Consider the following 70,954-nt stretch of genomic DNA (forward strand, 5'->3'; position numbering starts at 1 on the left):
TTCCCATGGATTGAGGAAGTGAACACATAAAAGACTTTAAATGAATCCCTATTTATTCACATCAAGCTCCAGAAAGACAATGTAGCACTCAATGGTGGAGAATTGGAAAACCAGCTTTCTTTAGAAATGGCTGCTTTAAAAGTCCCTGTGATTGGCTAAACAGCAGAAGCTGTCTGTCCTACATGAAGTCCTGCTTCAGAAGGGCCTCCATGTCTTTGAGAATGTCTATATGCTGGGGCTCACATCAGCAAAGCATTCTGGGAGTGAAGTCAGTGGCTGGGAAAGACAATCCCCTACATATTGCCAAAGCCAATACAATGAGTTGGACACTCTTGGAATCCATTCAGGTTAGCCTTGACTACTACTTGCTTCCTGACAAAATGACTTGACAGTGCTGGTAGAGTTCTAAGGGGCCTCATGTCACCACAGAGATGTCTGACAGTATTTTACACTGTGTGGCCACACATGTGCCACCAAAACTTGAGTCTGTTCACATACATTTCACCAAAGTGAGAAGCAGTGTTCAGTTTATAAGGGTGTGAATTATAATATTTAAAACATTTGTTTTTGTCTTTGGGGAGTCTTACTAAGTAGTCCTGGCTAGTCTAGAACTTGGTATGTAGACCAGAGTGGCCTTAATCTTGGAGTGGTCCTGCACTCAGTTAGGCATTACATTTCTGGCTTGAATAATCTTTTTTTTAGAGATTTATTTATTTATTTTATGTATGTGAGTACACTGAGCTGTCTTCAGACACACCGGAAGAGGGCATCAAATCCCATTACAGATGGTTGTGAGCCACCATGTGGTTGCTGGGATTTGAACTCAGGACCTTTGGAAGAGCAGTCAGTGCTCTTAACTGCTGAGCCATCTCTCCAGCCCCTTGAATAATCTTTTAAAGATATTCTTTTAGTGCTGGGACTAGACTGTAGGGCCTCACTCACAAGAAGCAAGTTTCTGTATCAGTGAGCTGTGTGTTCAACCTACAGATGCTTTTCTAGGACTGAAAATCCCACTTTAGTTTTAAAACTTACCAAAATAATGAAGAACATACGCTGGTGTCCAAATGGAAGGAGACGAGGACTTTTAACCAACCCAAATCTTCAAATCATTCTACAATCTTAACTCAAAAACTACAACTACAGCAATCAAAAACCAATCAAATTCTAGTGAACCAAGGAACATCTTCATTGTCTGCAGTCAAAACCGCAATCGAATTGACTCGTGTCATAGTGTGGAAGCCACTGTGCAGATTCTTAGATTTATCAGAGACTCTGCTTTTATGACAGGAAAGGGATTAGAGACATGGGCACAGAGCTGGGAAAACCCTGTGTGTACCTGTGTGGCTATGGGAGGCAGTGATTCATGGACTCTGACCTGAAAGGGTTTATTTTTTTCTCTTTGAGCTATGTTCTCTTTAAGTGATATTGGAGATGTGCTCCTCTTCTCCGAGAATCTTTTTCTTAAAACGATTTCTCAATGGAAGGAAAGCCGTTTAGAAAGTCAAATGGAGATATTGTGAACTTTTGGGACATTCTAGGGCTCTGGCATGTGGCATCCCAGACGCCTGTCTTCCACCCTGCTCTGCAGAAATTAGGAAGGTGCCCTGGTATTTCATCACCTATGGGAGCAACGCTCATGTCAGCAGAAGTGATGCACTCACACTTGCTCAGTGTGCACTCAGGAGCATGGAGACCATAGGCTGTTTCTTCTAGGGGCACCCGGAGCACACTCTAGGTGGCATGTGAAGACCACGGTGTGAACTTGGAATGTTTTCCAGAGTCCCGAAATGCACGGTTAATTAGCATGATATGGTGGCCGCATATCCTGCTGTGCAGATGTTCCAGTATCTTGTGCCATCTCCTCCCATCCCCTGGGAGGCTCTACCTGAAGACTGCAAGCCTCCCTGCAGTTGATGCTACTAGGAAGAGCCTCCTGGGCGTGCTCAGCTCTGACCCTATACCAGAAGCACGGAAGATGAATATTTAGCAGGGGTGTGTACATTTCCCATCTCAGCGTCCCTTGAAAAGACAAATACAGTGGTCAGAGATTTCCCAGACAGAGGGTAGCTCCATTCACTTTAGTTATTAATAAATTTTCTCATGGTGTCTTTCTTTACCTGGCACCTTCTGCCTTCCATATTCACCAGTTTTCTATTAAGTATACCCTTTCTTATCCACATGGACTCTAATGTATGTTTCCTTAGCTCTCACTTTGTGCTTTACAGAAACTGTTCACGAAAGGAGCTTTTTCCACCTCATCCAACCCTGGTGTGTAGAGACCCTACTTATAGCATCTGGAGCTGGGCGCTGACCATGGCTGTTCTGTGCTGTTTAGTTTCGGAAGTTTCAGTGTTGTGTATCAATGTGAGACTCAGGCCAGAGGGCATCCTTAAATAAGCCTCAGGAATCCATGCCATGCCATTGGTAAAGCAATTCCATCTTCTAGAAAACATCTTCAAAACCTCTCTAGCATCCATCAAGTTCTCAAGTCCTTTCTGTCCAGCTCCTCTCCTGCTCCTTCAGAGATCGCAGAACCTAAGGTTTTACAGTGTAGGATTTGGGTACCAGTTGCTGCTCACTGACCTTTGCAACCCAAGGGCACTCTGGGAAGTAGTCAGGGCAGATATTATTCCTGGAGTTGGCCTTTGTACTCAGCACTGCCTTAGGACAGGCTCCCCATCCAAGATTTTATTACATCTTTCTGCCCTAGAATACATACATACAGAGACATATACACATCTACATGCATGCACATATATGGATGTACGCACATACAGGAATACTTAGGCATGTGTGGATACACAGACACCCATGTTCTGTGTAAGTGGATTGACGCCATGGCTTCCTACTGGTAAAGTGCTCAGGGCATCATCTGAAGCCACAGTTCTGTCTGGTTCCCTTCCTACGTGGGTCAGATAGACCTTATCTCTGCTACATGTAGGATGCTATTTAACAAGCCTGTCTCTCCCTGTGTAAGGGGGTTACGGGAGTAGTTCCATTAACAGAGAAACCTCATTAAGCTGGAATCAGCTCCTTGAATTCTCTCTGTTTGATTAGCCTTGGGTTTGCCTGGCCTACCCATGTCCAACTGCTTCCCCTGTTCTCCCCAAGAAGAAACCCAAAGTGATGACCTCCTGGCTCCTGGTAAGGTTCCAAACACATTTGTCCACAATACAGGTCAACTTCACATGGCTCTCCATGTAGCTCTGGGCTTTAGCAAGGGAAGGTTCAATATCAATGTTTTAATTGTCAACTTGACACAACCTAAAATCACCTAGAAAGAGAGTCTCAGTGGGGGACTTTCTACATTGGTTTGTCTACATTGGCCTGTGGATATGCTTGTGTCTGTGTCTTAATTAAGTTAACTGATATGAGACAACTAAAGCCCACTATGGGCAACGCCATTCCCTAGTCAGAGGTTCCTGAACTGTTAAAATGGAAGGTGATGAGTGCAAGGCATCCTCTTCTCAAGACTGTGGATGTGATGTAACTAGGTGTTTCAAGTGTTTTCTGCCTGGACTTTCCTGTTATCGTGGACTGTAACCTGGAATTGTGAGCTAAAATAAAAACCTGTCTTCCCTGAATCAATAGGAAACTGAGATCCAGCTAGGATAGGGGTGTTACGTTATCACATGTGCACAGTTCCATATATGATCATATGTGCATGGTCACACTGGTGATTGCGTATGATTACATATATCTGTGGTATAAGTACATTATGTAACTTACATTTCATACATGTCATTTCACAGGCACAGTTATACTATGTAGCTAATGCGTGCTGAAACATACAGATGCATGGAGCTGTACGCTTGTTATCCACCTGTGTGGTTCACACATATGCTACTATCATATGTGGTTAATGCAAAAGGCTCATGCATACAGTTACATGTGGCTTTACATATGATTACATGCAAGTATACTTACATATGTGTAATCCTATTTTGTAGGGATGTAAGGGCATCTTTTGGAACCTCCCTTCTTTGCTGGTTCTGAGGAAGCTAGTGAACAGCTTAGAGGGCCCATAGCCAGAAGGTAAGCACAGCTGACAAAAGGTGGGCTTGGAAACAGAGCCTCCATCTGGACCTGGGATGAGAGGCAACAGGGTGATGTATGACTCAGAGCCTGAGAGGCCTGGAGCCAGGCTCTGCCTCCCTCACTGCTGAGACAAATACATATTGTTCTTTGCAGCTGGACCTATTGTGACATTTAACCTACTGTGACATTTAATACTGGAATGCCTAACTAGGTGCCTATTGAGTATAAGAACCCAAGCGGTCATATAGTCTTCCTGCCCCAAAGCTTCATTTTAGGGAGAGAACTCATAGGTCCAGAGTAGGAACTGATTTTCCTGAGATGGAGGTTGTGGCAGAGCCTGAATTTAAACCTGTTCCTCTCTGTTGGCCCCTGTGTTCCCCATGAAGGTCCCTCTCCCTAAGAAGTGATAGGAACACCACTCAGTGGATGTGCACCCACATCACTGACATGTTCAAGGTGTGCATGGTGACTCCTGAAGGCAGCTGTGTCTACTTCCTAGAGGAAGGTTTGGAGGCCCAGAGCATTCCCCACCACTGGCCCTGAGAGCAGAAGGTCAGTTGGCAGCCCCTGATTTACAAAGTGACTGTCTACTCGTTTCTTAACCTGAGATGCATGTACGAAGTGTTGATGGTGGTGCCTCCTCCAGGATCTTATTTCTCCCACAGGCAAAGAGTAAGCAATGGGATGGCAGCAAGTAATGTCTTAGGATTCCTATTGCTGCAACGAAACACCATGATGGGTGATTCATCACAGCAGTAGAAAAAAGCAAGTTGGGGAAGAATGGGTTTATTTGGCTTACACGTCTGCATCACTGTTTATCACTGAAGAAAGTCAGGATGGGAAGAGAAACAAGGCAGGAACCTGCTTACTTGCCCCAAGGCTTACTCAGCCTGCTTCCTTATAAAATCCAGGATCGTAAGTCCAGGGATGTCACCGCCCACAATGGGCTGGGCCCTCTCCCATCAATCACTAAGAAAATACTCTACAACCAAATCTTATGAAAGTCGTTTCTCAATTAGCTCTAGCTTTCAGATAACTCTAGCTGTGTCAAGCTGACATAAAATTAGCCAGTACATGTAGTTAGCTGCCGTGTAGGCATAAGGAAGAGCAACACGCTGTCTGCCTCTGTGCTCAGTACCATGAGACTTTCATGATGGCAGAGGGTCCTTGGCTCTGCAAGAGATATAATGAAGAGAGCCGAGTTCTCCAGCCAAAGGAAGCCTGGGTCCAGAAAGGTGCATCAGGAAGGGCAACCTTTATGACACAGCGTTCACGATAGGGTGATGGTCTAGGAGCAGTCCCTGCCACAGTCAACATTCAGAACACCAGGGGCTGGATCTCAAGATAACAGATCTGTATTCCCATGACACCACACCCTTTTACCAAGTACTCCCTCACCCGCCCTATTCCCTGCAACACACTGCCAGGCTCATGCTGACCCCTCACCTCCTCTACTCCCTCCTGCCTCCTGATCCTAACATCTCTTGGCCACTTCCTGCTCCACTAGACCTTCTCTGTGACTCATCTCTGAGGTCACCTTCATCTGTGTGGCAGCATGAAGTATACTTCCTTGGGTATTTACTGCTCTCCCTTTAAGGAAAGATAGCAGATGTGTGGCCACCCATAAGGCACTGTTTCCCTGTGCCAGAGCTGTCTTCAGAGGGGATGGAAAGATCTTGGGCAAACCAGAGAGGCCATGGGTGGGCTGGGGTGCATTGGGATGACCTCTTAGATCCCTCTGGACTGTGGCGCAAGTCAAAGCTGGAGACAGATTTCAGCATCAGCGAAGGGCTGGCATGGAGGGGCGTGGTGAAAGGTACTGGCAATGGTTTCACCTGTCCTGTGCTGAGCTGCACGTGTGGTTACCTGCATTTCTACCACCACATAAATCACCTCACAACTTCTGGAAGATGGTGCTTGACAGGTCTGGTCTTTGACAAACAGGTCCAGTTCTGATTAATCACAGACAGTTGGTGTGCTTTACAAGTGGGTTCGGGTATCTAAGTTTCTTGAACTATTTGACACCACTAGTCTTTTCCTTTTTAGGTAACCTGAATGCAGGAAAGCTTTAACCTATGCGTCACTAACATTGTCATTGTCTGCTCAATTACATGGTGAGAATGAATGAATGTGCACGTGTGAGTTCATGTGCATGAGTGGGAACAGTGTGGTGCATATATGTGCATGCATACATGAATGCCTGTGTGTACTGGTATGAGTTCCTATAACTGTGTGTGAGTGTGAATATAAAAGTTTGTGACTATTTAAGTATATTCAAAGGTAAGTGCATGCACATAAGCGTGTATCTACAGGTGTGCCTATAGGCACTCACGTGAAAATATGTGCACAAGTGAGGATATATGTATGTAAATGAGCAAATATGTGTATTTATATGTGTAAGTGATGGATGTGAACACATACACATAGGTAAGCATGAATGTATACATGCACATACATATGAGAATGTACATGTGCTTGTGTGCTTATGTGTTTATTTGAATATGTATGTGTATGTATACATGTATGTGCACATGTAAAGATGTACATGTGTTCATCTCTATGGGTATGTAGGTATTCACACGTATACACATATGAACACGTACATGTGCTCTCGTGTGTACAGGGTTTCACATGTGACTGCATACAAATGAAGACATGTGTTCTTGTCTTTGTATGTGTGGGTGTCTAGACGTGTATATGTATGAACACATGTACGCTTATAAATATGTGCAGATATACACATGTGTATGCATGCTAGCAAGTATGTGCCTGTCTGTGTACTTGTCTGTATACTTGCACCAGTTATTCACGTGTGAGTCACACTTTGGACTTCTCAGCTGGCCAGGTGTTTGACTCCTGGCTTCCTGGAGGTTTCACTTAAGGCTTTAGATTAAGTGGTCAGAGAGGATGTGAGGCATGAATGCAGCTGCTGCATGGGAACACCAACAGGGACCATGCCGCACAATGCACAGCCTCGTCTGGAACCCTGCAGGCTCCGGACTCCCATCTCTGAGACCCTGGCAGCTGGGCAGAATGGAGGGCTATGGACAGCACAAAGAGCCCCATTGCTTTTGCTCTTTGCTTCTCTGTGTTCTGATTTCTCCGGAATGAACCAATTGCCTCTTGCTAAGAAGATTCGGCTTCTGGACTGGGTTGTTTATCCCTGAAACACTACCTTCCTTCCCTCGGCTCCCAGAGGCCACTGAAACCCGGGGACACAGATGCTTGAGTGGCACTCTGCATCTTCCGTCTTCACCTTGGCTCCCCAGGGCCACGTGCTCCCTCCACAAGCCGAGCTTTCTCAGACTATCACCCCTTGCACCCCTTCAGCTTCCTGCCTACTTTCAGGCCTCTGCAGCAGTGGCTGGTGATAAAGGACTGTGCCTGTGTGCACATCGGAGCACAGCTTTGGTCTTGTCACCCATCACCTCAAGAGAAGGGGCAATCAGTGTCCTGAGCCAGGCCTCACTGTTTTCTGTCCTTCTTTCTCTCACTTCCTCTTCTCCCCGCCTTCCCTCACCTTCTCTCCCTCTATTCCTTTATGATCCTTTGTTTTCTTTACCAGACCTGTCTGTTTGGAGAAGCCGGTGTGTCCCCTCCATAGCCATATATTCTATGCCTGTCCATGACTTGCAGGATGCTGCCCATATGTGAGCGTGTACTGTAGTGCACTCTGCACAAGTGGCTGGGTGGGCATTGTGCTGTTAATCCCAGTGTGCACAGCCCTAAAACTTGGCTACAGAGAATTATTCTGCCACATAGGAGGCTGCACAGTCTCGGCCTGTAAAGAACCTGGGATGCCACCTAGGCCACCTTAACATTGAGCTTATGAAGGGAGAGCTTGGGTAGAGAGAGTAGATACTCTAAGCTTACAGAGGCTCACACAGGTATGTGTATGGTACATACTGCACACATTTGTAATACATAGCCCACATCTACTGTAGACCTTGTTTCCAAGCCATCCCTCCCCAGACCTGTTTGAACTGCAGTGCTTTGGGAGAGAGTGCTGAGATGACAGGGAGACGCCATCCCCCTGGACACCTGCGCTTTCTCCCTGGCCTTAGGTAGCCTCCAGCAGCTAAGCAACTATGGCTAAAAGGCCAGGAATGTCAGGGCAGTCACCTTTGTCCACCTTTTCCTGTGCTATTTGGAAACCTCTATTGCCACAGCCCCTGCTGCAGGTTATGAGTCAGCGGCTGCCAGATGACACCTGTCTGCCCTCCAGAGCAGGCGCCTGACTTGCTAGGCAGCTGGGGGAATGAGACATCTATCTACAGTAGCCATCTAGGACATTCCAGAGGCCCTGGCCTAGTGGCAATAGGCACCACCTCCCTCCTAGAGATCCGGGCCCGAGCTGAGGCCCTGCTGCATAGACTCAGAAGTAGAGTTGTCTGGGGAATTCTTGGCACCCACAGACCCCAGATCCAGTACAGGCCCAGGAGTGGGCTTAGGTGCCTCTTGTCAGGTGTGGACTCTTCTAGCCTGCTCGACACCCTACCAGACTAGTGAAGGCTCCAGAATGTTAGCGGAGTGCTTCCTTGTTGCATCCACTGTCCTGTGTGCTGGGTGCTGGAGACATGGCTGTGACTTGTGCTGCTCACAGAAGTCCCCTCAGAGGAGCAGATCTGGGACACTTTTGTCCTATCTCCTTCAGCTTATTACATGTTCACGCAGCAAAAAGATTTTATCATGAGTCTAAGATCGGTAAAGAATCTAGAGCACAGTAAACCATGGTTATGAGGCAGGCAGGAAGGTGAATTGACAACTCTCTCTTTCATGATGCCATCTCTCTCACGCGATGTCATCATCTCTGCTCTCTTCTCCTTTTACCTTAGAGAACTTTGTTTTAGAAAACTTCATTGTTTGAGGAAAGTCTGAGAAGAGGGTACAGAGGGAATGGTGGCACAGGCTTGTAATTCCAGGAATCCTGAGCCCAAGTAGAAGCGTTGTGAGTTCAAGGCTGGCCTGGGCCACACAGTGAGACATTGTTTCCAAATAAGAAAAGAGAGTGTGGAGAGCTGCACGTTTCCACTGTGGTTCCTCCATTGCTAACTTGTCATGGTAGAGCAGACATTGTATCAATGCTCCAATGTGGAGCCGGGTTAGTCAGAAGTTACTCAGCATTGCAAAGGCTACACTTTGAATCAACGGTACAATCAATGTGCCTACTGTTTCAGTCACATCAACTGCAAGCATCCTGAACTTCACCCTGAACCCTTGGTCCCCGTGGTGCTCATAGTTCCTGTGTCTTCCTGGTCCCCCTTTTCCCTCCCCCATATCCCTGAAGTCTTTACAGACCCGCCCCTTTCAATGAGTGGTATGCTTCCCTGATGCTGCTTACCTTTCAGCCTTTATCTCCCTGCCTGTGGGCTGCTGCAGAGTGATACTTGCTGCATCCTGTACCTGTCCAGGTGCCCTCCCTCAGGCTCCCTGAGCTATGAGATTTTCTTGGGGTAAAATATTTTCCCAACTCCATTTACAGATGGAGTGGCTTCCAGCCAGGGGTCCAGGCACCACAAAGGACTGTCTCTAGCTGAATCTGTTTGGATTCAGGCCTAACCACCTTGCCAGTGTCGGTGTTTGCACTCTATTCTATCTACAGATCCAGGAACCTCCTGAGATAAGCGTGCCTGAGGGAGCCCGAGAAGGGGTCAATCTGGGAAGGAGAGCACTGGCCCGAGCTGCAGATTAGACAGTGCCAACTTTCTCATGGTTCCACCCATCCCCTGCACTCAGAAGGGAGTCTGTGGCCCTCAAGGGCGGGGCGAACCTTTGTCTCTTCTGGGTTTATCATCAGGAACTACCCTCTGAGCCTCCTCACCTGGCCTTGCTCTCTCCATTCTGAGCTGACTCAGACTTCACCCATTCTGAATTGTTCTGTCTCCCTCCACAGAAGACCAGAGTCTGCTGCAGCCTCTTGGTCCCAGTTGGTGACTGAATCTGATGGCTGCAGGGTGGCTTCTCCGTGGTCCTCGGGGAGTACCCGAACTCTCTTATGGGGTTTTCATCTGCCCACCCCGGATTAGCTGGAAAGTGAGATTCCGCTCTCGATGTTTCAATCCAGAGACATCTGTGTGATCTCAATTCAGGGATCCTCCAAGGTCCTCTAGAGGGACTGAAAAAGGGCAGGGAGGGCCCTGCTCATGCTCTCGTGGGGAAGAGCCCACAGTGGTGGCAGAACTGGCCCAGATGCCTACTGCAGCCCACATGGCATGGTATGAGATCACACAGAAACCTCTCACAGTTGTGGGGCTGAGAGCTGGGGGCTGGGACATACACCAGCAACTTCAGAGGGGCCTGCAAGGAGTCCCAGAGCTGTGATTTATAGCTCCCTAGAGGAGCTGGACTATGGATGGCAGGGGCAGGGCTATCCAAAGATGACTTGTCCCTCTCTAGTTAGTAGGCTGTGGGAACTGCTCTGGAGAGCAGGGGTATATGGGAGCTGACATCTAACAGCCGACTAGACAGATAGTGGCAAAAAGCTGGGGTGGAGGGCAGTAGGAACACAGAGCCCTTGAGTGGGGAAGCTCCAAGGCTCACATCTACATGTTACTGGCAATTTGAGCTTGTATCTCAGTTCTGAGTGACTCAGGTGGGTCCTCAGCCCTGCCCTGCCCAAGCTACAAGGGCTGTATCTGTCAGTTTGCTACACAGCAAATATGCCCAAAGCTTGAAACTTCACACAGCAAAACTCTTATCCTATGACCCATGTCAGCCATGGCTAGCTGGGGCTGCTCGGGCTAATGTCCTAGCTTCTGTGACGGAGTAGCTCCCTTTGTACTGAGATTTTCTCAATTCCAGACATGGAGAAAGTTCACAGCTCTCAGAACTGCTGTCTTCTGTGGGTCATGTATAACTTGCTCATATGCTATTGGCTAAAGGAGGTAACATGACCGAGCCCAGCATCTGGGTGGTAGGACTCATGTCTTGCAGGTGACGTGGCTTTGGACACAGGCTTCCATTATGCAGGGAAGAGGTGGGTGGTTTCAGGAGATGGCACATGAGGCCAAATCTCAATAGAAATGAACGGAAGTGACCCCTCGGGGCTGGTGTGGGAACACAATGAGTAGTGAAAAGTAAGAGGAGGTCTGTCCAAGGCTGGAACTGTCTGTGTTCCTGGCTCTCAGCAGAAGGAACAGTCAATGTGCAGATGACTACCATCTCCACAGAGTGTCTGCTTGGGCCATCAGTCCTCCAGAACAGGTTTGACAGTATTTACTCCAAGACTTTGCTTTTCCTTGAAAAGTTATGTTACACATTGACACAAAACGTGCACTTATTAATAAAACTCAGCCTTGTTTCTTTTCTTTTTTTTTAAATAGGCACTTGATGCCAGTAACTACAGTAGGCTGAAACGAATGGGTTGGAAGAAGTCAATGTGGTATGCGTTTCATTTTTGTCAAAGGGTCTGAGATGAATCATTAACTGTAATTGGGTTTCGGAGTTCACTGTGGGAGCTGGGGGAGTGCTTGTGACTCCCCCTTCCTTCCTAAGGGGTAAACCTTTGTGCCCAATTCAACATAGCAGTGAAGGTGAGGGAGGGGCCTGAGGCTGCTCAGTACTGAGGTCCCAGGTTGATGGGCAGCATCTCCAAGGAATCTCTTGAGAAACATCCCATCAGTGGGGCACAGAGCCAAACTAAGACCAAAGGTCTGCCCAGAGAAACCTTGGAGGATTCATTTGGGTTACACTAAGGCAGGAATGATCAGGATTTGTCAACAGAAGGGCAGGAAGAGCATGTTTGGAGAGCACACATGCGCATGTCTCCTGCTATATAAAGACGGTGGCATGTCTGTGGCAGTGGGTGATGGCATCTGGTGGCATTCTGGCCATTGTCCCAGATGTGGCTGACCTTATATATGCAAAGTCCTCCCTGAATGATTCCTTAAAGGTGTTTGTTGGTAGCCTGTTAAAAATCTTCTCCTAGAATCCTAAGCAACTTTTCTAGTTCTTACTGGAAAGACCTTTCTGAGGGTGCGTGGACCAAATTTAGCTGAATCCTCTTCCGATGGAGGGCTGGAGTCTCTGGGGGCTCTTGATTGTGAAGTGAACGGCTATTTTCAATCAAGAGAATTGACTTGAGGAAAACAGACATCTACCTGTATAATTCTCATCCACAGCAACAATTGTGGCTGGTAGGATACAATTGATGATGGCCTGTGGACAGAGCAGAGTTCGCAGACTCATTTCATTGTCCCCGAAGTGGATATAAATCTGTTCCAGGACTTCCCTGCCCTCTGTGACTTCTCTACTGCTCATTAATTGTCAGGGGTTTAGGACTTCCTCCTCATTCCCCATACTTTCTCCAACACTGTCCCTAAGACTGATTTTCCAGTCTCCATGACCTTCTTTATTATTTTCTGGATCCTGCAATGACCTCTAAGGGGTTCTCATCCTACATCCTCTGTACCTCCAGGAGTCTTCAGAACTTAGGACATCTTTTACCAGAGTGTGGCTACATATGCCTTGCCAGGTGTCCTGGAAACGGTCTCTGACAGGCTGCCGAGTATTTCCTTCCTCTGCAAGTTCTGGCAATGGCATTGGCTCTCTGAGAGTATATGTGTATGTGGCTACTGTGCTGATGAGTTTGTCAATAAGACATTAACTAGAATCACCTTGGAAGAGGGACCCTTAATCGAGGAATTGCCTCTGTCAGATTGGCTTGTATGCAAGTCTCTGGGACATTAATGTTCGATGTGGGAGAACCCAGCATGCTGACACCCTTGAGAAGGTGTTCTGAGTTGTATAAAAAAGCAGTCTAAGCAAGGCACAGTGTGTGTCCCTTCCTCTGTGGCCTCTACTTCAGTTCCTGCCTCTCTGTTACTATACTGAGTCCTTGCCTTGGCTTCCCTCAATGATGGAGTGCTTCATCACTATAACAGAAAGAAAACTAGAATAGTCAGGTAGCCAGGGCCAGAGGCAAAGTGACCATTTCCTTGGGGATCTATGACTGAGGGAGTGGAAGAGAGAAGCTTCGTCTCTTCTGAGGGGGTGGGGCAGGCTCCTGGGTAGTTGTTGTCCTGAGTGGGCCTAGAGGCACGAGGACGTGTTTTGCAGATAGCCCTGTAGAAAGCCAGATATTACCTCTGAGTGAGATGAACTCCCCCAGTGCTTACAACCACCATGTAGCTAAATGGCAGTGCTATTAGCTCAGAGGAAATAAACAGTTACATGTGACTGTGTTTGGACTATGTCAGCTTCTGTTTAATTGGTGTGTAGGCTGCAAGGCATGAATCACAGGATGTATAATTTATTTGAGCAATAAAATACCGTTAACTGAGAGAGGGAAAATAAAGAGAAAAATAATACGTTTCACACTGTAATTACACAATAAAGTTTGAATTAGAAGCATAGTTTGGCCCACCAACTTTTCCGGACCTGAGAAGAATCTGCAAAGTCAGCAGGTTCGTGGGAGGGGCCATTCAAATGCTAAATGAGGGCTCACTGCACCGTCAGGTAGCAATTGAGAAGCAGCTGCCCTGCTGTGCTGTCTTGGGAAGTGTCTAAACCAGGAAAGCTGGGGTGTGGGGGGTGGGGGGGGTGGGGGGAAGAGGTGAAGAGAAATCAAGAGAAAGTTAACAGTGAATCAGTTGCCTGATCACAAAAGAGCAGAAACCAATCACACCTGAATGTCCTTTGTTAATCTGAAAAGCCCATCTCTGCTTGACCAGAATCCTTTAAGTGCTATGGTGGTAGCAGTGGTATTCCACCTGGCTCTTTTTATCAGGGAGAGAGGTACACTGTTTACTCACAAGCTGAAGCTTCTCTCAAACACACATGCTGTCACCCCAACACTGGTCATCTGCCTCTCTGCGTGTGACTCCGGATACAGGTCGGAAGTTTGACCAGAGGAATTATTGCAGCCTACCTCTCCTGCAGATGGGTCTCCCCCAGATGGAGCAATTCCAAGTGGCAGTTCTGCCCAAGTCCCTCCATCATGCAAGTACACACAGCACAGGTCATGACCCTCGCCAAGGACAGGTCTATGTGCCATGTGGGGGTTTATAGGCAGGGAGGCAAGTCACATATCTCTGAAGATGAGGTCCTGGCAGGAAGACAGCCAGACAGACCCAGGATTCCGTGGTGTGTCAGAGAGGTGAATGACAGGTATAGGTCCCCTGACTTGGCCCCAAGTCAAGGCTGTACTCCTGGTCCAGCTGGGCCAGTGCTTGCCCCTTAGTGCTGTGGCTGATGGTATGGGTCAACAGAAGCTCAGAACAATGGTGCTCACTGTTCTATGGAAGTCTTGTGGATACACATTGGGGAGAGTGCCTTGACCTTGACAACAGCCTAAAGAAAAGAAAGCCTTGGTGAAGGGAGGTGGGTGTCGCCGGGTGTGTTTTTGTTCTTTCTATCCAGAGACCTGGATCTGATAACAACCACCTTCTCCTGCATGGAGTCCTGATGAACGGAGCAGAGCTGATACCTGGGACTGACGCAGCTCTAAGATGAAGCCACCAAGCTACAGCCACTGTGCCATTCTCTGAGAAGCATGGGCACTTACAGATACCTACGCTGGATAGACCACTGCCAACAGAGTCTCGTGGTGTGATTGGGACAGTAACACTAGATGTGTGAGGTTGTTTCTAGCATGTGGTGATGGACTGTCTGTGTCTCGAGGTGTCATACTTTGAAGGGGCAGTTCCCAGTGCAGCATTCGCAGAGTGCAACAGCCTCCAAATCACTCACAGACGCCGAGAACACTGCGTGTGCTCTGTTCTCATGGGGATAACATGTTTGCTCATGTCAGCATTGCCATAGGTGGGACTCACGGTGCACTGCAGTCCCACAGCACTTAACGACGTCTTCTGCCAGAGGGAGTGACACTGGTGTGTTTAGGCCATTATCAAACAGAACACCACAACATTTTGGCTTTAATGACAACCTGTCCAATCCTTGGTACTCATCAAGTTGGATAGGGGTCTCAACCCAGCACCTTTTCCTAAGGTCCAGATTTGCGGCAAAACATGTAAGTCCCCAAACCATTTGGGGATCCTTTATAAAGTTGGAGCAGCTGTTGATGAACAGACAGTACTCAAGGGACCCCTCTGGCGTGTAAGGGAAAGGCACATGTGGAATGCCAACGTCAATGAAGAAGCCTCTGTATGCCTCCCAGCCCTGTTGCTGACAGAACCATGCATGTGTCTAAACATCTCATACTATGGATGTGTGTGGGGACCCTATAGTGTGGGGAAATAGGGAGACAGATCCACCAAGAGACCCTTGGTGATGGGACTACATTCACAGACACTGGGCCCAATTTTTCTCCCAGCTATCCTACAAGGTAGAGCTGTTTGGGAAACTGAGGCTGGTGAGGTCATGAAGATACTGCACCTTATAAAGCTCTGTTCTCACCTCTACAGGATGTGCCCCCAAGAAACTTTGTCCCATTCTAGGGCCACACAGACCAGCTTCTCTCAGGAAAAGTGGTCCTCACTGCTCCCCGGCGGGGTCTTCTCTAGGATGCTACATCTGGTGCCTGTCTTCAATCACACATCTGCAACTGAGAGTGAGGTCACAGCTGTGGACAGCTATTAGCACAAAGGGGTGGGCACAATGTAAGAAGTGACCCTCTTCCTGCCCAAGTGGACAGTGCTCATCTGTTCCCATCCTTGCCTCACCTCCCTGATTCCCCATGAACACCATTCTGTATGGTCCTATGCTCCACGTAAAGAATCCCAGAAAGCTCAAATCCTGCTCTCCAGGGAGACCACAGTGGCATCTGGGAGTATGAATAGGAGCTTCATCTTGGACAGCGCCCAGGAAGCATAGCTATGGCACATGGCTAATAGAGGGCAGAGGCAGATGGGGAGAGGGGCATAGTAGGGCAGCACCAGACGATGACTGATTGAAGCAGTGGTCATGGACACCTAGAGAGAGCACTATGGGTAAAGCCCCCTGCCTGAGGCCTATAAGAACTACGGAGCCACTAAAGGTCCCATTTACAGGGACAGTGGAACTGTTCTATAAGGATAAGTGGGGCATGCATAAGAAATATGCAATGACAGGCACAGGGGGATGGCGGCTGTGGAGTGCAGGAGCCTCCACCTGAGGGGGCAGCTTGTGGAACTCTAGAGTGCTTGGCAGATCCCCAGTGAAAGCAGCCGGAGCTAGCTATTCATGTGACACTCCCTGACACCAGATACTACGAGCTGGGTTTAGGTTTTATCACTCAGGCTAAATGGGGCCTGCATTTAGCTGGACAGAGCCCAGAGGACTACTTCAACATCCTCAGTGGCCATTGGACTCCTGCTGGTCAAACCCTCTACCAAACCCTCACTCACCACATGGCTGTCTAGCTCCCAACTAAAGAGTCTTACAGGCACTGAGCACTAGAGGTGTTTGAAAGAGCCCCAAGAGAACTGCACCCCAAGACTAAATAACTAGGTATCCAGGGCGAGAGTGAGGGTGGAGAGGTTGTTGTGACAGCCATGTCCTTGAGTGGCCCTGAATAACCATGTCCAGATGAGCCATGTCCCAAGCCACAGGTCCAGGAGATATCCAGGATACTGTTCCAGAGCCACGCATGCTTGCGCTTCCTGGTTTGCTTTGTTGTTTGTCTTTTCAGATATAGGAGAGAGTGGCTGGAGCAGACACAGCAGCTTCCACCAGAGAGAGGCCAGTGCATGGAGTTTTGCTTCTTTAACTCTTTTCTCTAGAGGTGTCTAATTGGCAAACTGATAGAGGGAAGGACGCGCCGTTGATCCAAGGCTGGGGATGTTAGAGGACATCGCTCACATCTGAGCCCATGGTGAACTGGGATGGGTCACACAATCCATCTGGGCATCCTTGTCTTACAACAAGGAAGTGATCTAGAATCTCCTGGCCAATTTCAGGGGACAGCATGAGCTGCTCAGAGTGATCCCAGACTGACAAGTTGGCTGCATGAACAGAGCAAAGGGTGGGAGCATTGCTAATGGATTCCCACCTAGACCAGGAGGGAGAAGGTCAGGATGTCTCAGCTAGGAGGGGTTCCTAAGGCCTGAAAGAGGACCACCAAGACAGGCTTGGGGGATGCATGTCTACCTGCTTTGTGGAGGCCTAAGGCTTGCCCTGGTGGACCTTGGCTTCCAAGATGGTACCCTGCCTCACACCTGTTTCAACTCAGAAGCAAAGCCTGTGCCGTGGTCTTCTGGAATGCCGCTGCTACGTTCAGGAACTATAGGAACTCAGACTTACATGAACCCCATCCGCAATCTGCCATTTCCAGTAAGCAGGCTGGGCTATGTTGGCTCGGCCTCAGGAATCCTTGAGTGGAATGTCCTGATATCCTGTGGTTAGGCAGTCAGTCTTAATCAGGGACCCATGGGAAATTAAGGCCATGTCCCCAGGAAGGCATACAGCTGTGGCATACAGCACTATTTACCGAGTTGGATCTATTAGTTTGCACTGCCATGCTCTTCCGAGGACTTCCAGAGATTCTGTGTGGCCTTCGTCTTGGCTGAGACATTTGAGGTTTCATTGAACCTGCCCTCTGACAGCCATGGAGGGAACAGACTGTCCTGTAGCCAGACCTCTGTGGTCCAGCCTAATCTTATGTCCTGCTCTGTTCTCAGAGCTCCGATCGGCAGTCTGGTGGGTTCTCCAGTCATTGGGCCAGAGGGTCATGGCTTTCTAAGAGTGCCAATGGCCACGTGGCTGGATCTGGATGATGCTCTTCTCATTGTACCAAACAGTAGTTACATGGAGCCTCTAACCAAGAACAAGAAACAAGGCCACGGTGCAGTGACTGTGACCATAAATGGATTTCTAGTGAGAATGGCCAAAGCACAATAGACTGCTGCTACTTTGCCTGGGGGCAACCATATCTGTTTCTTTGGGCATAGCACTCCAGGCAGTCCAATAGAGCAAGCACGTATGCACACTGTTCCCAATGCACACCAGTGGAAGAAGAAGCCCTTGGTCCTGCCAAGGTTGGACCTCCAGTGCAGGGGGATGGGCGGGTGGCGGTAAGGGAGGTGGATGTGGGGAACACCTATATGGGGGAGGGGTGGGAATGCGGGCTTATGGACAGGAAACCAGGAAAGGGAATACCATTTGAAATGTAAGTAAAGAAATATATCTAATAAAAAATTTTTTAAAAATCATTCTGCTTCTGCCTTGCAAGTATGTGTAGGTATAAGCTACCACATAAGGCTCTTTTAGAACTTTTGTGAATATTTTTGAGGTAGGTTAAAATAATCACTTCCCCTCCCAAATCATGGTGGATTGGATCTCTCTTTTAGTGGTTTTTTTTCATGAGCCTCTTGAAAATACCTCATGAGAAAGGGACACAGGATATCATCATCACAATATGGTAATGAGGCCAGGGTCTTTTTATAGTGGCCCGTGTGGCACCTGGGAGAGTGTCCTGATGCCTTTCTTTCTTGTACAACAGAAAGAACAAACAAAGGTGACATCCTGACCGGAGACAGCCACTAAGACACAACTGTAGTGTCCCTGACTCCCTTGTATCTGAGTCATTGCCTAGCGCGTCTCATGCCCACCACACTGAGTACTGACACTGAGTACACCACGTGGAAACTGAGCGATCTGTGTGGGCAGCACGGATGCGGAAGTGCGGAGGTCACATGTAGGAGCCATGGAGGCCGTATGTAGGAGCCATGGAGGCTGTATGTAGGAGCCTTGTTAAGAAATGATTATTCACATGGTGGGAAGACTAGCCATTTTCACAAAGGATTTATTCTGGGATTCCATGGCAGCAATTAGCTCCCTTGGAGCAAATCAAATGGCTCCAATGCACCAAGGGCTTCTCCTCCCATTGGTGCCCAATAGGGCCATCCTCTGCTACACATGCAGCTGGAGCCATGGGTCAATACATGTGTAGTCTTTGGGTAGTGGTTTAGTCCCTAGAAGCTCTGGTTGGTTAGTATTGTTGTTCTTATGGGGTTGCAAGCCCCTTCAGCTCTTTCAATCCTTCCTCTAATTCCCCTACACGGGGTCCTGTTCTCAGTTCAGTGGTTTGCTGCTAGCATTGACCTCTGTATTGGACATGCTCTGGATGTGTCTCTCAGGAGAGATCTATATTTTTAACTGTTCGAGGCCAGTCTGGGTTACATAATGAATTCTCGGACACTTTCTGGGCTTCAGAGTGAGATCTTGTCTCAAGAAAGATAAAAAGAAGGGCAGGGGTGTAGGGGAAGCAAGCAAGCAGGGAGGAGGCAGGAAAGCAAGTTCTTACAAAAATAATAGTGCCCTCTGGCTTCTCCTACTGACTCCTCAGGTTGGGCCTCTCATTCAGCATCTCTGGAGTGAGCTCTAGTTGTCTCTCACCACAGTAAATCTTTTCCAAAGTTTACTTTCACTTTCTCTGGTTAAACTAAGTCTAACTTCTTGTGATCTCTGTGCCTGTGTTAAATTCTTTCCCTAACAGACCATTAACCTCCTATATCCCTGGCTGTAATGATTGGTGTCTGCTGGGTTATATGACGTGCTGAGCAGTTTCCCTGACATTTGGGGCAACTTGAAAGAGCAATTAACCTCCCCTTGTTCCACAGAAGTATCACATTGCAAGAACTCTTCACAGTGCTCCATAACAGAGAGTGAGTGACTCAGGGCATCCTTGATCTCATTTTTAGGAGGTCTACTGAATTATGGTATGTTCTTCATTGGGGCATGTGGTGCGTGTGTGTGTGTGTGTGTGTGTGTGTGTGTGTGTGTGTATTTGTGTGTGTCTAAGTATATATACATATATACACACATATATATGCATTGATATTTTTATACAGTGAATGCATGTTTTTGCATGCATGTGTATATATACCTATGCATTTTGTATATGTATGCATGTTTATGTGTTAATTGCATGATCATATTTGTGTTTGTGTGTCTAGACAGTGCACACGTATCAAATGTGGTTTTGTGTGTATTTGTAGTCACACATGTATGAATTGTGTGTGTGTGTGCGCGTATGTATGGGCATGTGTGTTTGTGTCTATGTGGTAGGTGAGGTCTGGTGATGTTTTGTGGTGTGTGGATCTTAGAGAAGCTTGTGTCTAGGGCTGTCTGGGTTCTTCCCCAGGGCTCTGCCGTGCTTCCTGTCTTCCCCTACCTCAGCTGCCATGTAGAACACCACAGTTCAGGTGCTTACACTGCAGCCTCACCCTACCAGAGGCTTGGACCTGAGAGAGAAATACTGCAGGACAGCTCCTCCTGAGGCCTCTTCTTTTGGGCTTACAGATCCTGTCTTTGGTGTCCTCACACACTGTACCTCGGCGTATGTCTTTTCCACATTTTCTATTCTTATAAGAACCCACCCTAATGACCTTACCTTTTGAATTGACTCTTGATCTTATGTCCAAATAAGGCTATGACCTGTTCTGGGTCACCATCATTTCTTTTCTCCTTTCTTTTCCATCTCCTCCTCTTCCCTCCCCCCCTACAAAAACAAACAACTCCCCCCCCCAAAAAAAAACAGGTCTCTGTTTGACCCTGGCTGTCCTGGAACTCACTCTGTAGACCAAGCTGGCCTCGAACGCAGAGATCTGCCTGCCTCTGTTCCCACCCAAGTACCAAATTTTCTTTAGCCACAGGACATGAAATGTTAAAAACAAACAAACAAACAAACACACACACACACACACACAAAGCTCATCGATCCTGGATTCCAGGTGTCTTGCCTTTCCCTGTTATACGTATCCTAAGAAAAGTTACTGAGCATATGGATTCAGTGAGACAAGAGACACCAGCGTAGTGGGTGCAGAGGTATCTTAGGTGCCTCCAGGGTGGTTCTTGGGTCAGTTTGCACCTGGCCCCTGGTTTGAAGGTTGGTTATCTTCTAGGAGACCACAGTGGAACCAGTTCTTCCAGGCAATCAAGGTATCAGGTAGAAAGCAGTAATAAATTCCGGGAGGGGCTGGGAGCCGCAAGGCTCTCCCTGTGAGGTGTCTGCCATTCTCCTGCCCCACCTCCCAGTGCCACACCTACTTCCTCATGCTCTGTGGCTGCTACTCAGGTATCTGGTGCATAGAGATGTAGCCTTCTAGTCTCATCTTGGACCCAGGTCTGCAGAAATCACAGCCTTATGGTTGTAGATGATAAGAACTTTGTCAGTGGTCAGCCACACTGGGGATAACTGGATAGCTGCTCACGGGAAGTTAGAGCCTGAAGTCATACTGCCCAGGCCCTGTACACTGGCTTCCCTGTCCTGGTGAGCAGCACAACCTTGCAGGCACAAACGAGCCATGAGTGATTTGAAGCAATTACTTTGTGGTTACGCCCAATGCCGTGCCTATACCTTCCCTTGCCTTGCCTGAAATCAGATCAGGAGGCCCAGGTGGGTTCTGCTTTAATGGTCCACATTTGGCACATAGTGCTGCCTGGGTCACCAAAACCCAGCTTCTGCCATTAGCCTCATGGTACTAAGGCTTTGTAGAGTGTCTGTGTTTGTACAACCATTAGACACACCAAGGAAAAGAAAAGAACTGGCCTGGAGGAGGAAGAGGAGGGGAAGGAGGAGGAGGAAGAGGAAGAGAAGGAAGAAGAGGAGGAGGGGAGGAGGAAGAATAGGAGGAAGAAGACAAAGAAGAGGAGGAGGGGGAGGAGGAAGAATAGGAGGAAGAAGACAAAGAAGAGGAGGAGGGGGAGGAGGAAGAATAGGAGGAAGAAGACAAAGAAGAGGAGGAAGGGGAGGAGGAGGAAGAAGAGGAGGAGGAGGAGGAAGCTACCTAAGGTCAGATTTGTAGCCGCCTGGCCTCTGTCTTTCTACAGCCTTAAAGTCTGGCCCCTCACTTTCCTGTCACTCAGAAGATGATAAGTCTACAGAGAAAGTTGCCTTGCAAGTGACTACAGATATACAGCACTCAGTCAAGCTCTGTGGAGCTGGGGTGACCACTGACCACAGGGGACATTATTTTAGTTTTCAGTGAAAGATTTACCCAGCTAACCCTCAAGAATACGGAAGGCTCGAGACTGTTTCGGTGAGCACATTCTGCTCTGGCACAGGGCTCTAACTCCAGCTGTTCTTGCCCTGAGTTCTCTATTTGATGGGCGTGGAGGTTGGTAGGCCCTTAAGGCCCAAGTACCAGGGAAGGTGGTGTAGGTCGTGTTTGGTACTGTAAACATTTGAAACATATTGATGAGAGGGAGTCCTTTGGAGATCAGAGAGGGTCAGGTGAAGGCTCCGGGTTGATAGGAAGCTAGTTGGTCCTTCTCTCTCACCCAGTTGGGGAAGAAGGATCATAGTATTCCCAGAATCATTTGGGTGGGTCCAGGACCAAGACCCATCTATCACATTTCCCACTTTGATAGACTGAGAGGTCACACTGTGTGAAATGTTGGAATTACAACCAACAAGTCAATAAACAGAAGCTGTGGGACACTAGTCACTCTTTTTAAATATGTCTCCAGCTTCCGGGGAAGGGAATTTAATTTCTAAGTGTCCACTATTTATTTCTTTTCCCAGAAATGCAGTCCTAGAAATTTCCAGTTTTGTTCTTCAGCAAGATCTACCCTAGAGCAGGCTGGAGTCTGAAAGGGAAGGGACTGGTGTGGAAACCAGTACCTGTCAAATGAAGGACAGCCCTCTGCTGAGAACCTGCAGATGCCCCTACTATCTGGAAACTTCTCTGAGGGCAGTTGATAAACCAAAGCCTATTTTTAACACAAGGACTGTGTGCTGGCTAGTTTTATATCAACTTGTCAGAGGCAATAGTCATCTGAGAAGAGGGAATCTCAACTGAAAAAATACCTTCATAAGATCTGGCTGCAAGCAGGTCTGTAGGGCATTTTCTTAATTAGTGGTTGATATGTCCATTGTATATAGTGACATCCCTGGGTTGGTGGGCCTGGTTTCTATAACAAAGCAGGGTAAGCAAGCCAGTAAGCACTACCCTCCATGGCCTTTCCATCAGCTCCTGCCTCCAGGTTCCTGCCCTGTTTGAGTTCCTGTCCTGACTTCCTCCGATGATGGACTTTGATATGGAACTGTGAGCCTTTCTCCTCCAACTTGCTTTGGCCATGCTGTTCATCACAGCAGCCGTGAGCCTAACTAGGGCAGACTGTCGTCTGAAAGCAATTCATCAACAAGCAAGGTCGCTTTAAAGCAAAAAGATTCGCCTGTCAGTTTGGCTGGCCATTTTGAAAACCTTTTTGCTTCCTAAAACAGGTGTGTGCGTGCGTGCGTGCGTGCGTGCGTGCGTGTGTGTGTGTGTGTGTGTGTGTGTGTGCATGTGCAAGCTGCTCAAAACAAAGTATAAGAAAATAGCAAACATTCAAGGTAACAGCTCATTCTGTACTGCAAACCAGATGCGTGAGTGGCTTTTGATTTTCAAACACGTTTGAATAAAACCAAGGCCCCGCCATAATCAGTGTAACTGGGGAAGTGAGGTTTGGGATTTTGCGGCTGTCAGGTGGAGGCCACCTAAGGGGTTGCATGAATCAGGTAGCTTCCTTCCATGGATTCCCAGACACAGGTGGTAATATGATCAAAGTCCGTAGGTCATCCAGCTGAGGGCTCTGTAGCATAAGTGGTGTTTGCGGCATCCTACAGACAGGTAAAAAGTTCCAAGAGCTCAGATGACCCTTATCAGCCATAGCCGACATCATGGTAAAAGCACCAAGCCCAGCCTCCTCACCAGTCACTAGGAACCCCAGTAATGCTGCAAGGAGGTACTACTTATCCCTATAAAAGGATAGAGGGTGAAAGGAGTCAGTGCCTTTCTCTAGTGGGTGGCAACATTCTTTACCCACCTTCTGTGATTCTAATCTGCTACAGGGGTCCATGGTGGGTGGCCTACCCTCACCCCTGGCCTGTCTGGAGTTGCTGGAGACTGACTGCTCTCAGGCTGTGGTTCTCATTCTCAACCGGGCTGTGCTGTTCTATGGCATTTCCAGGCCTTTGGTACCCACAGTCTTTAGGTGCTATCCCACACCACATGGAGCTAGAATGCCTCTGCACTCTGGCTCACTATGCAAGTAGTGGTCAATTATCACGATGTTGGTGTCAGCTAGGAGCCAGATATAAACTTTGAACTCTGAAGCTCTCAGACCCTGGGCCTCATTTCATTCTGTACTGGTTTGAACATGCGCGCGCGCGCGCGCGCACACACACACACACACACACACACACACACACACACACACACACACAGAGCCTCTTCTTTCATGTGCTACACTCACGAAGCCCAGAAAAGCCTCAGAACCCTGACTTGTGATCTAAGATGAATGGAATAAGATCCACAGATGATATCCTTGCCTCAGACAGATGACCAGGGACTTACAGGTGCCAAATATGTACAGACACTTGTGCTGAGTGTACCAAGGGTCCTAGGATATCTCACAGTGCACTCTTTGCTCACTTCTGTGACATAAATTATACTCTTGCCCAAGGCATGTGCTGCAAAAAGCTGGGGACTGTGTTCAGGCTGATTATCTTGAACTTGGGCTAATGTTCCATGAAAGGATACTTATTACTAAATTCATTAATTAATGTCCCATTTGCAGTCAGATTTGAATGCAAACCACTTGTGTGCTGGGATAGGCAGTGCATCCTGCTGCCGAGCCTGTCGTGGCCTCTGTGGGGGAGAACCTAACTTCAGGAGAAGAGAGCGTCCCAGGAGTCATGGCTGGAGACAGACTTTTGCCTTGTGGAATCTGACCAAGTTCTGTCAAGATCCCAAAGGTTTCACTTCGTCCTAGGAGGTGATAAGGCTAGAGCTAAGGGCCAGACAGAGTTGGTGAATCCCACAGCCCTCCTGGAAGTAAGGTAGAAGCTTCTAGGGACAAAGCAAACACCTATGAAAGATCTAGCTCTGAAAGAGATGACAGCACAACCCGCCTTCTGCTCTGCAATGGAACCATTACAGCCCTGTGGCGTTTCAGACAGTCTACAGCCTTGTATGCAAGCATGTGTGCGAGTGTGTATACACCCGAGTGCATGCCTCTGGGGGAAGAGGGGACGAGAGACAAAGACCATGATGGAAAGGACAATGTGTATACACATGTGACAGTGCACATGGAAGGGTATGTGTGCATGTGTGCATAAGCAATAGAAGGCTGCCTTCTGGGTACTTCCCCTAAGCCTGATGGAGGCCTGGGGCAGCCCAGAGGCTGAGCTTCTGTCTTCTCAGTGGCTTGCCTGTGCTGTGGGAGATGCGATGAGAGGCAATGGTTTTGCCACCAAGCAATCATGCAATGCTTTCCCATAGAGTCCTGGCAGCCCAGGGTAATCCTAAGACAGTCCGAATCCATCTGGAGTCTCTGCGAAGGTGACCGTGTACTGTTCCAGGCTCAGTTGCATAGCATCCAGCCACACCCTGACCTATGCTCCGGAAGACAGACTCAGAACCCGGGCTAGGCAACACCACATGGGGACATGTAGTCTGAGGCTCACCATCTTCTGCTCTCCCATGAACTGCCACTTTATTATCTTTGCTAGAAGGTTTCCTGACACAAAGGCTTAGCTCTGATTTCCCCTGCCATGTCTGGTTAGGTGACTGTGGTGTTAAACCATGCATGAAAATGGTTTTCCCTGAAGTCCTTTTGTTAACTCTAGCTGCCTTCATTCAGGTAGCCCATGGTATCTCTTCCTTCAACTTCTGGACTTCCTGTGCCAAATGAACCCAAGCATTATCCCCAGTGCCCCTCTCTGAGCCACCAGCTACCTACACAGCAGCGTGGTGGCTTTCCAAGAAGCTGCAGCCCCTTGTTACCTGACAGTGAGTCAACTCCATACTTCTGGCCCTGTGCTTCAGTTCAGTGAGGATTGTCCTCCCCAGTGGCCAATCCAGGCCAGTCTTCACTGGATATTTTCTGTCCTTAGCGTTGTCTCTCAAAAAGCCTAGCTACCTGCCAAGGTCCAGGGCTTCAGCCGCCTCAGGTGAGAGAGGTGAGCAAGGTAAGACAGCAGTAGAAATGGAAGGCCTAGTGCATTCACTGTAGAGGTGCCCTAGGAAAACTTCTAGGGCCCTTTAGGGACATATGGGTCCTGAACAGGGGGTAGCTTAGCATATTTCAGTATCTAATATGAGTACCAATAAGACAGGACCACATTTACAGGGGAGAAACGTGGCCCAGGGGAATTGGGGAGCCTCACAGTATTGGACACAGGCCTTCCTCTGCTTTATCCTGCCGTTCGGATGTGGTTATGTACTTGAGGAAGATGTGTTTTGAAATAATGCAGTCCTTTGAAAAGCAAAGGTAAACTAGCTTGGCTGCAACCAGAGTGTCTGCTGGTAGGTCTCTGTAAGGTTGACAGCACCTGGCAACAGGGCTTTGTCCATCTGACTCTACTCCAGGACAATGGGCGGGGCTACAGGGACCTCCTCCAACCCCCCCCCCCACACACACACACAGCCCAAGAAGGCCATGGCACTGGCATTTAACAAACAAAACCAGGGCAGGTGCTTTGCTAGATCCCATCTTAGACCCCCTTCTGGGACTTCCCTCTTTGGGAGGGATATGTCCTTCAGGTTAGAAAGCTATGGAGGGGGCAGGTGCCCTGATTCATGCTTGGCTTTGGATCTTGCCAGGAGCTGAGCACGGCTTAGGGCGATCTGGAGAGCCCATCCTCTCCACTGGACAGTTAGAGGCGGGTGTGTGTGTGTGTGTGTGTGTGTGTGTGTGTGTGTGTGTGTGTGTGTGTGTGCCAGGATCCCCAGAGGGAGAGTCTGATTCTTGATGTGCACCCCACAGCTAGGAATTGCATTGCTAAAAGAAAGAGCATTTTGTTCACAATGCACCAAAGCTGATGGGAGACACCTGGGAAGGTGGCTTCCGCTCGTTCTCACTGGGTCTCTGCTCCCCGCCCCCTTTCACCCCATTGGCTCTGCACCCTTGTGTCCCTACCCCCCTTCCATCCTTCCTCCTCCCCTTTCTCCTTTCCCTCAGCTCCCTTGCGCTCCCTCCTTAAGGCTCACTGTTCAATGGCCCTTCCAGCTGGGCTTTGGACTAGGGTCATCTAAAAGGTCATAGTGCCTCCTCTTGATCCTTGCTGATTTCTCAAGTAGCGACCTAAGTCCTGTCACTTGGCAACACCAGTCAGAACAGGGGCTAGGCCATCCTGGCAAGGAGGGAGGCAGCTGGCTCCAAAGGAAGGGCCTGCTGCTTCTCGGGGAGACAGGGAAGCCATCGGTTCTATTGGAACCTTGGAAAGGGAAGAGAGTCACTTGTGCCTGCAAAGGGGAGACTGAGCGCATCACTCCTGCTTCAGTCACTCCAGGTGGAAAGCTGAGTCTTGGGACAGTCTGCAGTTCTTTTTGATACTGTGTACTATTCCTCTTCCCAGGCTGGAGGCCTGTAGCAGGGACACCACCCCGTGCTACCGAGGACTCAGGGGACAGTTCTCTCTGGCGGTTGGTTAGATGTCTCAGAGGAGGGCAGAGGCAATTTAGCCTTTCTTCATTAGCTGTTTGTTGAAGTCTCTTAGGAGACAGTTTCCCTATCGCCTGGTGGACCTAAGGAGCCTTGCTCAGAGAAGGAAGATCTGAGCGTCCCCAGGGAGAGGGGGTGGGGGGGCACCTTGCTGTCTGCTCTGCCACAGCTTTCAAGAAGGCATGCTCAGGGAGAAGTAGGTGGCATAAATTGCGTGCATAATCTCTGGAGACGACCACTTTAAATCTTAATTGGTTGCCTTTTAAATATCATTTAAGGGCCGGTTTCTCTGCCTTTCTCTAGTTAAGGTGTCGTGTCAAACTCTATTACCTTGCAAGATGTCTCTCCCTTAAGGTTTTTTTTTTTTTTTTTTTTTTTTTTTTGGAAAGGGAGAGAAAAAGAAAAAAAAATGGAGCTATCAGCCGCATTTGAGGGGTCGATAAAGCTTTTAGATTTGGAGACGGTTTTCGGAGCCAGTTTCCTGCGGCTACGTGTTGTTAATGGAGCTTAAGGAATTATCTTAGACTGGGCCGGCCGGGAGCCGTATATTTCCCGCGCCTGTTCCCTTGTCGAGTCTGAATATGCTGCTGTCAGACTCGCTTAATGAAAAGTAACGCGCCGCTGATTACAGTTTTATTTGGCTCTATGTAAAGAGCGCCGTTAATTTAGCCTCTCCTCTCGGTGTGTTTGCGATCGCCACGCCTGAGTGACTGAGCGCGTCCCTGCGCTGCCTCCTCGCGCGGGCGCCCCAGGCTGGCTGACAGCCTCCCGCAGGGGAAGTCGCGGCTGGAAACCCTCCCCCACCGCGCCCCTCTGGGGGACCCAGACCTTTCCCCTTCCCAGTGCCCTCATCCTGCGAAGGCGCCTCGCTTCATCTAGGGAGTCACGCTGGCACTTAACCCATGCCCCCCAAATTCGGTAAGCCTGAGAGCACATCCTGCAGGCTGCTCCCCTAAGTAAGAGCTGTTTTCGGGTGGGTTTCGTGAGGTGACCTGCGATGTAGCTGAGCCCCCTTCAGTCCTGATATCTTTATTCACAGGATAATGCAGTTTATTCAAATAAGCTCCTTTAGTCGCTAGAGTCCTCAAGGTCTCGGACTCTAGCAACTTGTTATTCGGACGCCTAGAGGTTTCAAGCTCAACAAGCTTGGGCGAACTCAGAAACCTCCTTCCCTAGGACTGCCTCAGAAGAGGAATCTGGGGCCACCGCCCGTGTGTGGACGTGCATACTGACCAAAGCCTCCGGTATGTGCGCTCAGGACAAATCTGTCCGCAGCCAGGACCAGGTTTCAGGTCATGCTTGAGTTTCTGACTTTCCCTCTTTTTATCTCACCCACCCTTCGCCTGGATTTGTGAAGCCTATTTTTTTTTCTCTTTTCTTTTTCGTTCTTTCTTTCTTTTTTTTTTTTTTCTTTCTGAAGATGCTTGGCTTTGTCTAGGGTTGTGTGGGGGCGCGCTTGGCGGCCGCATTAAAATTCCTCGCGCCCCAGCTTGGGCAGCAACGTGTCTCCCCAGAGACTCCACTTTCGCTATTACTGTCAAGTACCCTTGACTCTTTATTTTTGCCCTTTTATCTATTACAACTAATTCGAGTTCTTTTGCCCTTTTCAGACTAAGACGTGGGCTTTCCGCAAAGCCTCCCCTGCCAGCGCTCTCTCAAAGCGCGGAGCCTTTAGAAATTGAGGGGTTTACTGTCAAAATGAAAATTTCACTTCAAATTATCTTGGCTGATGCTCGCTTGCTAGGCCGGGGGCTCCCGCCGCAGCCTTTTGACAGGCACATCAGCGGCAAGCTTCCGCGTCCCGATAATATCATCCAGGAGAGCGAAAGTCAATGCGGTGACAGCGCAGGCCGGGACAATCCAATTACTGAGTGCTGGCCAGGGCAGGCCTGCAGCTTGGGGCAGTTGGCCACTCGGTGTGCAAGGGCCAAGGGCTGGAAACCAGGAACCAGGGTGAGAACCATCATTCAGGGGACCCTCTCAGTCCTAGGAGTCTGGTTTCAGTGAAGCTGTTTCTTTCCTTGGGGTCTGTAAACTGTCCCCACAGCTAACCCTATAGGCTCATTAGTGTGAGTTCCGATAGGCTCTAGTCTAGTCCCACCCCTAGGGTTGCAGAAGACCTGGCATCTATTAAATGTCTGGTATCTCTCCAAGGCCACTCTGGAAGATGAAAAGTGGTTTATCTAGCATACACAGCTGGATTCTATATGGCGATTAGAAATTTATTCTAGTCCCTGGGCCCCCTTAATTTCATAGCAGTTTGCCCTGGCTTCTCTGCTTTCCAAGTCCCTTTGCTTGCCACTGCCATCCCCCTAGGAACATTCAGGACTTTCATGAAGTCCATAGAGGCCTGAACAGAAGCTCTCCGGTAAGCAGAAAGCAAGGGACAGACACTGGGCAGGTGTCTATAGAGATGCAGGGAGCCTTATAAAGAAGCAGTACTGATGGCCTGAGTTTAGAGTAGCTTCCCCTAGTGACTAGGGAGGTGTGAAGAATCAGTTCTGTCCTCAACCCTGGCTGCTTCTTGTGTCCTTGTGTCCTTGCCCTGTGACTTTCTAGCTCTGTCTCACAACTTCTGCTACTGAGATTTTCCCTCTGGAGTCTTCAGAACTTGAGTGATACAGAAGCTAAATTTGGAGCAGCAGTGTTTTGGGGTGCTTCTCTGGAAAGGGGGTCAGTGGGGATAGGCACCACACCAGCTATTAAGAGCCTTTGGGCTCAGAGAATGATGCCATCAGGGCAATGTCCCTTTCCCCCAGGGCAAAATACTAAGGGACTTAGAAAGCCTAAGCATTACTCAGCCAAAGAAACCTTATTTGCTCAAAATTCTGGTGTCTGGCAGTGGGGAGCACTTTAAAATTTGAGGTTTCATATCCATTTATGAAATAAGAAGAATGTCCTCTTGTGCCTTTAAGATCTCAAAAATGGGTTACTTAGACTTGGATGAGCAACTACTTTATTGGGGCGGAGTGTGGGTCAGTTTGTCTATTCTTTCTGCCCCTGGGGGTCAACATCACTGCTTCCAGGCACACCTGTAGAACCAGCCCCAGCTGTGAAATGTGTTCCTTCCACAATGCAAACACGAGAATTTATTAGTTTTGTTGTATTAGCCTCGCTCTGAAACAGGCAATTACTGGTGTGAATATACATTTTAGAAAACATAATTTTGTCGAGTCAAGAGTGAGCAACAGTGTAAACTCGGTGGAAGTGTTGGCGGTGAGTTTTTTTACGTGCTGAGGAAGAAGTCCGAAGAAAAACAGGCCGAGGAGTTCCTTCACGGGAACACCAGTATGCCTAAAACCCAGAAGGAGACAGCAACACAAAACAAGCTTCAGAACCCAAATGCCTTCTCCTTGTAAACTTTGGACGTAAACTTTATGCTTCAGGGGGCCTCCCCTCCCCTGTACTCTCCCATCTTCCCATCTTCCTGGAGTTCAGGGATGGCTCAGGTGGACGCAAGACCAGTTGAAACCTGGTGATAAAACGTCCCTCCATAGCCCTGGAGGTTGAGTTCAGATTCTCTGATTCAGGTGGATTGGTATCCTTGACTTGGAATTCCTTCTTCTTTTGGAAACCCATTAAAAACAGTCCAGAGTCAGCGTCCGCAGCCTGAGAACCAGTTCCCTTCTCCACTATGCAGGTGGATGTTAAGTGCAGAAGGGTTTGCCACTGGCCTTGGGCGTAGCCAGCAGCTCCCGGGAGGCCCCTGCAGGTGAGACGTCTTGGGGCACCGTAGGTCGGAAGGAGCAAGCCAGGGGCGTCGTCAGTACGTTGGTACCCGCCCCCAGATTGCGTCCTAGAGGGCCGGGATCCAGAAGTGCGCCCTTAGCGGTGGCCCAGGCCTGGTTCAAAGTGCTGTGTCTAAGGATGGGATCATGAAATACACCATCCACCCAGTTTCTGAGGCTAGTTACTGGGGAGTCTTGGTGCCTATCCAGAGTTCCAGAAGCGGCCGGGACTGCAGGTGAGGACGCAGGCGTCACCGCGGATGCACCCGTTGAACCTTGGCGTTTCAGCATGCAGGAGGGAAACTCAGTCTGGCTCAGAGCGGTGGCTGCAGCAGCAGTAGCTGTGTGCGCCAAGGACCAGATGCGGGGCTTGGTCTCCAGATTTGGCGGCGCTCCGGCCGGAGCAAAAGTCAGTTTAGCTTCGCAGGCTTGTGGGCCGCCCTCAGCGCCAGAGTCAGGAGCTACCACTGTGCTCCGGAGGCAGTTCCGTGCCCTCTCCAGATCCCCATCCATAACAGCTCCATCAGCAGTGCCCAGGGGCATCCGGAGTGTGACAGGGGCCTCCTTGCCGGTGCCAGGACCGTCAGATGAAGGAGGAATCCTCTCTGGTACACTATCCAGGGGCTGGAAGGGCGTCTTCAGCTCACACTCTGAGGTTTCTGTATCTAGAGGGTCGAAGTCTTCCAAGTCACTGAGTTCTAGTTCCTTGTCCTCTTTGCCAGCAGGACCTGTCAGGCGAGAGCATGCGGCCAGTGGAGGGAGACAGGATGGCATAAGTGGCTTTCTTTTATTCTAAGACCAGAGTTAATGGAACCTTATTCCCAACTAACCCAGGCCTTTCTGTCTTTCTTCTCCCCATCCCCAGGGGCCCAAGTTTTGAGCTAGGAATACCAGCCTGGAAGATCTGGATTTTCAAATTAATGGTGTTTGTGATGCTTTTTAACTTGACTTTGGATGTCTTAAAGACATACAAAGCCTGTCTACCTGGTACCAGCTCGGTTTTCTGCCCCTAGTCACAAGATCTGACTGAAAAACAGTTCAGTTTGCTGCCCAGACCCTTAAGGTTTTCCATTTGTCACCCAAAGATTTCCAAAGACACCCTCTACTTGGCAGAACCTCCAACCCACCTTCGCTCTTGACACTCTTGAGAGGCTCCTCCCGTGACTCCTCCTCTCCAGCTTCCTCCTCCTCACCCTCCCCATATGGCCTCTTCTCATCTGCACATTTATTTCTAGGTGGCCAGGTCATCTTGTTCTCCTTCTTGAGGCGCCGGCGTGCATTGGCGAACCAGGTGGAGACCTGTGTGAGGGTCATCTTGGTGATGATGGCCAGCATGATCTTCTCTCCTTTGGTGGGGTACGGGTTCTTTCGATGCTCCTGCAGCCAGGCCTTAAGTGTGCTGGTGGTCTCCCGGGTGGCATTCTTGCGCCGCGTGCCGCTGTCCACGGTTCCGTACCTGGAGACAGGCTCTGCAATGGGGTGCCAGTCGGGGCCGGGGAGATCACGCGAGCAGGCGGGTGGGGGTGGGGTTGCAAAGGGACAGGCTGTGTGCCTCCCTGGAGTGGGTTGTGCTTATGGGCACTGCCTTGCCCTTTGTGGGCCAAGAACGAAAATGATGTCATTAAAATGACAGGGGTCAGGACCTCTGCCACTGTGTAGAGACATTTCTTTGACCCTTTATAGCTTTCCCTCTTACCGCTTTGATCTGAAAACCTTAAGAAGGTATCACAGATCTATGAACCGGCACCCTGTGCCCAGAGACGGGTGGGGAGGAGCAACTGGGGAGCAAGGTTCAGGAGATTTTAGTTGAACTGGTAATGGTCCCATGGGAAGATGGGGTGGTGAGCTGTGCTGTCCCCATCCCAGGTGGTGAGGGTCAAGGGACTTCCTCTTGATTCTCACTGTAGGGCTGATGGACCTGACTCAGACATCCAACTGGTCTGAGTTTCTTGGGGTACAGGAAGGTATCCCGCGCCCTTCAAGGAAGCAGACTACTGGACTGAACTTTCTAGAACCAATTTGCTTGAAAATCACAGCAGTGGGGGAATTTCCACGTTCACAACAGCATGGGGGTGTGTAAGGGTAGGATGAATCACTTGCTTAAGGGAATTGCACCCTCTTCTGGTCTCCCCCCCCCACAAAAGGGGGTCTAGAGGTGGTGATGAAGGGTGGAGTGATTGGTGGCTGGACTGTAGAGGCAGTCAAGAAGGGAGGTCTAATTCCTCACCTGTCATAAGGGTACTGGCCCAGAGTTGGCTCATAAGGGTAGTAGGCTGCAGCTGCAGTGGGTGGTAGGCCGGCGTGCGAAGATCCTGTGCCATCCTTGGACTCGAAGCTGTTCTGTAAAAGCCACCATAGCCTTTGGAGACCCAGCTTACCCTAAGAGCCCTCTTAAGTTAGCTTAGATCTTTGGAGTCTCCTTAAACTTCCCCAAGGCTCACAGACTGCAATTCATGACCTGGACTCATTCAATACTCCTAACAGTGGGGACCTAAAGAGGGTGGGTCAGGAAAATGGGGTGGGGGAGGTCTAGGCCAGGGGGTGAAGGTGGAGCTAGATGGGTGGATGAGAGGAAAGAAAGGAGGAGGCAGATCTGGAAGGAGCCTGGAAGGAAGGAAGGAAGGAAAGAGGGAGGACTGGTAAAGATTCCAGAGAGGCCACCAGGTAGGGAAAATGAACTCAGTGGAGAGGAGGCTTTGGGAGGGAGGGAGGACACAGAGTTGGGAGGAGTTAGAGTGTGTGGGAAGGAAGGAGGGAGGGAGGGGAGGAGGGAGGAAAGGAGGAAGGGAGGGAGGGAGGGAGGGAGAGAGAGAGGGAGGGAGAGAGAGAGAGAGAGAGAGAGAGAGAGAGAGAGAGAGAGAGAATTTGTACTATGGTGAGAAGGCAAAGGAGTCTGAAGCCTAGAGTCAGCCTTCTGAGAAGCCCAGAATCTGATCAGAGTTCAATGACAATCTAAAACATTTTAGACACAGGGGCTCACTGGTCGATCACACTGAGTCTGAAGCAGGGCAGGGTTCTGACCAGGAAACACAGCTGACGTCCTTTTATTCCTCCCACCCCAACCTGTAGGATATCCAGGGCACTCGTGCCAGGGGCGGAAGTACACTTGGCAAACCCAAAGGGCGGGGCGGCGCGCGGTCCCCTTACCAGCGAGTAGAAAGCAGATGCCTCAGAACCATAGGTCACGTAATTGCCATAGCCTTGCGAGCTGCTGTAGGGGCTCCCATAGACACCGAGCGCGGCGGCAGAATTGAGTTCGTGGCGTGCAGTGGCCAGCAGCCGGCTCTCGTAGACAGGGCAGTAGACGGGCGCCTGGGCCGAGGCTGCAGGCCCGGAGTCAGCCAGTGTGCGGCCGCCCGACTCGCAGCACGTGCTCAGGGAGTTGGTGGTCATCAGGAACTGCGGTGGGAGGAATCGCAAAGAAACGTGGGCACCAGGACAGAGACTAGGGCGCTGGACCCTCAAGGACCTCATGTGTCCCTAGGGGCCTCCTGCTGTCTACGCCAGACACGAACTCCCCCCCACCCCCATCAACCACCTTAGGCTTCGCTTTCTTTGGCCACTTGGGGGCCCAGACAGCTTTTCAAATCCTCCACGGGGGTTTCAAGGCCATGTGTTCTTTCTCACAAAGTATATCTCGCCCAAGTGTTTCCTAGGGTCCCCCAGGGCCCAGTTTGAAGTTAAACAAGAGGGACTTCAGATCAGCCAACGGGACTTTACTAGCTATCGTAATCCTCCTTCCCCACAAGCCATGTTTGGCTAGGACAAGGGCCCACGAGTCAAGGACATGCTTCTGTGGGAAATGACATTCAGTGGTGGCTCTTCCCTCTCCCATCCCCCTTTCAGACCTTTGTAGGAGCCCCTTTACCTGAGGAGCGGAGGAATAGGGGTATCCAAACTGCGGGTAGGACATGGCGGGCGCAGCCTAAGAAGGTCCTTGGGGTCCTGTGCGCGGCGTGGGCACTGCTCCGAGCTGTAGGATCCTAGGCTCTGGGAGGACGAAGTGAGAGGTGGTTAGTTCACCCATAAGCTGCTCAAACTTTCCTAACCAGATAAGTAAGTGAGTGGTCTTGGTCCCAGCTTTTCTTTTAGCTTCGAAGTCTGAACACTTCACAGGGTTCTGGGACCGGCGGGCCTCGCTGCGATGACAGAAATACATATTTTGCAAAACAAAACAATATCAAAAAGAAAACAAAATGAAAAACCGAGTCTCGCGGACTGTCAAGTTAGATGTGCGCGGCTCTAAGCCACAGAAGCGCTGACGTCAGCCCATGCTGCGGCTGGGCCTGGCCACAGACCTACAGGTCACTGGGATGCTGGCCGGGCGGGGCAGGGACGGCCCGTGTCTGCGCTAGCAGGGCGGAGGGCCATCGAGCTTTAACAAATGAACTCCGTCCAAGGAGTCAATATCGCCCCGACGAACGGTGTTTCTCCTTAGTCACGGAGGACGGAAGGCACTTTTAATTAGAAATTAATTAACGAGCAGCTGCTCCTTCACACCCCACTGTAATCATTAGTCTCAATTACAAATGAGACCTATGAAGGGACACACGAGTGAGTCTTCAGTGAAGATGTAATCAACAGTTAAATTAGCCGGGCGCTCGCTGCAGCCGCCCGCTGCCCTCGCGGCACTGCGCCCAGGGTGGAAGGACGCGGGCCCTGCACACCCCGCAGGCCCCTCGCGCTGAGACTGGGGCACCTTGCCTCTGCACACTTCTTCACCACCTAGGTTTAGAAGAATCCCAGCAATGCCTCTCAGCAGTTCCTACTCTGCACCAAGCTGAGTTTTAGAACCAATTGCCACCACAGGAGCGCCCGCATTCTGATGATGATGATGTGTGCCCTCCCCAGAGTCTTGTACTTTCAGGATCGGTGAAGCCAGGTACTGCGGAGCTTTCCGGGTCTATCATCGGTTGACTGTGCCATTCTGGGCAGTTCGCTGTCCCTGAAAACGGCCCCTCCCCCTTTACTCCAGGTCATGCCACTGCTCAGCCTGGCTTCGGTTCATTTCCTCTCCCCTCCCTCTTCTGGTCGCCCTCTGTGGCCTCCTTCCGCATCCCAAGGCTAAGACAGCGACTGCCAGACGCCGCTGCTCGCTGGGAAGAGCACATTTCTTAACTAGGCCCGGGGCTCTTCCCGTAGGCTCGGTGATCCCAGGGAGCAGCAGGGCTGGGAGAGGGGCGTTGGGCGCCTAGTCCTGGCACAGTTTGGTCTGCTTCACAAAGCTTCTGGCCCAGAGTGTAAGGAGCTCTGTGAGAGAGGCCCAGTGGCCTCTCAAGACTTCCTGCGCTAATTTAGGCTCTGAGATACTGCCCGGAGTTCAATGAGGAGACAAGCGGACTGTGCAGGGAGGGAGCTTGGGGTACCAGGCCACCCCGAATTATCAGGCCCCCTTTCGTGCCACGATCTTCCAGGGCCTGGCTCGCCCCTACTTCTTTTGGCCCGCCAGGCCAGCTTCTCGCGCTCCGCCGGCAGCAGAGCCGCTCTTCGAGGAGCTGTGCAGACTTGCTCCTAAAGATTCCTGGGTTCAGACCTGCGAATCGCCCCAGGGCCACCCTCTAATTAATGATGACGTTCGCGCCCTCTCCCCAGCTGCAAGGCTGCCTCCCAGAAACGAAATCTGCCGGTCCTGACAGCTTGGTTGAAGGTGATGGATGACTATCTGGAGACCGCAGTACACATCATATAATATCTGCTGCGTAATTGCTTTAATTTACAGATGAAAATACGAGTTCTCCGATCGCGCTGGACCGCAGCCGGCCACGTCCGAAGGAAGTGCTTGCAAAGAAGGAAACCATCGCAAATAATGAATAGCTGCCCCATGCAAATTATTCAGGCAGTTTAGCGTTGGTAGCCGGGAGAGATGTATATAAAGAACACGAGTCGAATGACATTAATAATTGTTTTTGAATTCTGTATTGATTTCATGGCAAGCTGTGTTTATTTCTTTCTCACCTGAATTGCTAATACCTCCTTCCTGTAAATAATAAGAAACTAGCCACCGGGGCTTCTCAAGTAGAAATGAATCTCAGCCTCTCCCTCTTCCTGCTTCTTCCCCTCCCTCCAACTGGCTTCTAGCTTCTTTCAGTTTTCAGGCTTTACTGAGGCTTTGGCTGAACATCGGAGGACTTTCATTATTTACTGTTTACAAACAACTCGATTTCTTTTGATAATGAGGTGCTGGCAAAGGAGGGGCTCTGTACCCAGTGGTGGTAGAGGCGGTAGGAAGCCGGAAGGAATCCAGCAAAGACTGGTGTACCTCAGTGAGGGGTCTTTTTGTCACTACCTTCCTGAAGCCCAGGCCTTGGGGACTCTGTGGTAAGCACAGACTGGTTGGGAAGGGGAAGGAAGACCAAGCTGCTGCCTGTGTGTGGCACTCTGGGGACTTACTTCAGCTGGCAGTGAGCTGTGCACCCAGAATGAGCACTCCTGGTTTTCTTTCTCTAGACTCCTGAGGTTGGGTTTGGAATGTTGCTCCTGGGGACTTCCACTTATCTCCTTAATGGACTCCTCTGCTGGGATAGGGTAGCTGGAGTCCCTCAGGGTCTCTGGGGGAAGGAATCTCAGGGTGTTCCTTGGGTTGTCAATGCAGCATTCTGGTTTGCCTTCCAGTCAGAGTTTCCAGGCCCCAGATGCTCCTGTTCTCCCTAGTCACCCTGTCCCTGGGCCTGGGTCTAGGAATCAGGAGCACTGGACTCCACGGTGCCTGAAGATGCAGACTCAACATTCCACACCCAGACTGCCCCATGCAGGGGCCAGTCAGGGCTCCACTGGACTGTTCTGTCTTCACTCAGTCCCTACTGTCCAGTCCTGTTCCTGGCCAGCATTAGCCTCAACATCTTGCTGATAAACTGCTACCTGGCTGAAGCTTCTCTTGCCAAATGAGGTATTTCTCAGGCCATCCTTGCTGCAGATATAAAGATGCCTTCCGCAACGACCTAGCCTTGAGCAGGGTCAGAGTGCTCTCTAAGAACAGAGTCCTAGAATCTCAGGTACCCTCAGCTAAAACAAGCTTGCCTAGACGCTCCATGCTGTGACTAGAAACTCATAGGGCCCCTAGATATAAATCACCATTTAGCAGTATGTCAGAACCACTTGGCTTCCTGCAGTGTGGACAGCTGATCACCTTTGGAGAGGGCTTCAAAAGATCAGAGACCGAAGGCCTGATCAGACCCCTAAGGGGTGGAGCAGGGAGCAGTTGGTCTCAAAAATTAGGAGCCCAGGGTTGATGATGGCCACAGAACTAACTGGTGAGAGCTTGTAGGGAGACAAACCTCACCTTGATATTCCTGCCACCACCTACATCCCAGCTCTTCAGAGTGATTCTTGGAGCACGTCTTAGCCACATCGAGAGCTCCATTCCAGTCCAGAAGAGAAGTTGACTACGACCCAAGGCCAAGACAGAAGTAAGGCACCAGGAAAGGGTCTTTTTGTCTGAGGCTAGGCCTGAGCTTAGGATGCCTGGGTCCTCTTTGGACACTCAACTGGAGTAGGCTCAGAGAGGCGCCCCAGGTGCCAGAGATGCTGCATGGTACGGGCACCCTCCCCTTGCCTCAGACCATTCTTTCGCAGTCAACCCCTGCTCCCTTTTCTTAGCCAGTGGGGTGAGCTGCTGGGACATGCGTTGAAATTCCCGTTGGCTTCCCCCAATGCCCTCCTTTCTGGCCCCCTCTTCCTCAGCTCTCCTGCTGCACCCCTACGGAACGTTCGTTCGGCGCTGCCCAAGGAAGGAAAGAACGTACTCAGGGCGTCCAAGTGCACAAGCTGTTCTATCCCTCGCAAGCCATCACGGTCCGCGGGGACCCGGGCATCCCGTATCCGGATGCCGGGTCCTTCCCATCCGCTTACCAAAAACTTGCAGCAAATACAGCGACCTCCAAAGCCCCTGTCTGCTAGAAGCAAACTTTGTCCCCTCCGGCTCAAGAGCGATCCTCGCAAAGTTTGAGCGGCAGAGCCAATTCCTTACCTGCGCTAGGAAAGAGCCGGCCCGCGCCGCTTGGGCGCCAGGGCCTCCGGGAGCTGCGCGCAGCCCGGGACGCACCGGGGAGTCGCCGCCGCCGCTGTCGCCTCGGCCGCCCGCGCCCCTCGGCGGCCGCGCGGAGCCTCTGCCTCCTCCGCCTCCTCGAAAGGGGGGGAGGGGTCTCGGAACTCCGGGAGGGGGCGGGCGCGGGGACCTTGCCTACCTGCGGTGGCGCCGGGCCACTCCTGACTGCCCGCTAGGGCTCTGCGCGGCCGCTGGGCGCGCGCGCTCCGGCGGGGAGCAAGCGACAACTAATGGAGACATTTCCAGGCGGAGCACCTGGAGAGCGGAGCGCGCCGGCGTCCCTAGGCGCCGCGGTCGTCAGCCGAGCCCGCACCGGCGTGACGTGGGCGAGCGAGCGAGCTGCTCCCACCCGGCCGCCCATTAACGCTTTCCCCCCGCGGGCGCCCAACGCTTGCCAACTTTCCCCTCCACCCTGGCCGCGCACCGGGTGCGCGGGTGTAGGGGCTGGCATGAGGGGTTCCTGAGGGTGAGAGTTCAGGCTTGGCCTCCTCAGGGTGATTGAGCGAGAATGCCTGGGCCCTGAGAGGACAGCCCAACCCTACCAGGACAGCAGAGGACACTGGTCCCTGGTTTGGCCAAATGCATAGCCTGCCCTGTGAATCCGGAGGCCTTGGGCACGTGGGCCGATCTCTAAATGGTTTCCTTTCCTCACTCCTGCTGTTAGGCTGGGAGATGTAGCTCCTGGACTGTCAAGACAGAGGTTCCTCTTAGCAGACCCTATTTACCCTGCTCTCACAATGCTATCCTTGGTAGTAAAAAGGGCTTTCAAGCCTCTTCCCTTCTTTTCCCGACTTTCCACACACCACCCACTATGATGCAGCGGTTCTCATCCCCTCCTTGTGCTCACAATAGTCCCAACCAACCTGACTCTTGGCTGTTTGGGCAGCAGGTCTTCCTCACAGAGTAGAGCAAGAGGAACCAGCAGTCCAATTTGACAGAAACTGCTGAGGAGCCCGGTAGATCTGTGAGCTTTCTGGGAGGGAGCTTGCTCAGGACTGTCCAGGGCCAGGTAGCTAGAGCTCTGGTCTGGGAACAAAACAGAGGACAGGTGTGCACTGATTTCTTGAGCCTGAGGCTGGAGCCTAAGGCAGGAGAGTAGGTCCAGGCCAGAACCCCTCACCTCCTTGAAGACTCCTTTTGTGGACTTGCTGCCCTGCAAAGGTCTCAGTAGAGGAGAGAAGCTGGGTGGTGAGCACCACCTGCTCAGTTAGAGCAGGAAGGGGCTGTGGCCTGCAAAGCCCCAGGGCTTCTACAGGACACCCATTCCTCCTCCAAGGTTTTCACTTCAAAGAACCAACTTACTTCTCTTCATCATCCAGGTCAGTTCAATGATTGTTGAGGTTTGTTGGTTTAGATAATCTCTGAGAAAGTTATCTCGTAGTTTCCCCCTTTGCCTCCCCCCCACTTTTCCTTCAGAGCTCTTTGCAGCTGCTGGAGGGGTAATTCCAAATCGCTCACTTCCCTAGTAACACAAAGCTGATCTGTGGCTGCAGACCTCATCCATCCACAGTGCCCAGCCAGGCTGAGCTGGAACTTTAGGGTCTGCTGTGGGTAGGACACTATTTAAATCTCTGCCTGCTTTGGAAACCGGAAGGGAGCTAGGCCACCAGTGTAGCCCCAGTGAGCTAGAAGAGAGGACCCAGATTCTGGGTCTGGGTCTTTGTCCCTTCTGTTTCAAACCCGGGAGGCGAGTAGGGGAGGGGTGCTATTTATATAAGGAAGGATGGAGGCGTCCCTTTGAAAGCTGTGAAGACTCATCTAAGTAGAAGGAAGCAGAGGGAAAGTATGTCTGCCCCCAGGGAAGGAGCAGGCATTTCTCATTTCCCCCTTCTTCTGGGGCTCTTTTTAGGGTTTGTAGGAATCTCCTCGCACTTTGCTCCATAGACAGAGGCAGGCCCCATTAGAACTTCTCATGTGAGCCCTAGCTTCCATTTAAAGTTAACACAAGCACGGTTCATGAGTGTTATCACCATAGCTGACTTGACTCGTTTCATGCTCACAGAGGCTTCCCCGAAGTACCAGCAGCAGTCTAGAAACACCAAGTCGACGAGTCACAGCCTGGCTTTATCTTCATGGGCCACACCCCCCCCCCATAGGAGTTTAATTGTGACTCTAGAGCCTTCCATGGGAGGGAGAGCCGGCACCATCTCCTAATTCAGAGTTCAGTTGGCTGAATGCGGCCAGGCTTGCCCTTGCCCTTACTACTGGGTGAAGAAGACACGGGTATCAGCCACCACCTACTGCCCTCAGCCCTTAACGTTCTGTGCAAGGTGGCTTCTCTGAGCACTCTTGATGTGTTCTGGGCCCCCGTGAACTGGCACCCTGTAGAAATGATGGAAATACCCCAGGTTTTGGCCAGGGAGGTTGCAGGGAAAGTCCCCTTTCTGGCTTCGGAGTGGGTGGTCAATCTGGAAAGTGGGTCTACGGCTTGAGGTGTATCTTCCTGGGGACGGCAGGTGGGAGGCTCTGGCAGCTGACTAAGCTGCTGCTGCTGCCCACACGGCTGTGCCCCTCAGATCCTCTTTCAATCTCTCTTTTGTCTTTCCTCCTAGTGCAGCTGCCAGAGTGTGATCTGGAATGAAAGTCTCTGTGCCCTGGGGGCTTGGCCACGTGGCTGCCTCCTCCTCACCTGGACTTTGCTAGAACACGCACAGGCATCTGAGGCCCAGCCTCCAGCTGGAGCTTACGGAGGCCAGGCCTTAAAGCTGCCCAGTGTCCATCATTCTTATAGGGTCCCCGAGCTTGTTCTCATGAACTCGCTTTGGGGACCCGAAAGAAAAACATTTGACTGGGTCGAGAGGCATCCCTGCCAAGAAGGATCACTGAGTCCTGACTTTGGAGGCTGTCCTGACCCAGCAGAAGAACAGAGTAGCATCTGAGGAGACAAGGCTGCAGTGGCCAGAGACAGGACTGGTAGAATACAGTCAGTGCTGAGAGTGACTGTATCTGGGTCAGTGGAGAAAAACTCCTAACTCAGCGTCCCCTCTGTTCTTTCTATGTTGTCTTTGCAGCATTGGAAACAAAGCTCAGAGAGGAAACTCTAGGATTTCCTCCTCTCCCTTCTGGATCATCAGGCTGGCTCTCAAAACCCAAAATGCATCAGTACATTTCCCAGTGCAAACTCAACAATGAGAGTCTGTTAACTCAAACACCATCCATCCTTCCAAATGTTTGAGCTTGGACCATTTGCCAAATGGAGCCTCAGATTGTGAAGACCCAGGCTGGAGATGTCAGCCACACGAAGCTGACTTTGAGTCTTTCAGGAAGGTGCCAGCACGGAAAGGCGTGTGTGAATGCCACATAAACGTTTGACCTAGCATAGAACCTAAGAGCTTCGGTAGGGAGAGAAGAAATGTACAAAGGTAGCCTCTGAGTGTGCAGGCATCTGTGGAAAGGGGGTCTCAGAAAAATTAAACAGCAGACAGATGAGGGACCTTAAGACAGGGACCTCTTAGGGTTGCAGTCTGGAGGTTTCAGGAGAAAGAATATATACCGATGCTGATTTGAATAGGAATGGTCCACATAGATTTGACTGCTGGATCACCAGAGAGTAGTTCTATTTGAAAGGATTAGAGGGTATGGCCTTGTGGGTAGTGTGGCCTTGTTTGAGGAAATGTGTCACTGACGGTAGGCTTTGAAGTTACAGAAGCCCAAACAAGGTTTAGTGAGTGTCTCTTTCTGACTCTCTGTCTCCCTGTCTCTCAGTCTCTCTGTCTCTCTGTTTTCCTGTTTCTCTGACTATCTCTCTGCCTCTCCTTGTCTCTGTCTCTCTCTGTGTCTGTCTGTCTGTCTGCCTGTCTGTCTGTCTCCCTGTCTCTCTGTCTCTTGCTCTCTCACTCTCTCTGCTGCCAGGATCCAAATGTAGAAGTCTCAGCTGCTTCTCCAGCGCCATGTCTAGGCGCATGCAGCTCTGCTCCCTGCTATGATAATAATGGACTAAACCTCGGAAACTCTGAGCAAGCTCCAGTTAAATGCTTTCTTTTGTAGGAGTTACCATGGCTGTGACATCTCTTACAACAACAGAACACTAAGACAGCACCGAACAGTGAAAATAATAAATGGCACAGTTGGTGTCCAAGGGCTGCTACAGTCACACAAGCAGGCCATTGCAGGCAGAAAACAGTGTGGTGAGTGGATGACGCCACCCAATGGTGTCTTCACAGGCCGGTGTGGAAATGAGAAGAGCGCATGGACAAGGGAGGTTGGTCTCGTCTCGAGACCGGATTGTTCAGCAGACTTCCCGCTTTGGGTTGGCATCTGGACCTGGTCTCTAGTGTTCCTCACCAGGGCTTCCCATCAGGTGGGTCAAGTCAGCAATAACCAGAAAAAGCCTGTGAAGTTGGGGAGCACTTACAAATTGGACTGGGTTTTCAATGTGCTGTCCAGGTCTCTAAATGACCTTTAAGAGGTCATTTAGGGAAGTGACCAGTGACCCAAAGGCAGCCCTGAAAAGCTAAGTGCTTTTTCCAGCCAGGGGAGGGAACATGGCAAATCCCCAGTTAAACTCAAGATTAGCTGGAGGCAGTGACCAGTGCAATGGTCACTGCTAATGACTGTGGCAGCAGATCACACAGGACTGTCCCCAAGGAACGAACACACACACACACACACACACACACACACACACACACACACACACACACACACAGATATTTCATAGTATTTTTTTTTGAAATTCAATTAATTGAAGGCCCCAGATAAAAGGAACACATTCTTAATGGCTATAAAATAACCTGAGGGGGGAGACGGAGCTGTGGAACTCAACTTCAAAGCCTGACAGAAATACTTACTGTCTTACTGCAAAATAGTCAGATCAATGAGTGAATCAGTTAAAATTACTTGTGCATTTAACAACCTTTTCATTTTCTGTTTGGAAAGGGTGAGGATATGCGCCTATTGTCCGTGATTCAGTCTCCTGAGAGGAAACTGCGGCTGACACCAGGTTGGCTTGGGGTTTAGACTCCAGGTTCTTTGGCAGGAGGCTGCCTGTGTCTTTACTGAAACATGGGCTGAAGGCAGACAGCAGAACCTCAATGTTTCAAAGTTTTGGAGTCCAGAGGTATGAGCTCAGGGGGTTGGCACCAGGGTTCTTGGAGGAGCGGCTGGCTCAGGTCTCTTTTCTTTTGTTGCTGGCAGACTTTGCAATTCCCTGTACACTTGCTGGCCTTTCTGCCTTTGCTTTCTGTGGAGCACTCTATGCTCACACTGTTTTTAAAGGACTGCAGTCACATTGGTTGGGGCCTGCCCCTAACTAGCATGACATCATCATGATTATGTTTGTCACCATCCTGCTTCCAAATAAGGTCAAATTCTGATATGCTGGACTTTAGGCACATAAACCAACTCACAATGAGAGAGTACCTAGAAGTGCCATCCCTCAGGCATTTACTTCTTCAGACTGAACGTCCCAGCCTCTCGTTTCCCAGCCTCTCGTTATGTCGATGCTGTATTTAGGTGGGCGAACTTCTGCCTCTGGGACTCTAGTGTTCTCTAGGGCAGATCCATTGTATTCTTGGTCTTAACTTTAGGAAGTTGTCCCTGAACCTTCCCATAGTGCCTTAGGAAGCGAGACTCAGTACTCTTTCACTTGCTCATTGTCTGACATTCATTCCATGTAGTCTGTTTTCCTTTCTTGTTCTCTCTCTACGAGGCTGGAATGTATGTTCCTCAATGTTCCGTGTTTATTGCTTTCTGATTTTCTGGGGTCTCTGGTGTACAGTTCTTGGCACAGAGGACAGAGTAGACCGCTGATGATGTCATGCACAATGATGTCTTCCAGGAAAGAAGAGCAAAAGGAACATTTAGCAGTGGCTTGCACAGGGAGACACATGGTCATTCTGGATGGGACCTGAGGTTGAATTCACCCATTGTGTGCCTGGCACCTTATGATGTGAAAGAGGCTCCTGCAAACAGAGGAAGAGGAGGCAGATTCTGTGGTCTGCAAGCACCCAGAGAGAGACAGTAATGCCTACTGCATAGTGTGTGAGTGCGTAAACGGGGCCAGGAAAGTGAAGACCAAGCAGGATCCTCAGTCTTCTGTGTTATATGAAGCCTTGTGGCTTGGCCAGACATCATAGCTCATAGAGCCATGGTGAGAACCAAGAGGCAGAGATCCTGGGGCTGCCATGAAGCTGTTGTGCTACTGAAGACAAAGAGGCAGCAAAGAAGGCCAGGTCCAACAGTGGGGATGGTTCTGGCACTTTCCCCCTGCTGGGCAACACTGGGATTTCCCTGTCAGGGTTTTCTTGACCAGGCCTGCCCCATGGTTGTTCTGTGGGAGGAGCACAGGCTGTATGAGGCTCTAGTGCAACCCCACACAGTTTGGTCCTCACCGCCTCAGAATGCCCTCGGCCGGAGGAATCAACGCACGTGATGTCTGACCCTTCCACACAAACCTTGTCCTGGGAAATTAATCCTTGTCCTTTCCCCTATTGAGGCAAGCAGTGTTCCTAACAGCAGAAACCCTGCAGTCAGGCTCCCTGATGTGGAGCCATGGATCAGAGCCTCTGCCTCCCTCCCTGGGCTAGACCGTCCATGTGATACAGGGGCCGCTAGTTACAGTAGCACAGCCTGCTCCACCCCACTGATATACAAGTCAGATAAATAAGATCACAATGTGGTTATATATCATTACGGGATTATACTGTAATAGAACTGTGAATTGTATAATTATATATTACAGTAAGTTGTGGATTATGTGCCTGTATATTATAATTTTTCCACAGAGAAAGCAACTGACAGAGCCTTATATATATTATTTTGTGGTTCTGTAGCTCTCGAGGCAAGTGTTATCCACCGGGCCACCTGTCCAACCAAATACTTATCTTAAAGGGGAGATGTAAAGACAGCATATACAGGATGTGGCTCATAGCAGAACATTCAGGATGTGCAAGGTTTGGATCTTGATCTTCCACAGTGTAAAGTAGCAACAACAACAACAACAACAACAACAACAACAACAACAACACAGGTGTAGGGAAGCACACACAACGACACTAACTGAAGACTTTACCAAATTCAGTCTTTTGTTCTCACAAGAACCTTGAGCAAGAGTACATTATTTTCAAGGTTGCTTTTTTTAAAAAAAATCTCTTTTTTATCCCCTTCCCCGTAGGAAGGAGGCGGTTCTATGATCACAGTTGTGAGAAAATTGTGTGGACTGAGGAAACCTCAGTGTGTTTAGTAAAATATCAGTAAAACTCAGGATATTGGCTCAATGTGCGATAGACCAGAGAAATTCTAATATTGCCCTAAAAACACCAAGCCTTCTTTTGTAGGTTTTTTTTGTAGTTTAAGGCAAGTAAAAACATTCATATTTGATAACTTTAATATCAATGGTTAACACTAATTGTTTAACACAAACGTTTTACTTTGATGTGGCCAAATACACCACCTCCTGTTAGATATCTGCTTTTTCTGTTTTTTAAAATTTCTACAATTTTAGTTTGCACACACAGGCCTTTAGTCTCCATGGAGTTTATGTTTTGGGGACATGGCATAAGGCAGGACTCTGTCTCTTTGTTTATGACTGTCCTTCTGATCATCACTAAAGGCATTGTTTTTATCACAGAGATCTGACATTCCTCTTTATATTCTTCAAATATAAATCTTTCACAATGAAATTTGCTATAGTGTATAGAAAGTGATTGGTCTAACTGTAGGAGCATGTAAACCCTGTCACCTCCTGTTGTCCACGTGGTATATTGATTTAATATCAGATGTGCTTACTATATGGAGTGTGGGGGAGATTAATGGTCCCAGAAGAAAGCGATGGCATTAGAGAGACCCACGAGGCTCTCCGGTAGTCCGGCCATGGCGCTCATTGCTGTGTGCCCCCACTTTCTTCTTTGTAAGGAGAAAGCTTATGAAAGCACTGTTGAGCCTCCCTGGTAGTGATGAAGCAAAGTGACAAGTTCTCTCGTAGTTCTGAAGCTCCCTGCTGAGAGGTGGGAGAAAGTGATGGTTCCCTTTTCTACATGAATATACTTCAAAGAAAGTAACTTACAGCCATTCTCGCGGCCCCTTGGCTGATGTCTTTGTTTTAAATCTATGTGCTTGCCTTGTGTGTATGTGTGCGAGTGGCATGGGTTGGGCAAGATCAGAAGATAGCTCTCAAGAGTCGCTTCTTCCCTTCCACTTTGTGGGATTTGGGAATCTCACTCAGGTATTTCGGTCCTGCCCGCAAGTGCCTCTACTCACTGAGCATGTTGCTGTCCCTTTAGTGTCTCAACTGCATTTCTATTAATGTGATAGATTTCTAACAGAAACCACCTAAGGGAGGTGAAGTTTATACTCTGGCTCTGGGTCTATGGTCCATCGCAAGAGGGGAGGGTAGGCAGCCAAAATGACTGTCTATGGCAGTCAGAACTGGGAGTATGGTCTGTTAGCATAGACCTCAGCACTGAATTGGAAGCAGAGAGCTGGACGCTTAGCTATAATTCTCAAGACCTGCCCCTAGTGGCCTTTTCCTAGCAGCTATACCTCACCTCCCAGAACAGTGCCATCAGCTGGGGATGATGGCAAATGCATGTGAGCACGGGGGTAGCATTTCACACCCAAATCATAAGGGCTTAAGTCCGAGTGCTGAGTCTTGTTGCTGCAGGCTTGCCCGCTGCTCACAAATGCCTGTTCTCATATACAAGGGGTGCTTTTCTCTGCAGCACCAAAGGTGAAAGGCTTTGAACAATGGCAGAGGCTGGCCTGGGTACTGAGAAAGAGAATAAGGAAGTGGCATCTACAGCTGATGTCCTGAGAACAGCAGGCAGAATGGGGGCCGGTTTTCACAGGAAGTCCAGAAATAAAAGGCTGTGTTCAATTTGATGATGGCTCTAAGCTCACCTGTAAGTCATGGCAGCTTGGTTCAATATTGTGAGTCCTGGACGGCTTGGATTATTGTCACATAGCAGAGCAAGATCTCTTTATTGGCTGCGGATCCCTGAAGCCTGTGCCAACAGGAAATCAATGCACATCTTACTGGCCTCACTGCCTCCGGGAGCCTCATTTTCTGGTCGTGTGTGGCTTTTCTTTGGGTCAGCTTTACAGTTTGCTCCTGACTCCAGATTACCGCTTTGGTTGAACTTTACTTTCCCAGTTCCAAATTGCGGGTTCTCAAATCTCCTCGGTGTTAAATGGCATTGTGTGGTTACTGAGAACCAGGCTGTCCCGGGCTGCAGAGAGAAAGACTGTATCTGTCTAGTGTTCACCTTTGGCTTCCCTGCTTAGCTTGGATGCTCTCCTTCATAGAGAGCCCCCTGTGGGCAAGAGGCTGACATTACAGGCAGCCTGGAAAGTGAGTCAGCCAATGAGCCAGGAAGTCCCTGTGGGTTGTATCCCCCCCCCGCCCCCCCCCCCGGCCCGCCTGAGCCGAGGACCGAACTCAGGGTTTTGCGCTTGCCAGGCAAGTGCTCTACCACTGAGCTAAATCCCAAACCCCTTGTGGGTTGTATCTTGATCATGTGTCTTCTCCCGAGTGGCTGGGCTACACCCCCAGCGAAGATGAAGATGGAACGGTCTTACAGGAGGACGGGCTATGGCACCCGCCCTGCACTGTCAAGATCCAAGGATAGTCGCTGTAATGCAGTGTCCCCAGAAGACACAGCAGAGTGGCAAGACTAAGCTGCCTAGAGTAGACATAAGAGGCTCTCAGATTAACTGTCACTTGGACTCAAATAATTCTGGTGTCTCCTCCCAACATCTCTTGTACTAGCTGGAGTAGTTAGGGGGAAGTGGTTTCACGGTCAGATGTTTCCAGACCCCAGTATTGCTCCCTTAACTTTTTTTTTTTCTTTTTTTTTTTCGGAGCTGGGGACCGAACTCAGGGCCTTGCGCTTGCTAGGCAAGCGTGCTCCCTTAACTTTAAGATGGTCCCTACTCTTGATCCGTCTGATCCTAAATATAGTCTTCAGCAGCCCCTTCGTAGCCACCCTATTTACTGGGCTCTTCTTACATGATCCTTGGGGTCCTGATAGCATCTACTTTTGAGGAAAGGGTTCTTTGTACTTATCTTGGACACCTTTCTAATCAATGGCAAGAGACACCGTGTGAACAGATTCAAGATCCCTTCACATCAGTGACCAAGAAAACATATTTTCTTCTTCTCAAAGTGATTTCTATTGCCACCACGCGAGTAAGGGCAGTAGATTTATATTCCTATGATTACTTCACAAGTTTAACACAATTCTCTTTAAAATGAGACAAATCAGTACAATGCCTTGGGCATACCTTCTGAGCACACAGAAAGGTTCTGAGGTTGATATCTACACACATGGGGCTTGCTGTACTGTGGAGGTGCTTTGAGAAGGCTGCCCCACATGCAGTGACACAAAGGGAGGTACATGTGTCCCAATGTTTTATTGTGATACCCAGAGAGACATATTGCTAACAGAATGTGGAGGTGCTTTGAGAAGGCTGCCCCACATGCAGTGACACAAAGGGAGGTACATGTGTCCCAATGTTTTATTGTGATACCCAGAGAGACATATTGCTAACATTTTCTGTACTCAATTTGTTCTGAGAAATTCACTGGGTCCAGCACTTGCTCAAGATGAGGGATGTACAAGGCCATGGGTACCCAACAGGCAGTCTCCAGGTGGAGCTGCTGAGTGCTGCGACAACTTTATTGTTATTGGTCAGAATAAATAGGTCAGGCTGGTCCACTGCAGCTGAGCTTGGCTACCTCTGGGGTCCCTGTGTCTTTGGTGTCCCCATCATCATTCCCAGTCCTTGTCACTCTGTGCTTCCCTGCACAACACTCCAGGGATCTTTGGAAGAAGAAAGGCCGTATGGGCAGAGCATTGCAGGAGAGAAAGGCTGCCTGGCAAGAGAGGTCTTCATCAGAGGAAGGCAGATCTTCCATTGAGCACCCCCCTTAATGTCATATTATAAGAACCATCGAAGGAATAAGAAAACTGGTTGGTCCCATGACATGGTCATCTCCCCAGGGACCTGGGGTACTCATGTGTGGTGGGATCACTGTGGACTTGCCTTTCCTCTTCTGCTCACTCAGACTCCTTCGTTACAAGCTTGTAGGAAAGTTCCTTGGAACTGCAAGCTTTCTCGTCTAAACAATTGATTTTATGGTACTCAGAAATTTTTTTTTGTAAGCACCTCATTGGAGAAATATTCTTCAGTGTGTCTGCCAGCAAGCCAATGTAAAAAAGGACAGAATTGTCTCAGCCACTTTTCCATGGTTTAACTCATTGTCCCATTTCTGAAGGGAAGAGTCAGCCAACGCAGGCTCTGGGGTACCACAGGGAAGGCTCCATCATAGCACAGCTGGATGCCAAGCCTGAGACAAGCCATGATCTTCTCGCCAAGAAGCAACTTTGAAGCCGTTCTTCAGACACAAGAAATTCCTCTCAGGCTCCCACTAACATTTCTGAGGCCTTCTGCAGGACTTGAAGGTTGTGGGTTCTTAGCAGATGTGTCTGGATGGAGGAGCGAGCATGTCCCTCTGTTCACTCTCTCACACTTGGCCAGTGCACCTCTGCAGGAACTCTCAGCCCCTTTTACTCAAAGAGAATCCCTATTCAGGCCTGATGCTTTTGTTCCCACAGCCTCTGCAAGGCATCCACAGCACTAAGGATCACCCGTATCTGCAGGACCTCATTGCTGTCTTGGTTGGTTGAATCTATGGAAGTGGTAGCTGTAGGTGCACAGGGCTGACATGTTATTATGAAGAATGCTTACTTGAGTGTTGAGTCATTTAGGATCTCTAGAGTTTAGAACCCATGTGATTTAGAAGTGGAGGGGACAGCAAAGGGACTCACAGCTGGGGTTGGACGTAGGGGTCAACTTACACCTACCCCGAGGCTACCCACAAACAGTAGTAGGATTCAGTCCTTTGTTTCAGAACCCAGGGTCCATGGAGTCACTGCCTAAAGGCTGGGAAACACATCTAATACCCAAGAGCAAAAGAAGGGGTCCCTCCTCCTAGGGAGGCAGTGACTTCACTCTCTTCGGCCTGTTCTGTTGCCCAATGGATAGGGCAGTGCTACCTACTTGGGAGGGTTGGGAAGAACAGTGATGAGGACAATTCTGTGAGGAAGCCACTTGCTCTAGGAGAGTGGCGAGTCTTGAAGAAGAAGCCTCAATGGTCTAAGCTGACACCTGGAGGACCAGATTGAGCTAAGAAGACATGAAGAGAGGAGTCAGCCAGGATGAAAGGGCATGTGGAGGCCAGGTAGTAGGATCATAAGTGTATATGAGGAGTTGGATTTCTTCTAGGAGCCTTGGAAAGACATGGGGCATTCTGTATAATGCCAACAATCATACCTTCTGCAAGTGATCATTCTCACCTGCTAGACGTACCAGACTGGGACAAGAGGGTCAGTTGAGGCACCACCTTCCTTCAACTAGGACAGTCCAGGCTTGGACTTGAGCAATGGTACTGAAGAAAAACCCCAGGCTGGCGAGTATCACTTCCTGATAGCTGTCATTGCACTCTTATCTATAGTTTTGGCTGATTTACTGGTGTGTGTGTGTGTGTGTGTGTGTGTGTGTGTGTGTGTGTGTGTGTGTGAACTTGACACAAGCTGGAGTTGTCACAGAGAAAGGAGCTTCCCTTGAGGAAATACCTCCATCAGATCCAGCTGTAGGGCATTTTCTCAATTAATGATCAAGGGTGGGAGGGCCCATTGTGGGTGGTGCCATCCCTGGACTGGTAGCCCTGGGTTCTATAAGAAAGCTAGTTGAGCAAGCCAGGAGAAGCAAGCCAGTAAGCAGCACCCTCCATGGCCTCTGCACCAGCTTCTGCCTCCAAGTTCCTGCCTTGTGTGAGTTCCTGTCCTGACTTCCTTTGGTGATGAACAGTAGTGTGTAGGTGTAACCTGAATAAACCCTTTCCTCCCCAACTTGCTTCTTGGTCATGATGTTTTGTGTAGGACTAGAAACCCTGACTAAGACAGCTGGTGCGCTACTCTTGAGCAGCTGGAATGACTACAGATTGATATTATATGAAAAATAAACTAGAAACCAGCATCTTGGTGAGTCCAAACCACTTACTTCCAGAGAGAAAGAACCTTTAATATCCTTATGAGGATCCTATGATTCATCAAACATGAGGAGGGTGTTTGCCTTGACCAGGCTGCTTGCCTTAGGCCATGCTCCGTCCTAAGTGGGAGCTAGGGAGACACTTGGCACACACTTTAGCTTAGAACGAGGGCCAGAATACAACGAGGTGTACATTGACCAGTGGCTCCAGAGCTCCCACGTGGTTAGACAGGAATGTGTGTGCATTGCAGGTAGTTGTTATGACCTGAGGGGTAGATGATGTGTACCTGTTTTCCTACAGGATCTGAACCTCCAGTGTATTAGTTAGCTTTCTCTAGATGTTAGGATGACTTACCAAAGAGAGCAGCTTACACATGAAATGATTATGTCAGTTCCTGGCTTCAGAAGCTTCAGTCCATGGTTGCTTTTTGCAACATACCTCGGAAACCACCATGGTAGGGGGAAAGTGTGGTAGAAATTAATTCACTTAGTGGCAGAAGAGAGCAGAGGGCAGGGAGGACTAGGGAGTAGGTGTGGCTTTCAAAATCACAAGCCCCAGTGACCTCTTTCTTCCAACCAGGATATTCCAGGATCTCAGAAGTAGCACCAGCATGTGGAGGAACAACCATTTAACACACAGGCAGACTTCATGGTGCCCCTGTGACTGGGTCAGGGGGATGACTTTGGGTATTGTGGAATGTCTTTGGAGTAGAGATAGTGAAGAGAATGTCTGGTTGTTCAAAACTCCCTAGTCTTGTGTCTCACAGGGGCCTTGGGATGAGCTGAAAACCTGCAGATTGAGTACTGGGTGTAGAGAACAACTGCTTCATGAGTTGTCATGGCTGATCAGACCCAGTGGGGCTTGACAGGTCCCCAAGTTACAGAGGCAAATCCCCAGAGTAGAGGGTTAACTAGTTTACAGTTACCTAGGGTTATCTCAACATGCCACAGAGAAAGGCTGGCTTGGTCTCACAGCAATGCATGGAAATTTGACTGTAGGAGGATGGGAGGATATGTCTCATGAATGCCTCAAACTCAACTCCCATGTTAAGCTCTATTTCTCTCTCTCTCTCTCTCTCTCTCTCTCTCTCTCTCTCTCTCTCTCCCTCCCTCCCTCCCTTCCCCTCCCTCCCTTCCCCTCCCTCCCTTCCCCTCCCTCCCTTCCCCTCCCTCCCTCCCTTCCTTCCTTCCTTCCTTCCTTCCTCTCTCTCTCTTTCTTTCTCTCCTTTCTTTCTTCCCCAGATTATTCTACATTATCAGCTTTTCACTGTACTCGAATCTACACTGAAAGTAAAATATTTGAAATAAAAATTAAAACTGTTGGTGTGTAAGTTCAAAAATCAAGTTCTGAGTGGACTTGCTATTAAGATCGATGTGTTTGAGGCTGCCTTGAAAAACTACCAGTGGTTTAATGTCTGCTAGAACAAAACTTAGCACTCTTTAGTGGAAGATAACAGGATCTAGACCCTTTAAATCATGGTTCAGTGTGTACTATACAGAAAGAAACTAGTAGACATTCTATATGGGTAGAAAGGAAAGCAAGTGGACTCACATCCACAAAAGATCCACATATTGAATGAGCAAAAACACTGACGAGTTGGGGGTCTGTTACAGACAGAGCTGAAGGGAAAACAGCATATTTGCAGAAAACTGGAGAGTAAGACTGAGGAGTCCAGAAATGAAAAGTACAGTTTCTTACATTAAAGCATTCTTTAGCTAAAAGCACACTGGGCACAGAATAAAGGACACACCACTTCAGAAACAGCTCTATAGAAGGGATAGAGATTCAGGCTTGTGAAAGAAAATGAATTGAAAGAGAAAAGAAACCAAAACGGAGCAAGTCAAACATGTGGACTATCACCCAAAGACGAGCAGATATGACAGCTGGCAGCCCAGGAGGACATGGGGAAGCAACATGTACAAGAATACTTGAAGGGGCTGGAGAGATGGTTCAGCAGTCAAGAGCACTGACTGTTCTTCCAGAAGCCTTAAGTTCAATTCCCAGCACCCACATGGTGGCTCACAACCATCTTTAATGCGATCTAATGCCCTCCTCTGGTATGACTGAAGACAGTGACAATGCACTCACATACATTAAATAAATAAATAAACCTTAAATTTTTTTTTGTTAAAGAGAAATACTTGAAGATCTACCTGTCTTATATGATTCAACCTTACAGTACCCAAAGGTTCAGAAAACCTACAGTACCCAAAGGTTCAGAAAACCATCAGTAGAGAAAAATACAACCAAGAGAAAAGAAACTGGGACATGCTAGGCAAACGTCCATAACCCTCAAGTGTGGAGGAAGTCTGCAATTAGAGAAAATTAAAGCAGGACTAGCGCTGGAATGCAGCCATTGAGGGCTGACCTCAGCAGAGCAGCCCTGCCTTTGCTAGAATTCTGCATTCACTTAGCCAGCCAGCCAGCTCATCATTCCCTTCTTCTTCGAGGAAGAGGGTGGCTCCCAAGAATCAGAATGCTATGACACTAGATTTACAAGTCATTTCCCAAGTTTGCAAACCATTGCTGGAAAGAGGAGACTGTTCAGTAGAGCTGCCTGCTAACTGCACAGAGAACACCGGGATGTAGCTTTCTTTTTTTTTCTTTTTGACTTTATTTTTTCCATTTTTTATTGGATTATTTCTTTACTTACATTTCAAATGTTATCCCCTTTCCTGATTTCCCATTTGGAATCCCCCATCCCTTCCCCCCTCCCCCTGCCTCTATAAGAGTGTTCCCTTACCCACCCATCCACTCCCTCCCATCTCCCTACCCTGGCATTCCCATACACGGTGGCATTGAGCCTTCACAGGGCCAAGGGCCTCTCCTCTCACTGATGCCTGATAAAGCCATCCTCTGCTACATATGTGGCTAGAGTCATGGGTCCCTCCACGTGTACTCTCTGGTTGGTGGTTTAGTCTCTGGGAGCTCTGGGGGGGGGTGTCTGGTTGGTTGATATTGTTCTTCTTCCTGTGGGGTTGAAAACCCCTTCAGCTCCTTCAGTCCTTTTTCTTTTAACTCCTCCATTGGGTGCCCATTTTCAGTTCAATGATTGGTTGAGAGCATCTGACTCTACTTCTGAGGCTCTAGCAGAGCCTCTCAGAAGACAGCTCTACCAGGCTCCTGTCAGCATGCACTTCTTGGCATCTACAATATTGTCTGTGTTTAGTGACAGTCTATGGGATGGATCCCTGGGTGGGTGGGGCTATCAGGGATATAGCTTTCGTGTGTGACCTTTCACTCTGAGATGGGCTTTGCCGGGATGCAGCCATGTTTGTCTCCACTGTTTTTCTGTAGGTAATAAACTCACAGGATTACTAAGACTTTTGTGGGATCATATTGTTGGTGTGTCATTGGTGCCCTATCTGGGGGTGAACAGACATTTTTCCATGTGTCCCAAGAGTCACAGGATACCACTAAAGTCATCATTCAGGCAGTACCCTGGGAAGGCCTAAGTACTTGTAAGACCATGACAAAGCTGAGACAGGATGGTTCTGGATGTAACAGTGCTGGGGTTGGGCAGGAGGGAGGTGCCAGTGCTCTGTGAAACTGAGAGGTGAAGGTGACTGGCAGCAAACAAGTGTCTTTCAAAGTAGCTGATGGAAAGGATTCCCCATGTTCCTTACAAAAACAAATGATGCATATGCGAAGTGGTGAGCCTGCTGTTGACCCAGCTCCCATACGTGCACATATCTGTACCCCATTAATGTGTGCAGCTTAACAGAAACGAAGCTTGTCCCAAAGCAGTGAGATAAACTTAAGTGCCCCTTTCCTCGTTCCTCTTAAACTTACCGAACAAGTGAAGATAATTTAAAAAATGCATAATGAGTTCTGTAATATATGCAAAAAAGGAAGGTTGTATATAGAGACATGGGATATGCCGAAAAGAGCAACATGCAAGTTTGAGATGGAAGAAAATGGCATTGCTCATTAAGTGATGCATGCGAATCCAAGGTTTGCTGTGGAAATTAAGAGCATTGAGGAGAGTTACCAGATCTACTAGAAAACCAAGGAGGTATAACTACAAAACAACAAAAACTGCATTTAATAAACTATCAGCATTTGTGAGATTCTACTGAAATGGCAGGTGGAGGGAGGGAAACACGGGGTTTTAGTTTTAGAGGAACACCTCAGACTGCGTTGGTTGCAGCCAAAGCTGCAGCAGGAGGCAAACATGTAGCATCAAACACTGACAGTAAAAGCTGAGAATCAAGAACGTTTTTCCTTCCCAAAAAGTTTTAAACAGAAAAGGAAATGAAATCCAATCAAAACACAAAAATTAAAACAGGGAACAGATTAAACCATAGAGAAAGCCAATAAGACTGAGAGCCAGTTCTTTGAGAACTTAAACTGTTGACAGGTCTCCAGAGACTGGACGGGAAAGGATTAGAAGGGAACATTCCTGTGTAATGGAGGAGAGAGGCGGTGTCATGTGAGTGTCAAGCACGTGTGTCTGGCATTTGGCCTCTTCTTTCCTATCAGTCCCACTTCTGACATGCCGCTTTTAAGTGATTTCTCCCTCTTCCTAAATCACATGCAAATTCACGAGTTTGTGTATTCTGCATGCCAATACTTCAAATGTCCATTTAGGGGCCAGTATGCTATATTAGAGGTCTCAGAAGGGTGTGTCTCAAGGACTCTGGGGTTTACAGATGCCTGGTGGTGACATCACACAGGCCATTTGCTCTGTTAAAAAAAAATTAAACCATTAAGATGCCAGCACCCAGAGAGCAGCGCACATTTTCTTAAACATGGTGGGTAACATAATAGGACTCGCCTAAATGGAAGTTATTTCCCGAGGCCTGGGCTGGCCATACCACCTCCTTCTAGTGGCACCTTTGCATGTAAGTGGACACAGAGGCTGGACACCTGCCTTTGTCTGAAGCCTATGCTCTGGTTGTTGGGCCTTCTGTCATGCAAAGGAGCCATGGGTGGTCTCTGAAAGTCACATGGCCTAGCCAGCATCTTTGTTAGATCTGCACAAAAAGCCACGGTGAAGCTAGAAAGATACCACAGACCCCAAATGAGCACATTCAAGTTTCCAATCCAGAGTGTCATGAAAAGTAAGTCTGGGCTTTTAGGGACATTGCTGTACAAATCCAGGAAAGACAATAATTAAAACAGGACATAAATAAATGGATATACTACAATTGACCTATTCCTATGGTGTGATTGGGTCATCGAACACTAGAGATAACTTGACCAATTGGGTTAGACATTGTATTGAGAAGGTGATGATGATGATGCTGATGACCACGACTGTGATGACTATGACTACTATGACAAGAAAACCAAGTTGGAATGGCTTCCTCATATGAGCCACTATCAGTAGAAAGGCCAAGGCCAGCCTTCTGACACTTGGGTTTCATGAAGACCCAAGCTTCTTTTATTTTTCTGTTCTACAGTCCCAGTAGAGAGATTTTATTATGAAGGTCCTGGGTGGTTATTGGCATGTCAACCATTACATTCACCTTCCAGCACTGGACAGGGAGGGAAAGACCAAAGGCCCCAGCTCTGCTGGACTAGTGTGCTTTGATCCCCCGTCAATAGCCTAGGGCCACAGCAGCTCTACAGAGAGACTCTGCCAGCCCAGCGCCCAGCATCCTTTTGGGAGTTCTCTCTGCAGGTAACTCCATCTTGTTCACTCTTCTACCAGCCCCGGAGCCTCATCTCCTACCTGGGCAGTGATGCTTTTCTCTTTCTCCACCTTCCTCAGCCCTCGTCCAGCCTCTGGATGAGATGGAATTTCATCACCCCGGTATGGCTGCCCGAGAGCTGTCTCTGTGGGTTCCAGCAAAGGAGCTTCTATTTTTCAGAATCTGATTCTTGTTGCTTACTTACCTTTCAGCAGATTGGACCATGGCTGGATCCTCTGTTGGTCCAGGACACCATGAGGAGAAGTAGCTATGGACATCATATGGTGTGGTTGCTTGTGCTGTGACTCGCATCCTGCTTGTAGAGTCATTTTGGATATCTGCCTAGAAAAACTACCCTCCCTTCCTGACGTGTGCCTGGGTCAGCACTACATGCCTCGTAGGAAGGTCAGGGACACCTTGATGTGTACGCTGTGCTTAGTATGGCCACCAAAGCATCCTGTCTTCAGGATTCTCTTTCTGTTGGACAGAGGCAGACTTACCACATGTATATGAGGACCCTACATTCTCTCTAGCTTTTCTATTTTGAATCCAAGAGTGAGGGCCAGCAAAGGTGGGTGGCTTTTCATGCAAGAAATGGCAGACATGACCCACCAGCTCCATTAGTCCATCTCTCTTGTCCTCATTCCCTGTGGTCCCTCTTCCTGACCTGTGATTGCTTTTTACACGGTCAGAGGTGCTAGGTTTATGGGAAGCCAGAGACACAGCAGCACAGTTACAACTATGGCTTCTCAGTCCCTTGCTGTACAGCCTGGAAAAGATGCTGTTCCCATCTCTTCCAGGTTTCCTGGAACATTCTCTAACTGTGTGCCAAGTCTTCACTCATTCTGCATGCATGTGGGCCTCGGTCCTTGCAGCATCCACCACAGGTCTGGACAGCGCTGTCGATCTGCTCACCAGCAATCAGGCACTGAGCTGGAACCATGCTTGTGAATTCTTGCACCAGGGAACGTTCATGGGTAAGTGAACGGAGACCTTCACTGAAGATGATCTGCTGGGTGGCTGTGTTCAGGTGGCTGGGGTGAGGTCAGGCGCTGGAGCCTGAGTTCTCCTGCATACGGGGCGTGTGGGTGCTGGAGGTGCTCCTGTTATTGAGCAGTGCACTTTCAATTGACGGATTTTAAGGAAAGCGAGTTGTGCCCGAACAGTTTTGAACATTTTTGAAGCCAGATCTGCCCTCTGAAGGCCGTTTGTGGAGCTGTGTAGGCTGCACCTCTCCCTCTACCTGCAGGCATGCTGGCACCTTTGCAATTGTGTACCAATAGTCTGTGGCCTGTTCAGACTTGGTCTTTAACTCGAGGAAACCGGGAATGGGGTGGGCTGTGGGGGACCAGAAAGAAATGATGTGGGTACTTTGAAGGGTGTTTGGAGAGGTACAACTGAACCTTAGGGGAGGTCCAAGATGGGAAGACTTCTGACCTACTTCATCTGGGCTCTAGAGACCCCAATTCAGTCACCACATACATTTGTCCAGGAAAACACCTTTCTTATAACTGTTCTCTCCCTCTGTGATACTGCTGCCTTCCTTTCAGCTTCTGCTGGGGAAGGTGGGCTTGGACTCAGTTGTGTCTGAAGGTTGCATGTGTCACCTGGTCAACTCTGAGGAAAAAGGCGAGGTGGTTTCTTGGATGGAGAACTCAATCTATGATGTGTTCTTTTATTGCCTGTCTACAGCTCTGGAAACAAAGCAGAGAGGAGGAGGATCTACCAGCAGCAAAACTGCAGGGGAGGGTGCTCTGTGATGCTGGTTGTTGCTGGGCCAAAGTGACAGGCAAAAGGCCGAGCATGAGCTCCCTTGGAGGCCAGCATATGCCTCCCCCACTCACATCCACACACAGGCACAAGGGCACACACACTTGCACACATGTGTGCATACACACATATATATATGCAAACACAGGCACACACATACATATGAACACATGAACGGGTACACATCCCCATACACAGGCACATAAATGCACACAGGCACATATACATGTACACACACACACACACACACACACACAGAGAGAGAGAGAGAGAGAGAGAGAGAGAGAGAGAGAGAGAGAGAGAGAGAGAGAGAAGAGAGAAAAGAGACAGCAATGCAGCAGCTTGGGCGAGGGTCATTCCTTGTTCTTTTTCTCCATCTAAAATCGCACATTTCAGGTGATCATTGGGCAGAGTGGTAGGCACATTATTAAGTCATCTATATCCTTGGAGGGCAAGGTCTCCCTTTCCTAAAAAGCAGTACACCCTGGATTCTAAGTGCTTGGCTGCATTCCTCAGTTTTTTAATTGTAGGTGGAGTATGGGCAATGAACCGTTTAGTGGGGTCACTGTTGGTGTCACACATTATGGGCCATTATGGGGACAGGCACCCCACCCTGCACGCTCACCTGTGGGGACTCTGGGCTTCCACATGCTGACTCCGGTCTTGCTAGAGCCTCTCCTTTTCACCAGGAGTGTGAGGATGATGAACTTACCACAGGAGTGCTTTCATTAGGTGCGGCTCATTTTACCCGAAAGAAATCAGACAAATTGGCTTTTCCTTCCTTCCCTTTCTTTCCCTAGGAAGATTATTTACAGCAGGCTTTTATTCCTCTCCTCTATTCCTCCAAAGGCGATGAAAAGCAATTCTGAGAGCACAGCAGAAAATCAGTTTTTAATCAAGAAAAAACAATCTGTGTGAAATAGAGACGTGCAGCTTCACCGGGAGATCCCTGCAGCCAGCAGAGCGTGCACTGCCACCCGGGCTGGGCCCTCCGACTGACGTGGCTCACCAACACACTGAGGGGGTCCAAGGAGCCTCCTGTTTCCAGGAGCAAGGACGGGTGCTGTGCAGCCCCTCATGGGGATGGAGGGTTAGAGTTTGTGTGTCCTCAGCGCATACCTCCTTTGCCTGGGATTGGAAGCCCAGGTCACAAGGCCACACTGGTGTCACACCACACTGAGGTGTCACAGACCTGGCTCTTGAGTGTGGACCCTGAGCACTCCCCTCCTCCACCAGGTAGAGTCCCAACTCAGGTCAGAAGGCTTGAGGTAGAGCCCTGGCACAGAGGTGGCAGGGGGCAAGCAGCTTTCCATCCTTCGACCCTGGGGCAGGCTCCTCCATTGTGACCTCACAGAGACCTTGCCTTTAGCTGAGCTCTTTAGGGTATCCCTAAGGGCCGGCTGACTTTCCTCTTCCGTGCACACTCGTAACCTGGTGGCCCTCGGCAGGGCTAAGTTCTATGCTCAGCACCCAGATTCTCAGTACACACCTGCAGTGTGAAATGTTAGGAAGCCGTCTTGTTTTCTACTTTCCTTTGAATATGGGTCTCTTCCAAAATTCCAGCTGAGGTTTAATTGCCATGGCAACGATGCTAATAGGTGTGGTCTTTCTGGGGTGGTTCAGGCCTGAAGGGCTGCTCTTATGGGTGAGGTTAAAGCTTCTACACTTCTCTTTCCCTGGACTCCTCACATCACTTTCCCCTCTTATGGGGTCCCCGTATCCTCTTATTCCCTTGGAGGTCACAATGCCCTCTCCCTATCTTTAACATCCCCCGTGTCTTCTCACCTTTCTCAGAGATCTCTGCACGATTTCATCAATCTTTGGGTCTTTGGACTAGTCATTAAGTCTTTCTCTGTAAGAACCGGTTTTAGTTTGGTCACACTGGAAACCCATGTCCCCGTACTCTGGTGTTTGGTGTGTAATGGCCACCACAGATTTGGCAGCTGAGGATTCTTACTCAGGAATGCATTATAGTGGTAGAGCTTAGAGGTTGCAGGGATGGAAGCACAGTGGCAGAGTCATCCAGGGGATAGACTAGAGCCCTCGTGTCTACAGTGTGCCCTTTTCCAGTGAGGTATAGTGCAAAGGGGTCTGAGACCATACCATGCATGGTGCTTATTGCTTTGAGAAGACTTCGAGGAAGAGTCAAGCTGATCCCAAGCCCCAGACCTGAGGATGATCTCAAGGAGTTCTGTGCTGGTGTCTGTACTTGTGGCCATTTGGGTGGAAGACTGTAGCAGCAACTGATACACTAAGGCACTCACTGTCCCACACTCAAATCAGATGTTAGATGTCTCCAGAAACTTGACCTTGGCATTAGATGTGACGGCAGGAGAGTCTTCCTAAAGTCTAGCATTTGACGCACTTCCAGGTAGGGCTGGTAATAGCTGGGTTGCTGGGCAGAAGTCTTGTGACTCTGGCTGCAGGAGAACTGGATTCTGAATTATCTGCACTCTGGAGACAGGTACAGAGGCTCATTTGAAGTCTGGTCTGGTGGTGTAATACAGTTCTGTGAGTCTTCCTGCTGCGACCCTGCTGGGATGCAGGGCGACAGCTCAGTGCTGCGTGAGGCTGAACAGTGGCCTCTCCAGACACCTGTGTTCTAAGGAGTCAGAAAGACCACAGACTAAAATGCACAGATGAACTCTGAAGGGCTTTGCTCTTCTCCCATTTATTCCAAGGTCAGGGAACCCAGACTTAGCCTGTTTCTGGGACTGTGGTTAGCTAAGAGGAAGCTAGGGTGACTGGGGAACCAGTGATGCCCGGTGATGACTTTAACCGCACTACTGACTGTTGATAATTAACCCAATGAATTGACCTGAAGACCCTACAGGCCTTACGAGGTTTCATTTTAACTGTAAGTGATGTGAGGAACTGTATATTTACAAAGTGCAAAGTGGTCCCGCGACTTCCGAATGTAATGTGAGATAATTAAGCCAAATGACTTAACACATCCATCCTCCTAATATTTACTGTGGTCACACATCTTTTGAATTAAGCAGGGGGGGGGGTGTGCACTGTACCTTGAAGAAAAGACAGACCTTGAGGGGAAAGAGGATGGGGTTTGGAAGCAAGCAGAGACTCTTGACAGTGGGTACTGACTAGCTGTGGAGCACTTGTGTTCCTGGAGTGAGGAAAGGTGGGAGGAGTGTGGACACTCCCTCCCCCTAGATGGGGAAACTGCCACAGCATAGGCAGGAGAGCCTAGAGCTCCTCTAGCTCTCTGCTATGGCCTGTTGAGGTCAGAGACTCCTGACCATTCGCTTTGCTCTGACACATTAACAGACAGGGTGCAGTAGTCTAGGATGTCAGACTCCCTGCATGGGGTCTACCTGTAGATGCTAAGCCCACTCTGCCTCCCACTGGCTGTTCCAGGAGCAAGTGACTTAGCCCCCAGGCTCCTGCCTTATCCTCACACTCACTGTCTCTTCCTGGTAAGCAAAACTCTCAGTGCTCTGACTAGAGCTCTGCAGGTATGGAAACCAGGGGTGTCTCCCTCCCTCCCCATTTCTATTTAGCTTCCTCTAGCTAGTCGTCCTGGCCCTCCCCTCCCCCCACCTCCTCTCCCTGTTCCTTCCTTTCCCTTCCCCCAGCCTCTCTCCTGCCTTTAGCTCCCTAGGGTGCATCTTTATTACTTTTTGTCTGCCAGCCTTCTCGTTTGATCTCCTTCCTGACTTCCTCCAGGAAGCTCCTATCTGCCTGGGAAGCTCTCAGCAGCAGAGCATCCTCAGTTCAGGTCCCACGTGATGACCACACTCATAATTTCTTCTGAAAAGAAAGACTACAATGCTCATTTTAGAATCTACAGAAAATCCCGCAACAGAAATCATTCCCAGCCCCACTGCTCAGGGAGAGCCACTGGTAATGTGGCTGGATTCATTGCCTCTTCAAATAATTTGATTTCGAGTAATTTGAAACAATTTTGTGTAATCTGTCATTACACACCCCCCTTCTCCCAACCATGGAATATACTGTAGGCCATGTATTCTGGTAGCTTATGCATGTGAGGATCATCAGGACCTAGAAGGGTCAGGTCCCAACACTTTTGTCTTGGACAATCATGTTGTTACTACCCAAATGCCCAGACTGCAGTGTTAAGGCCTTAGGGGCAATAGGTAAGAGAAGTGTGTGGGTAAAACTATTTACAAACACATGCAAGGTGATTTGTGTGGTATGTAGATAAAACTTTTTATTTAAACTTCAGGGTCTCATGTAGCCCAAGTTGCCCTCAAACTCACTATATAGCTTTGAACCTCTGGCCCTCTCACCTTGACCACGCTGCCTCCCACCAAGTACCAGGACTTCACCATGTCTTGGTTTGTCTGGGAATTGTCCCCAAGGTTTTGCAAATGGTGGACAAGAACTCTATCAATTGAGCTATATATCCAAATGTGAATAAAACATTATAAATACACATAGGCATTAGTGCGTGAATAAAACTCATGTTGAAACACATTATCTGTGATGCATCCCAACAGAACTCTCTTCATAAACATGATCTCAGAGGATTAGGTGGTGTGTACTCATAGGAGTTTGTTGAGTTGGCATAGTGTGCAGATATAATTTTATTTTTAAGTCCTGGTGGTAGGTTGATTCTTTTCTCCTTCTCCTTCTCCTTCTCCTCCTCCTCCTCCTTCTCCTCCTCCTTCCTTCCCCTCCTCCTCCTCCTTCTCCTCCTCCTCTTCCTCCTTCTACATATTTTTGAAAGCAAAGCAAAGTCTCTAAGATTCCTAAAATTCAGGTGTGTCTAGTCAGACAAATGTCATTAAGGGAGTTTTGTTCTTTCCATGGTCCTTATTTCAGTTCACATTTCCTTTTGTAGATCCAGAAGGATAAATACTTGGTTACTAGAGGTAGAGTGTGGGTAGTTTTCTGTTTCAATTGACAAGCTTAGGTTATGAAAACTTTTGTCCACTGCACATGTCCTTTTCCATGATGCATCTGATTTTGGTAATATGCATGCCCACTGCATAGACATAGAATGATAAGATTTTCCTTCAATTGTTCATGCAAAGAACACAGTTGGTTCTGTTGAATTTGAACTCAAAACCAGCACTGGCCAACTCTGTGCATTGCCTCTGGTTCTAGGACACTCTTGAGAATGTGTTTGGTCACAAAGGGGTGTTACAAAGGATTGCTTTAAATCCATGGAGAACTGTAGGTCAGTGATCCATTACATCTTTAGAGATGGATGTGTGTACAGTTTGATGCAGGTGGAGTCCCAGGTTGCTAAGTGCTTTACTGAGGGGGAGTGTGTGTGTGTGTGTGTGTGTGTGTGTGTGTGTGTGTGTGTGTGTGTGTGAAGTCAAGTGAGTTATTGGATTACTGAGTATCTGAGTATCGTTATGCTTGCCTGTCTTAGGGAGTTCTTCTGTCTTTCCCAGATGCCTCTGCTTTGTGGTGCTTAGTCAGATGCAGGTAAAGTCCACCAAGTCAGCTTTGGTCTCCAGGAGGCCAACAACTTCAGATTGATTCAATTATAAAAATAATGATTTCTCAAAACATGTACCCTGTAACTCCTGTGTCTTGAGGGGTGCTGCTGAGGATCTTTGTGACGTGGACTTAACCAGAGCTACACCTATGTGTGCTGTTGGGGCTCCAAGGAGGTTAGTGGCACTGGAGTCCAAAGACCTCTGTTAATCTGAGAATGAAGAGAATGTTTCTGCAGGTCTACAGGAGAAATATCCCACACCCCCATATCCTCTATATCCTCCCTGGAGCACAGAGTGCCATCCTACCTTCCCTGGGATGTAGAGTGCAGACATGGGATGAGCATGTGAGTCTTGGTCAAGTGCAAAGTGGTGTCTGAGGTGAGGAATGCCAGGCTCAGAAGCACTCAAGCACAGGAAGGTCTGCCAGTGTGCTAAGGTCTCTGTAACAAATGCCACACACTGGTGACGTAAACTCGGAGAACACATTCTCCACAGCTCTTGAGGCCAGATTCTGGAATTAAGGTGTGGTGGGTGTTGCTCCTAATAGGTCCGTGTGTTCCCGGGCTTGTGGCCATACTGCCTTATCTCTGTCTCCATCCTTTGGTGCTCTCCTCTCTGATGTCTTATCTAATTTTATTTGCCTTCAGTATCAAGAGTCCTTGGACTTGGGGCCCAGCCAGGTACTACAAACGGGTGCCTCATTTTAAGTTTCCCAAACCAACCATTTCTTCATAGACCCCTTTTCAAGTCATACCCAAGGGTAGGGCTAGGGCTCTGTGGGCCCCAGCTTCCTCCAGGATTGGAGCTTCTTCTGTCCCCGGTACCACCTCATGGCTTCCACTTTAAGTGGTCTTAGTGTGACTGCCACCTGCCACCTGCCACATCTACATGCCACCTGCCACTTGTTGCCAGCCACATCTACACGGCGCGCAAGAAGTAAACCTGACAAAGAGGCCCGTATCTTTCCATGAACTGTCTGATGCTGCAGACTCTCAGAGATTTTATTCATCTGTGGCAAAATGATAAAGATGACCAGGAAGAGCTTTTTTAAAAAGGATGAAAGGGGTTATTTGGCTTACATACCCCCATCACAGTCTATCAGGAGAAACCATGGCAGGAGCTTGTGGCAGGAATGTGGAGGCAGGACTTGAAGCAGAGACCATGGAGGAATACTACTCACTGGTTTGCTTCCTTTGGTTTACCCTGCCAGGGATGGTATTGCACACATAGAGTTGGTCCTTCCCACATCAATTGTTAATCAGGGTGCCTCATAGACAGGCCAATCTGACAGACATATTTCCTTAACTGACGGTCCTTTTCTCAGGTGACCCTAGTTTGTGTCAAGGTAACAAAAACTAACCAGATCCTAACTTTGCTCCCCAGAAATATCACCTTTGTTACCCATGTCTCGGGCTTCTGTTTTCCTATGGATACCCTTCTACTTTGCTTCTCATTGTCGGATCTCAGCTCTGAATGTTTCCTACAGTAACTGAGGTCCAAGGCTCTTAGATTTCAGGTCTCCTCTTTTTTGCCTTCCTCTCTCTCTCTCTCTCTTTCTCTCTCTCTCTTTCCCTTCTTTCCTTTCTTCCTTCCTTTCTGTCTTTCGAATGACTATCCATTTTTTTTAATATCTCTGCACCATCAGTTTTAATTAAATTGTTTTTATTTACTGTTGAGCCAATGGTGTGCTGCATTGCCCCTGGTTCTATGACTTTTCATTTCTCCTCTAGTTAATGTCTGCATGATTGTTTCCCATGCTTTATTTTTCCATGAAAAAGTGGTAACATGCTTTCCGAGATGTCATTGATCTGTAAAACACCCAACAGCAAATGTTTCCAAACATCTAAGCAGACCAAAGGGTCCAACAGCCTCCGCCTCACTTCCAGGGATTCCTCTTCCTACCCAGCAGTCCTGGTATTGGCCTTGGGAGTCTCTGATGTCTTCCTACACTTAGTGAGCACTCCTTTCCTGCTGGATTACAAACCTGTTCCCCTAACCATCTTTCTCTTTCTCATTTTGCCCAAGTATGCATTTTTGTAGCATCTTAATAAAGGGTACACAGGAGCCATTGTCGTAAGACAGTGGCTGTGTAAAAAGACTATTTTCATTGTGGATAGGAAGTTTGGTTACATGTAGAATTGCAGGTTGTAAATCTCTCCATTCTTCAATATGCTTTTAGAAATCAGTTTTATTGATTCATGATTAATGTGCATGATTTTAAGTGTCTAGTTAAAATTTGAGAAATACAGACATTTTGTAAATAGCAACTCAGTCCAGTATTAGAACAATTCCTGTCCCCCTGGAGTCTTGCTAATCCCAGTCCAACTCTCGGTGCCAGATTGTTTCTGTCCACATAGTCTTTGATTTTCTAAGAATCTAACTTTAGATGGATTCGTTGAATACACTCTGGTGGTTGGCTTCATTCTGCTGCAGTGCTGAGTATTATCTGTCAACGTTGAGGTGAACGCCTTGGGTAATTTTTGTTATTAGCTTCCTTGTGTAGAATGTCATACAGGTGAGGGCCGGTACAGGATAGAACGGGACCTGTCATTGGACGAGAAGGAAGGATGGGCGGGGAAAAAGTTTGAGGGAAGGGGAGGAGACTGGAGCGGAAAGGAGGAAGAGACAGGAGGAGACAGGGAGAGTAGCTGTGGAGAGAACTTGGAAGCTGACTGTTAAGATTCCCCGCTGTACCTTTACAGGTTGTTATGAATGCTCTTAAGGAATGGATGTGTACTGGGCTTTGTATATTTAGGTGGGCAATTTTATCTTATCAATTGGATCAGAAGTTATTGTGTTGTGTGTTCTACCAGGTGCAGATTTAAGTGTGAGAGAGTGTGTGGCAGCTAGAGACACTGGGCCACCATGGAGTTGGGGGTGTGTGCTTCTGGCAAGATGTCTACCAGATATCTTGGGGCACTGCAGTCTTGGACCTAGGGGGTTGGGGGAGAAGCCATTTTTTTTTTATAATTTTACAACAACACCTTGGACCAAGATATGCCTTGGAATTAGTGGAGGTCAGCTCAGGGTGAAGCCTTGGTGGTGTTTCCAGAGATTGTTAGAAGTAGTCAGTGGATCAGATCCTGATGGAGTCACAATATGATGGCACTCTTGGGAGGTGTGGAAGGGAGGATGTAGAGCTGAGGTGGATCCAGGAAGCAGGTCAAAGGCATATCCACTGAGCTGTATTGTATCCTGGTCTCTTTCCATAGCTCCTTTCTCTGCTTTCTGTCTGCCATGACTCAGGTTCTGCCCTTGAGTGTGGGGCCAAGCAACCCCACACTGAGCCCTCTCACACTGTGAGTCAAAATAAGTCTTTTCTCCTGTCAATTATCTACATCAGATATCTAGTCACACTGTCTTTTCCTTTTTGTAGCTAAAAGTGTATTTGAAAGCTAAGGGTTGTTACTGTCTGACATCTTTATGGTGAGCTGAGCATGCCCAGAGAGCTGCCATTTTAACTATGAACTTGAGCTAAGCAGGTCCCCAAATATCCACCATCTTAAACTGAGCATGCTCAGGAAAGTGTTTCCCTATATACATATCTATAGGTTCTCCAAGAAAAATCTCCAAGAAATGTCCGTTTGACCTCCATAACACTGACATGGTCACACATACAAATGATCTAGTCAGTATAGATACAGGAGTTTACTGACGAAGGGTCCCAGCAGAGTGTAGTGTTTAGGATTATCACTTTAAAATAAAGTTTAAGCTTCCTGGGTGTGGTCGTGTATGCTTTTGAACCTAACACTCAGGAGGTAGGGGTTGGAGGCTAGCCTGGTCTATATAGCAGGTTCCAGGATACCTAGGGCTACAGACCTTATCTCCCAGAACAAAAAGGGAACCAACAAGGACAGGTTGGATGAGGTTGTAGCATATGACTGTAATCATAGCACCTGAGGGTCAGGCAGGAGGATCAGGAACCCCAAGGCAGTCTGTGTACACAGTGAAACCTCATCTCAAAGGCAAGCAAACAAACACCAGAAATCTCAAAAATTGTAAAGTAGAATTGTCATGTAAGTGGCTTCGGACCCTCTCTGTAGCTCTTTGTGCTTTGAGCATTTATTTAGTCACTACTCCTGTGACCCAATTGTCTGGTCTTCCTCAGCCTGAGACTATACTCCAGTGCAGATACAGAGAACACATTTAATTTAATTGTTTAATTAATTTAATTTAATTTCAATGTTTTTGAAATGAATAAATAATCAGTTGGGAAACATGCTTGAGGTTCATTCTTGTCATTTTGGACACCAGAGTTGAAGCCACAGAAAAAAAGATTTTTTCCTAGAGAAGGTAGAAGGACTACAGTTGCTATGAGTTGCCTACAGGAGTCACTGGTTGGAGAAGGGCTCCATTGGCACATGTGATGCAGTGTGTGTGTGTGTGTGTGTGTGTGTGTGTGTGTGTGTGTGTGTGTGTTCCTTCTGCCTGAGTGCAAGCCAGGCCTCTGTGGGTGTGCCCTGCTGCCTGGCCTCTTTTCTTTCAGGAAGCCACCAGTATTTTAGTGGCTGGACCTGGTGCTGTTAGAGAGTCCTCAGGTCAGGACTATGGTTTTTGAAGAGCCGGTGGGAATTGAGCAGCCCACATGGAGGTGGCCTGACCATTCAGGCATCAGCACCTCCTCCTTCCACATGACAGCACAGGCCACACAGAAGCAGTGTCCCCTTCTTGCTCAGCTCTTATCATTACTGGGCCAGCAGTGGCCAGGGCCTGTGGGAAACACTGCCTTGTTCTGGAAGCTGCCTTGGTTCCTCTACAGAGCGGTGGGGAGGGAACTTTTTCTTTGGGCCTACACATAGATTCTACTCAAGTTAGTTCATAACTACAGTGAACAAAAATGAGGTGAATTTCTCTCTTCTGCTTGTGAGTTAAGGGTAAGCAAGCTTAGTGCACCTTCACCCTTTCTGGTCTCTTGTTGATGAAAGGCAGGATGGAGAGCTGCCCAGCTCCAGTCACCCCCTTTGTCCCTAGTTTTTATAATTGATGGACTGGCTCATTCCTATGGTGACACATATGGTTTGGGTGTTATGCAGCCCAAGACCCACAGAGTGGACCCCATCTATCCCCTTGATAAATAAGATTCCATGAAACAAAAAAGCCTCTTCATAGCTGAGGAAACAACTGAGTGAAGAAGAGAGAGCTGACAGATTGACAGAAATTCTCTGCTCCCTGTGTGCCTGATGGAAGGTTCATATCTAGGACACATAAAGAGCTCAAAAACTAACTAACAAGAAGTAAAGCAACCTAATCAACAAACGGGCTAGTAAAATGAGCAGGCGGCTCTCAAAAGATGAAACAAACGGCAGGAGACATAGGAAAAACGTTCAGTCCTCAGCTCTCAAAGATGAGCAAACCAAAACCTACATGGAGATCCCATCATACCCCAGTCAGAATGACAGTCACAAAAAACAACACATGCTGGTGAGAGTGTGAACAAAGGCGAGCCCTGGATGTGGCTGCTGTGAATGTAAACTTTCTCAGCTACTACAAAAGTCAGTGTGGGGGTCTCAAGAAGAGGTAAGAATAGGTCAACCATAACAACCCTGGCTACCACTTCTGGATATTTACCTAAAGGACCTCAAGTCAAGTGTCAAAGAGACACCTGCACACAGTGTCTATTGCTGCGCTACTCTTAGGAACTGAGTTAGGTAGCTGATAGGTACACATGAAGAGAGAACAGGGTGAGACGATGTGGTTTATACCTGTAACATTTTTTATAGTTATTAAAAGAATAAAATTACATCACTTACAAGAAAATGGATTCAACTGGATCTATCCATATTGAGTAAACTAAGTCAGACTCATTCCCTTGTGTTTGCTCTCACTTATGGCTCCTAGATAAAGATAGATGAATCATGTGTATGTGCACATTACATACATGAAAATGTGTGGCATCTTTATAGAGGCGATGCTGTGTGGAGAACGAAGGGCACTGACAGGGAGCGGTGGGAGGGAGAATGTGTTTAGTATATGGTGTGTGCTTGTGAAAATTTTTATTATGTAAC

General features: G+C 48.8%; 1 protein-coding gene and 1 long non-coding RNA gene across 2 annotated transcripts; one reads left to right on the forward strand and one right to left on the reverse strand.

The window, feature by feature from the left end:
• Positions 1-30,423: 30,423 nt before the first annotated feature.
• Positions 30,424-39,412, reverse strand: Irx4 (iroquois homeobox 4). Its single transcript, NM_001107330.2, has 6 exons — positions 39,043-39,412; positions 34,945-35,066; positions 34,224-34,475; positions 33,304-33,416; positions 32,204-32,532; positions 30,424-31,804 (listed from the first exon to the last, which is right to left on the reverse strand). Exons 2-6 carry the CDS (start codon positions 34,987-34,989, stop codon positions 30,996-30,998), a joined length of 1,548 nt encoding a protein of 515 aa, NP_001100800.1. The 5' UTR covers positions 34,990-35,066; positions 39,043-39,412; the 3' UTR covers positions 30,424-30,995.
• A 532-nt stretch (positions 39,413-39,944) lies between these two features.
• On the forward strand, positions 39,945-46,691 carry LOC134484980 (uncharacterized). The gene is made up of 4 exons (XR_010062845.1): positions 39,945-40,439; positions 42,132-43,420; positions 43,999-44,179; positions 44,900-46,691. It is a non-coding gene; the product is annotated as an uncharacterized LOC134484980 (long non-coding RNA).
• Positions 46,692-70,954: the final 24,263 nt, after the last annotated feature.

Source organism: Rattus norvegicus, chromosome 1 (genome assembly GCF_036323735.1).
Source record: "Rattus norvegicus strain BN/NHsdMcwi chromosome 1, GRCr8, whole genome shotgun sequence".
Classification (NCBI taxonomy): domain Eukaryota; kingdom Metazoa; phylum Chordata; class Mammalia; order Rodentia; family Muridae; genus Rattus; species Rattus norvegicus.

Coding starts and splice junctions, on each gene's coding strand:
- Irx4 (NM_001107330.2), bottom strand. CDS start 34,989: ATGTCCTACCCGCAGTTTGGATACCCCTATTCCTCCGCTCCTCAG. Junction 34,476..34,944: donor CCTATTCCTCCGCTCCTCAG/GTAAAGGGGCTC, acceptor CTCCCACCGCAG/TTCCTGATGACCACCAACTC. Junction 32,533..33,303: donor GGCCAGTACCCTTATGACAG/GTGAGGAATTAG, acceptor GCCTGTCTCCAG/GTACGGAACCGTGGACAGCG.